A 72,089-nucleotide genomic window follows, 5' to 3' on the forward strand; every position below is an offset into this window, starting at 1 on the left:
AAAGATGTAAAAATTCCTTCAATAATCTGACAGAGCTGATGAGCAACAACTTTCTCTCTTTGGAAATTGGCCTATAATTATTTAAAACGGTGAGATCTAATCAGTTTTTTTCTGAAGAGGAAAGACGCTGGCTGTTTTACATTTCTCTGGACTGCAACCACATGAAAGGGATGTTGAGCTGATGTCTCAACTTTCCTTTTGAAACAAATGTTTGCTGTAGTGATTTCTACTTAAGCTGAAATGTAACTTTTACATTTTCTCTCCTTTTTCTGCCCAGCTTCTGGAGCCGCAGTAATTAGTGTATTATTCAATAAACCCAGTAACTGAAAATTAGTAATCAGTTAATTAGTTAAAAAATTTTTTTAATGGAAATGGAAACTTTCTTGTTTAAACTTTGATTTAACTTGTTTTCTTTTAGAAATGGTTTCATTTCTGCTTTTAAAAAATGTTCATATCATCACAAAATGCTCTCACAATGGACATTTACTTTTCCTTTATGAATTTATGCACTCGCATGATAGGTACTCTTTTGAAGTACTGGGTTGAATCCACTTTTGCCTTCAGAACTGCCTTAATTTTTCATGGCACAAGTTCAATGACATACTGGAAACAATCCTCACAGATTTTGGTCCATGTTAGTAACTCACTGCCCATGATCAATGAATAGTTCCTCTTTTTTAGGCCATTCTTTATAAACCTCGGAGAAGGCTTTATCCAAAAATCCCAGCAGATAAGCAGTTTCTCAAATATTCACATAAGACAGATGATGCGACTCATGAATCTGTACTTAAGTAATTTTAATCAATCTAGTCAAATTGGACAAATCCATGTGAAACAGGCACCATTAAGAGTAAATCCGGTCGTTAAGTGATGACGTGACGAATCCTACTTCCGGGCCTAAAGTAGTCTGTGTTTAATATGGCTTTTGTGTTGTTAACATGTTTAATGTTTTGTATTTTCTTCTATTTAATCTCAAAAAGCTCCTAAAACAGTCAGTGATCACTGTTGACCTCCCTCGGCTTTTATTACCGCTAATCATTTATTTAAGCTCAGTTTTTAAAACCTTAGGATGTAACTACAGCCCAGCCCATGCAGCAGTATATGAATGACTAACCTTGTATCGTGGATGGATTATCTCAGTTGTTCTCCTGGCTGAAGTTTGGTCCTTTTACAGCATCCTGCCATGCGATTACATTTGTTCCTGACCACCGAGAACACTCACGTTAACTTTTATCGAGTGGAAAAAAAGTTAGCTTGTTTATATTATGCTAACATAGCTGTGTCGCTAGCGGTCACGTAGCACATCATTATATACCAGCTAGCCAAACTTCAGTAACCCTACAACCCACCTGGTAGAGCAGAACGCTGATCATTTTATTAAAGATGAAAGACTTTAGACAGTTTTTCAACTCTCAGTAATGCCATAGTGATCGTTTGATATATGGACCTGCAGCGGAGTTTAGGTCCAGACACGGCTAGTGACGCCAGACTTAACAACCGGATAGTCATAACTTTAGCTATGTGTCAGTTTGCTCAAAATGGCAAAGCTGTGATGAAAAGATGATCATGACAATACATATTCTATTCAATAATACATTTCACTGAAAGTCAAAGATTTCGGCGTTTAATCAAAAAGTTGGATAACTGGCTAAAGTGAATTCATATTTAATGGTTGTTGAACTCTGTGGTGGAGAAAGTTTTAGTTAGTTGGAAGCAGAAAATACCAAATCAGTGCATTTATCAGGTTATTATGACTTTGCTCTTGACCTTTATCCTGATGTGATAAATAGGTTTTTATGTGATGCTTGTGATAATAATTAAAATACTGTCTCAATTGGGTTCTAATTACACTATTTATAAGCTATACACTAATAGTGTTTTAAATACAGATTATCTTAGTTAGCTGAGGATTTCAGAAATTACTTGAAACATTGAACAGCACCTCTGAGGATTTAAATGTTTTTTTCTTCGGAAAATGAAATGCAGTGGCACGGGTTTTATGAGCATTTTGCAAAGAATTTTACAGGCTTAATCGACCTGGCTTTTATGGTCGGCAATATTTATCAGCTCCACACAAGCCTTTGCTTTTATGGCCTCCTGTGAGCTTTGACCCCCTCAGCATGAAAGCGTCTCCCCCGCCTCTGCGTAAAGAAGTCTGCAGTGCAGGAAACAAAGCATGTTTAAGTGGTGCCACTGTGTACTGTTGTGTTCTGTTTCCAGGAGCCAGATTTAATGTGCTGTTGTTAAAAATCTGACATTGTAATTTGTTCTCACACTTGACGAGATCATCACTGAAAACAAGGAAATAAACTTTTTTTAGATGGTAATAGGGAGGCAGGTCTAAACTTGGTGTTTATAAACAGGGTAAATTATAATCCTGGTCACTTAGTAAGTAAGGTGTCATTCCAGGTAGAGTGTGTGAGTTTTTCCTGCCCTGCCCTCCCTCTGTCTCCCGGCAGTTGTTCATTAACAAAAGGAGACCAGCCTGTACTAAGGTGGACGATTACTGAACTCGGTCTTTACCAAGAGGAACATAACAGCTGTTATTTCTTTTCTTTTTTTGGTCTTCAATCTAGATATTTTGAATTTTCTGAAAGTTTTGGGATCTTACACAAAACCTCTCCTACCTGGATTCTTGGCATCGGATCAGGAGAGCGACTTCTTTTTGGTTACTGCAGAGATGTGCTGACTTCTGTTTTTGAACTTTTGTCATCAGTGGGGAAGATATGTCGTGCTCCCAGCATCCTGTTTACCTGAGCAGAGGTCTCTATTTTTGACATCTATACTAGAGCCAAAAATTCAGAGGCAAAAATGAAAGTCTCAGTGATCAGGATGTCCAGTTTACTTTACCTGGGAGTACTTACGCTCGCCATGGTCGCCAGTGACATGATTGATGACTGTTTGAATTCAAACCGTTCCTACTACATGAATATTGTACTGCTGGAGGACAACACTTATGAATGGAGCATGCCACTTGTGAAGGTGGCCGTGGAACAAGCTATTCTAGCTGACAAGCAGGAGAACGATAAGTATGGTATGGACAGATAGATACCCTACAGAAAAAACACACAAAACAAAACACATCAGGCTTGAAGAACAACAATCAATATATATAGTAGTATCTTTAAAGTCTCTCTGCGAATGCATTAACCTACACAAAACATACTTTACTGTCAGTTTTCACACTTAGCTTAAAAATTAAAAATTAAAAATCTGGACTGCTTGGTTTTTGTTTGCCTAGTCTAAAAGTATGACATTTATGTATGACTATTATCTTATTTTCACATGAAATTGTATTTATCATAGGTTAAAAAGATACAACATATAAATACATTTTTCTCAAGCTGCCTGCAGATAGATATAAAAGATACCTCTTTCTAGGTCCTTTTACTGTGTGTACAAGGCGAGGCTAAAATAGTCGTGTCCTGCTAGGAAACCATTAAAGTAGCTTTTAAAAGTGTTCTGTGTATTTAAATCATTCTTCCAGGAATCTGGCTCACTGGTGTTTGACCAGTGTTTTACTGCTCGTGTGTGTTTACCACGAAAAAGTTAAATACATCATTAACTTGTGGTTTATGTACCAAATCATATGTCACTTTCGCTGTTGTTAAATAGTTCAAGGTTGCTCGTTTTATTACTAAAAGGACTGATGCAAGATTTGCAGTCAATGCCAACAGAAGGACAAAAGATGACTCACAGTTTATCATCTTTGTAGAAGTACCAGTTCTCAGGAATGTTTAATAGCTACCCGTAACACCATTCGACTCTGATCCTGCACTCCGTCACACACAACCTTGTCTGTGCTGTTAACAGCGGAGCCAGAGCTGCTCTGGTGGACAAAAGCATTTGTTATGATGCTATTTTAAGTAATTTTTAGCATTTTATTCTGTAGGGGAAAACATATTGACAGATATGATACAAATGAAACTAATTTAGAGATTTCAAATTCAAATCAAATTCAAATTTTATTTGTCACATACACAGTCATACACAGTACGATATGCAGTGAAATGCTTACACAACTGCTCGTGACCTAAAGAAAAAAGAAAAGGTTATGAATAAGATAGGAAATAAATATGAAAATTAAAAAGGGTAAATTTAACTAAGAAGGAATAAAATAAAATATAAAAATTAAAGTTAAAAATGAAATAACTGTACAACACAAATTAGAATGAAGGGTAAATTTAACTGGGAAAGAATAAGATAAAATATATAAATTAAAGTTGAAAATAAAATAACTGTACAACAAAATACACAATACACAGTATAGAAATATCTAAGAATGTATGAGTAATATAAATATATATATACACAATAACAGCAGCATTTAAATATATTATGTTTAGATATGTTATTTAAACATATCTGCTGTATCTGTCATTAAGGGACCTTTTTTAAAAAAATGTTATTGTTCTTCCTGCTTCTGATGCAAATTGAACCATTAGACCTATTTTTGCCAGTGCATGAGGTCAGACTAATCTAATCTCATTGTTTTCCGACATTCATAACTCTTATCAATTTTTTTCCATGACTCAAGGTTTAGACTTCACTTTGACTGCTAACTTCAATGGGTTCAACACCAACTTGTACAAGCGGCAGGGCTGCGGGAGCAGCACGTGCGAGGGGTCGACAATACTCAAGAAACTAAACGTAAGTGTGGTTACTTGCTTAAACATAGTGGGCACAATCAGACATAACACTTTCTGATGTGATTTTCTTGTTCCTAAAGCCCCTGAGTTTTTTTTAAAGCCTTTGTTTTAGATCTTGTAAATAGGTCTGAGGGGTTTTTGCAGTTCTGCCACTACTGACGGTTTGAGGTTGTTATGCTTAAATTGGCTTGTAACTGGCACACAGCAGGACAGTTCTAGTTGTAAACATGAACTTAACATCATGAATGGACATTTTCATTTCTTGGGGATGCGTGAAAATATTATTTCTGAAACATCATCAGTAGAAAACAAAGAAATCAGTGATGACCTCAGCTCTCTGTAGACTTTTTCCATAAATGTCACCACTGTTATTTGTCATAATTCAAATAATAATAATAGTAATATTTATATTTGATTTATAAAAGAACCTTTCCTCATCCACTATATGAACAAAAGTAATGGGACATCTACATGTTACGCCTAGAGAAGGTGCCATGAATCAGAATCAGAATACTTTATTGATCCCTGGGGGAAATTATTTTTTTGTTACAGTGCTCCATTATAAACAAACATTAACAAGACAGACAATACGCTAACTAAGAATAGTACAATCAATCAATCAATCAATCAATCAATCAATCAATCAATATATATATATATATATATATATATATATATATATATATATATATATATATATATATATATATAAAGTCACTTATTAATAAATAGCTGAAAAAGAAACATGTGTAGCTGTAGCAGTAAACAGTGTATTAAGTGGATGAGTTGTACAGAGAGATGGCCACAGGCAGGAAAGATTTCCTGTGTCGTTCAGTGGTGCTTTTCAGTACTCTCAGTCTCTCACTGAACATGCTCCTGTAACTGACCAGCATGTCATGGAGTGGGTGGGAGGTGTTATCCAACATTGTCTTTATTTTGGACAACATCCGCCTCTCCGACACCACCTTGAGGGAGTCCAGCTCCATCCCCACAACATTACTGGCCTTACTGATCAGTTTATCGAGTCTGTTGGCATCTGCTACCCTCAGCCTGCTCCCCCAGCATGCAACAGCATAGAGGATCGCACTGGCCACAACAGACTCGTAGAAAATCCTGAGCATTTTCTGGCAGATGTTGAAGGACCTCAGTCACCTCAAAAAGTAGAGACGACTCTAGCCCTTTCTGTAAAGTGCTGTGGTGTTTTTCGCCCAGTCCAGTTTATTGTCAATGTGTACTCCAAGGTATTTATAGTCCTCCACAGGGCTCCCGGTGGACAGTTTTTATGCTGATGTTAATGCCAGAAGGGATTGGGAACTCTTTTGCTCCCTAAATGCTTCCACTTTGCAATAAAAACACTTACATCTGATCATAGAGGATCTAGGAGGGAAGAAATTCATGAACTGACTTCTTGCAATGATGGCATCCTATTACAGTGGCACGTCTGAATTCAGCGAGCTCTTTAGAACAACCCACTCTTTCATCAGTGATTGTAAAGGCAGACAGCATGACCCAATACTTTTGCCCATTTTGTGTACCACAAAGTCATACAGTATAGACCTCAGGTAAACAATAGTCAGTATATAAGGTCTGCAGCTTGGAGATATTATCTGACAAGTGTCCAGTGTCAGACGAGCAGAGATTTGAGAGGAAGGCTGCAGAAGTGAAAGAGATCAGAGAAATACTGAAATATTTTTTGGAGCCGGTGTTGGGGATGACTTGATGACTTGTGTTTGATGCCACAGACTCACTGATTATGTGAAGATGATACTGCCATCACTTGCAAGAGATTAAACTATGAGCTTTGTTTGGTTTAGATTGGAAGGTAACTGTGTTACTGAGCTAAAGAGGAAGTTTACCAGAGGGTTTGGTGATATAGAAGTTATGATACTTATAAATTAGTGGAATGTCAAGATACAAGTATCACCACAAACACCAGGCTAAATAGAAGCACAGTGCAATGTAGACAAAGCATGCTGCATAGTGAACTCAGTCAGTGCAGCTCTTACTTTTTTGCCTCATTAGGCCAAACAGCTGATACTGCTTCCTCCAGCACAGTCAAGAGCAACAGATTTGTCCAGTTTTACTGGGGACTAATGAAATGGATTTGGGGAAATATTGCAAAATGACAGAGCTAGTAGGAATTGAAGCAAAAAGAATAAATGCAAGTACTAGACTGTGAAGTAACTGCTCTGAAGTTCATTTTCCTTAATGCAGTTGTAACTTTCTTCAGGCTAATGGTGAAGTCGGATGTGTCATGCTGGGGCCTTCCTGCACATATGCCACCTATCAGTTAGTAGAGTAAGTATGAATCTTTTTCTTTTACTTTTATGAGATTTTTTAATTCATGAGTTTTTAATTTTTGCCCGTTTGTTTTTCTCCAGTGAAAACATTGGTCTGCGTTTAACCATTCCCATCATCTCTGCTGGAAGTTTTGGCCTCTCTTGTGACTACAAGCCTAAACTAACCCGAATTCTGCCTCCAGCACGAAAGATCTGTGACTTTTTCCTTAACTTTATGAATGAAACTCTGCCATTCAAGGAGGAGCCGTGGAGCCGATTCTACGTCTATAAGAAGACCAACAATGCATCTGAGGACTGCTTCTGGTGAGCCAAACTCAAGTGATTATGGATAAGATCTGTTGTTTCATTTGTACTCCAGCGTCAACCGGCTTTTTGATTTGTTTCATTGCTTTGCCACAGGTATATCAACGCACTGACGGCAGCTACTAACAAGTTTATGCTGGGCACAAACACAGAGACAATTCATGGAGAGGAGGGCCTGAAAAAAATGTTCCAGTCTCCGAAAAGACACAGCAACAGTGAATATAAATATTTTTGTCTGTTTTTGAGAATTTATAGTTTTTTAATAAAGCAGAAAAATGCCTTGGTCCTCTGGGGATTTCATTGTAAGTTGATTAGTTAAGCCGTAGCAGTCGTCAAGACTGAAAGAGCTGAATAACCAGTAGTCTGACTGAAGAAGTGCACTAACACAGCTGAAGAATTTTCCTTCTTGCTTACTGTAAAACTGATTTATTTCTTTCAGTTTTAATCTTGTGTGGGGACACTGATGAGATGGTTTCAGTAAAGGAGCTGGTGGGCCAGATTCCCAAAGACTTCCTGTTTATTCTCCTAGATGTGTACAAGTAAGCTGGACATGAATTTATTGTTTCACACATGCACTGCTACCACAACGTTTTTATTAAGTGGGAATCAAGAAATCTTAATACTAAGAAACTATTTTCCTTCATTCAGCCCTGATTATTATTTAAACACCACATCTTCTGCGGGTATGGAAAATGTCTTAGTGGTCACTCTGCCGCAGAGAAACTACACCTCTGGCTCTTCATTCAATGAAACGGTGAGTCGCACCTCAAGCTCAGAAAGAAGACCACATGAAGTAACTGCTCCGTCTTTTACCGTCCATTCTCTCGTGCAGGTAAACGATTATGTGGCAGGATATCATGATGGGACTCTGCTGTTTGGTAAAGCACTCAGAGAGAGGATGCTCAGCATACAAAAATACAACGGGACCGACAACGGCTCTCTGGGTGACAACCCATTTGGAAACATCTCATTTTATGGTGCGTATGACCAGAGATAACACAGCTGGAGGCAGAATGCCGGAGGACTGTGATAAGCAGCATCCGGGAGGACACCATGCCTATTCAAGTAGCTGAAATAAGAAGGATGAGTTAAACATTCTTTTATTTTATGCCCACAAGATTGATGTTGCTTAGATCAAAGTTTGACTGCAGCTGAGGAACAAAGATGGCTTTCACATTAAAACACAACCGCCGTCTCTTTTTTAAATTCTGCTGGTCTGTGTTGAGGTTTTGGATGCTATCATACAACAAAACCAATAATACCTGAAGACAAGGGCGTAGATTTGGTTTTGGCATTGGTGGGGACGAATGATTCAACCACCCTGTCCTGTTTCTTTTTTTTACTTTTTGTTTTTGCTTCTTAATAAAAAAAGGAGATATATACTTGTCTACTTATGCTATTCTACATGCTTTTAAACCATTTAAAAATCTCAATTCATAGCTTTATATGTGAATTATATAATGTTAAATTACTATTAAACAAATGACTGACTAACTATTTTAGACTTTAGTTTCCTTCAGCCATATTCCATATATATCAGGTATCATACAAAAATAAAAATAGCTTCAAATACAGTCATGACAATAAAAGAATATGACTTTAAGGACTTAACAACATTACTTCAGTTATACTACACCAACATCTCTTGTACATTAGCACTAAGGGAACACTGAATGACCTGGTGGTTTTTGTCCATAAAACTACTCATCTAAGATTAACACAAAGAAAAAGATCTCTCAGCAAAATTATGCAACATTTTTGGCACTATTGCCCCGATCAAATCAGTGAGCTGGGATATTTTATTCTAAACATGAACTACTGTTACAGCAACAGACATGGACTACTGGTGTCCCACACAACAACTCAATGTCCACTATGTGAAGGAGCCAAACACATGCCTTCTCTCGTTAACTGAGATAAACTGCTGGCATATTTGTTTTACATCTATACTGTCCAGTCTCTCCTGGTGGACATGGCAACACGTAATTCATGGTTACATACAATTTTAGACTGATGTGGGCCAAAGCCTAGCACATACTTGCCAACCTTGAGACCTCAGAATTAGGGAGACATTCAAACACGCACACACAAAACTTAAATTTTACAATGTTTATTTATCGGATAAAATAAGTTAAATGTCACCGTTATTATTGGCCGGGGCCAGAAACAGGCTGGGGGTGTCCAAATTCAGAGGCTGCGTCCACCTGAGAACCAGGTGTTGTGTTGTGATTGCCTGCCAAAAACTGATTGCTTGTATTTAAACTGCTATAAATAACTTGTTGGTCTATAATATGGGAAACATATGTCAAATGTATCCCTCGTGAATGTTATCAAGTCATCTTGAGCAACAAACAACATTCCTGTAACAAGATAGAACCTGCAGTCAGTTTTTGGCAGTGACTTTTATGTATCCTTTATTTATGCAGTTAAAAAAAATTCTTGTTTACTTTAAAAATGTCTCTCTTAAGAGTAATCTGGCCAAGAGGACAGCTGAAATTGCAACAAATGCAAAAATAGTTGTGTAAACATATTTTAAGTGGACAAAAGGAAGCTGATTGATTATAATGTAGGTACAATAACACAGTTACAAAGATACTTGAGGAACGGGTAATTTTTTAATTTTATATATAACCCCTTTGAGTAATAAGAGTAATATTAAAGCTATGTAGCTGCAGTAGTAGTAGCCATTGTTGGAAACTGGAATTGGCTGGGCCAATCTGGGATATGGTTTTTCAATTTTTTCTTTCTATCGGGTTTGTTTTTCTTTACTCGAAGAGATCAAATTACTGGTGGGGACAATTCAATAATTGCTGGATATTGGTGGGGACATGTCCCTTCCGTCCATGACAAATCTACGCCCTTGCCTGAAGATGACTTCAGATGACTTTGAAAGGATAAAGAGATTTTCATTGCTTGTTTTTTCTTCGAGTTAATATTTACTGCAGTTCAGCTCACTGCAATGTGGAGATTGTCCTCCAAGATACAGAGTATGAGATCAAAGTGAGTATTTACAGCCCTTGATCTTTTGTTTTATGGTAACTTTTATTGTTTTCTGGCTAACTCTTACCCTGTCCTCTTACTTGTACCCAAGTAAAAGGGTCAGTCGGTCTTCTGGATTTTTCTTTAGGGTTAAAGGGTACAGGTATGAAAACGATTCCATTATGATTTCTTTTTCTGTACTGACTACAGCAATAATGGGATGCCACAGACTGTATATAAAAGATGGATGAGTCACCATAAGGTCACCTGCTTCTGGGCTCAGTTTTATGAAGCCTGCATGGAAAATGTTTTGGAAAATGGCTTCTTTTTTTGTAGCCAGAAGTGATTGTCACCTCTTGATTTCTACATGGAGGTTTGATTTGTTCTACGCTTGTGTGAAAATACACATGCTTTCTGTCATTACTACAGTCACAAATAAACAACTTTTCAATTGTTTAATTCACATAACTGTTGTTTGTTATATATAACATTAGGAATCTATCAGGGCAGGTCAGTGGCACGGTGGTGAGCACTGTTCCCTCACAGCAAGAAGGTCCTGAGTTCAATTCAACCATCAGGGCGGGGTCTTTCTGTTTGCGTGGGTTTTCTACGGGCACTCTGGCTTCCTCCCACAGTCTGAAGACATGTAGTTATGTGAGGGGTTAGGTTAACTGGTAACTCTAAACTGCCCATAGGTGTGAATGGTTGTCTGTCTCTATGCGTTATGTGACCTGTCCAGGGTGTACCCTGCCTCTGCCAATCAATTTTATTTACAGCTGTCACATGTTTTATTGTGAAAGGTAGGGCCAGGAAGAATCCCTTTTTGAACATTCATAGAACAATTTAAGTTTCAGGTGTATTATTTTATGCATGTATACAATAAATCAAGTTTCCACGTATGAAAGTGTTACCGTCGTCAGCAGTCAAAGCAGCCACATCCTGAACTTTACGTTTTAACAAAATACAAATGGATGAGTAGTTTTGGGGCTTTCAAACATGGGAGTCTATAAGGATTGAGTCACTTTAGGAGACAACCTCCAGTGGCCACTCCAGGAGCAGCAGTTTCTGTCACTTAATCATTACTTTCATTTTTCAAGTAGTGCTTTTGTAATTTTGTGCGATTTATCTGTTAATCCGTTCAGCTGGCAAAAATTTTGATCTGAGTTTATAAAGAATCTCTATGTTTTGTAGTTATTGTGTAAAAAAGAAAAAACAAAGCTTTAAAAGATCAACTTTGACTTTCAGAAATGCAGATTTCTCATGTTGTATGGCTGCAATTAACTAACAGTTAATAAAGGATATAAACAGAATTTATTGATAATGAAATAATTATTTGCAGTTTTTCATGTCAAATTTTTAGGTAACATTGAGTCAAAGCATTTTTTTTTAATTAAACTTTTTGGAAAAGCATAATACAAAATGTTTTATTGTCTTGTTTATATGATTGTGTGTGCAAGCAGGTATGGGAGGACACTATGTGCTTGATGAATATGGGGACAGAGATGTTAACTTCTCAATCATTTACACATCAGTTAACACTGCCAAGGTGAAACCTTTGTTTATTAATCAGTTAACACTGCTGCATTAAAAGTGAATCGCTGTTTTTTTCTTACATTTTTCCTCTCTCTCTTCCTCTATAGTATAAAACTCTGCTATTGTTTGATACATCACTAAATAAAATAATCAATTACACCCAAAACCCCGCTCTGCCGTGGGCAGGAAACAAGCTGCCTCCTGACAAGCCAAAGACGCCGGATGGTAAAACACACATGAACTTTTTGCAGAATAATTTATAGAATGATTTAATGCTTTATTCAAGGCAAAGCTCTGAATCTTCGACTCTATTCATGCATGTCTGCTTTCAGAGTTTGACATGCAGGAAATCATTGTGATTGTTCTGAGTCTCAGCGTTGTGGTGGTGACGGGAGTCGCTCTTATCTTCTACAGGTAAACTGCAGATTCATTTCCCAGTTGTGGTAGAAGAGCTGCATTTTAGCACAAGTGCATCACTAGAGCTGAGCTGAAAAAATAAGGCAGTATTTGCCTTATTTAGGTAAAGGAGGACAGGGTAACAGCTCTGTGGCAAATACTGCCTTGTGTTTTTCAACCTGGAGCAACAACATATTATTATGCAGTAAACATATACGATCATTTACTGCATGCTTTTTAAAAATATTTTTTTACTGACAGGCAGAACAGGAAAGAACGCTCTCTACAGAAGAAATGGTCTCACATCGAACCTCACCTGATTGGCCCTCTGGATGAGAAGGAAGTGTCTCTGAAGGTAAATGCTCTTAGCAGCAAACTTTAACTCCAGATTTTATTCCCTGACTGCTGAAGAAATGCAGCTCTATGACACAAGACACAATAAGGCTATATTTTTTTTGATACGCATTAAATAAGATATGACTACATGAAGATGTCGGAGTATGTGTAAAATTGTTAAAGTTCAATAAAAAGTGAAACTGATGTCCAAGAGTCAGGCAATCCCAGCTGATAACAGATGATCTTAATGCCTCTACAAGCTGCTTTGCAGCCCATGTTGAACATGATACACCTAGAAGGAAGGTGAATGTTAAGTCATGGATGCCTGCTCTGTTTTGGACCTGTTTGCTCAGTGATTCTTGTGTCAGAACAGGACCATACATCTGCAGCTATCTTATTGAAAATGAAACCTGTTCTTTACACGTACCAGATTTCTGACTAAAATGTCCTAAAATGTATGTAAAGCTCAAGGTTTTTATCATTGACGATCAAAAAGCTTTCAGATCTATAGCAGTTCAAGATAAGAATGTGTGTGTGTGTGTTTATGAAACAGATTGATGAAGATAAGAGGAAGGACAGTACATACTTCCGGCAGCGAGGCCGCTACGACAAGAAGGTATCAGCAATCCAAAAAATTGATATCTGATTTTAAAAAGATTCAAAGGGAAATGATCATGTCGGTCCTTTTCTCTGTGTTCTCCAGCCTGTAATCATGAAAGAGCTGAAAACCACAGAGGGAGACTTCACCGAGGACCAGAGGATTGAGCTCAACACTGTGAGATATCTCTGCGTTTTATCTTAGAGGTTAATAAAAGTACATAAAAAAAAATAATTAACTCTCCCTGCCACTGTCTTCATGTTCCAGCTGCTGCGCATTGACTACTACAATCTGACCAAATTTTATGGCACAGTGAAGTTTGAATATGGTGTGTACGGTGTGTTTGAGCTGTGTCAGAGGGGCTCCCTCAGGGTAAGAGCAGACACTGTTTCTACCTTCATATCAGGTCCTGCTGCTGGCATTTCTGTTCGTAAATCAGTTTATCTTATCGTTTAGATTGTTTTCTAATCTGTATAACAATAAAAAAACAAACACCCATGAGCACAGAAATACACTCACCAGCCACTTCATTAGTTACACCTGCTGTTCCCAACGGTGCTCGACTGGATTGAGATTTGGTGATGTGGAGGCCGTTTGATTACAATGTTCAAAGGACCAATTTGAGATGATTTGAGCTTTGTGTTTGCTGTAGGTCATCTACATCCCGATTTAAAATGTTGTGCATTCAGAGATATCTTGATTGTAATGAGTTGTTTGAGTTACTGCTGCATTCCTGTTAGTGTGAAGCAGTCTGGTCATTCTCCTCGGGTATCAACAAGTTACAACCCAGAGAACGAGACTCTCACTGGATATTTTCTCATTTTCAAACCATTCTCTGTAAACCCTGGAGATAGTTGTGTAGGAATATCCTTTCAGATCCGACATTTCTGAAATACTCAGACCGGCCCAACTGCCACCAACGACCATGTCGTGTTCAAAGTCACTTAAATCACTTTTCTTTCCTATTCCGATTCTCAGTTTTAACTTCAGCAGGTCTTCTTCACCGAATCTGCACGCTGAGTAACTGCCATGTGATTAGCTGATTCAGTATTTGCATTAACAAGCAGTCAAACTGGTGTACCTGGTGAAGTGGCCAGTGAGTGTATGTTGTCATTGTGGTGCAGAAGATCACATTTCAATAACACTTTTATTAATATAATATTATGGTCAAACTTAGCAATAACTTAATAGATATTGTGTTATCATTCAAAAACTTCTTTTAGCACTTGCGCTGACTGCAATGAAAAGTTTCCAATGGCAACAGTTTAAAGACCACATTTGCACACTGCATGCAGAAAAACACAATTTTTGACCCTATGCTGATTTGACTTTTCAGTGCTCAGCGGCACGCATAGTTCACCGTGACTTTGATGTTCACTTGTTGATAAGTTATGGACACACAGTGTTTAAAGAACACTTACAGTGTTTATGAATGCATATGATTCAGACTCTCTCACACACAGACTTGTTTCAGTTTCCAAAAATGCTAAAACCTGAATTTGCTCATGTTTTTTTCCCCCAGTACATTCTCAGTGACAGGATCTCTTACCCAGATGAAACATTCATGGATATGGAGTTTAAAATATCAGTCATGTATGACATAGCAAAGGTATTGTTTCTTTAAGATGCCTTTCTGAATATGTGATTTATTAAATGCTTTCTTTTATTTTTAGTTTTATTTTGCCTGTTTTCTTTTGGGTAACTGGTTTGTTTTTAAATACCACATTTAAAGCACCTCCAGCACATATTTTGTTTCAGCAACATATAATTTCAGGATTTTCTTAAGAGAAAAAACAACCAGAACGCATGATAAAAAATTGTTGAAATAGCAAATAATAACCACTGCTCTGCTGTATATATTCAATAGGGCATGTCATATCTCCACTCGAGCAATATTGCAGTCCACGGCCGCCTCAAGTCCTCCAACTGTGTTGTCGACAACCGTATGGTGGTCAAGATCACTGACTTTGGCTGCAACACCATGCTAAAACCAGGAAAAGGTAAGCTTTAAAAAAATGTTATCAGTGTGGCTGAGTATTGATCTAAGCTCTGAGATCATCGTTTTCTTCTAAAAGCTCCCGCTGAGTTAGAATCTTGCTCTGAGTGTTTGTGTGAGAGTTTTGAGTGTTTGAAGCTTTTGGAGTGTATTTCTTGATTTTAATTTAATCATATAATTTCTTGATGTTGCTGGTTTTCTTGTTTTATATGCTTGGGTTGTATCATCCTTCTCTAATGAGGGTTGCCAGCATGGGTTAGACTGATGGCTCTCGATGGTCATTGTTGCCTTGCTCTTGCTTTACCTGTTGGTTGAGCTTGGGATGACATGTCTGTGGTCAGGTGAGCACAGTGATGTGGTGGTTAGCACCGTCACATCACAGCATCAGGGTCTGAACCTGTTGGCTGTGGGCATTCTGTGCAGGGTTTGTCTCTTCTCCCTCAGATTGCATGGGTTTGCTCCTGGTATTCTGACTTCCTTGAATAATAATCCTCTCCTCATAAACTGTCCAGGATTTATGTTAATCAGACATAAACATTAGCTTAACTTAAGCAACGATATGACTCGTTTGGCCTCTGACATTACCTTACGGTGATTGCAATGCATGACTAAATCATGCTTTTCTTGTTAGTTTTTCTCTGACTTCTGAAAGTCAGTGTGAGGAAAAAAGACTGGGAAGGAAAAACAAATTAGTTTTCTGGCAGCAACACACAAAACACACAACAGTTATTATAAAAGGTATAAACTGGGAAAAAAACCTGCTTTTAACTGAATTTTTAACTGAAGAACAATGTGACACTATTGTATTGCTGTGGAACCTCCCGAGACACAAAAGAAATGCAAAATTTCTTTGGGTAAGACTCCTTCCTGTTTTGGAGGGGGCAGGGTCTGATCGACCTTCGTAGCCACATAGCAGAATTTTGCTATTTGGCTGCGACACATAGCAGCAGCATCTCTATCATAAACAGCAAACACCTTGGTTTTAAATGGCGTCCATGTTACTTCACAGAGTAGCATAGATGCTATTTTAAAGTTCTCCTTGACCAGCCAGACATAGACTTTTTTTCACCAGTGGATTCTCCACACTTGGACAATTATTTTAAAAAACTAAAGAGATTGCTCTCATTTGTAACGGTTGTAACAGCAACACTGCCGAGGAGCTTCTACTCCACAACCCAGGATGCTCGGCTCTGTTAGTGTTCAAGGGTACCTTGTAACAGCAGTGGCGGGTCTGAGGTCTGCAGGGAAGCAGAAAATGCAGCCAGGCTGGCTCAGGAAACTGGGGTGAGGTCTCAGTAACTTCTGTAGAGGCTGCTGGATAAAGTCAGGATTGTTTGTCCTGTTAGATGTAATCAGGACTCATTCTGCAGGTAAACAGTTAATCTCTTTGCCTGACTTTCCATAATTGCTGAAGGATCACTATTATTATCTTTTCAAACACATCAACTATGAATAGTCAGAGGTGTTGAAGAAGGCTTTGTCTACTGTACCTGTAATAGGCTTCAGGGGAAGCTGGAGGTCCCTGTACAAAGCTCCCATAGAGACACACAGTAAGGATCTCCAATAGAGAGTCACTATCTGTTTCTGTCAGGCTGAGGACATATTGCACCGCCTGTGGCTTGGCTGTCAAAGACTAGCTAACCTTTTTCTTTGCTCCAGCAGCAGCTCACTGGGTTACGTTTAATTTCAGATAAGTCTTCTTATTTTTTGTTCAAAGTACTGCAAGACAGCGGAGGAAGATATGTCTGACGAACATTCTAATAAGCCAGGCTAAGATGAGCACCGGCTACAAGGGGAAGTCAGAGGAAGGGGGCTGACTTTGTAAATGCTGAACTTATGTTCAGGGTTAGGGTAGCTGCAGATTTAAAAATAGAATTAATATATTTGAAAAATGTGTCTGACATTGAAAGGTGTGATTCTGATTGGTGAAAGTAACTGATGATAAACTGATGTTGCTGGTTTTCTGTCCAATCAGATTTGTGGACCGCCCCGGAGCATCTTCGTAAATTTGGGGTGTCTCCAAAAGGCGATGTCTACAGCTACGCCATCATTGCCCATGAGATTGTTATGAGACAAGCCCCTTTCTACACAGAGTACTGCACTGATGTTAGAGGTAGGCCACCATTATACAGCCATAAACAGCAGAACTGAAAAAATGTGTCTGTCTTTGTCAGTCGGTTTTCGTTGATTTAAAGACCAGTTTACACATACAAGATACTAAATTCGGCACACTGTGAAACACAGAGGTCACAGAGTAACGTGTGTCCCATGCTTATCTTGTTTAACTGACCGCTGTGCAAACCCACAGAGAAGATCTACAGATTGCAGCATCCTATCGGGCACAATGTCTTCAGACCTGACCTGAACTTTGAGGGTGTGTCAGACAGAGAGATTGAGGTAAAAAAAAAAAGCCTTTCAAACGCAAAGGAGCTGTTACAGCAACACATCCTGATTCTTATAGAGTTTATAAAGTTATTTGGATCCATTCAAGTAAATTAAGTAGATAAAAAACACTTTCCTCTTCTTTTTTTCTTGTGTTTTTTATGCGTGTTTTGTGTGTATCTCTGTGTCTATACAGCTGTACACACTGATAAAGAATTGCTGGGAGGAAGACCCAGAACGGAGGCCAGATTTTAAAAGAATCGAGTTAACGCTTGGAAATATTTTCAGGTAGATTCCCATCGTGTGTTTCTTCAGTGTGGCTTCGATTACTTTTTAGAACTTGACACATTCCGAACTAACTGCCAAACACCTCACCTCAAAGACCCAAATGAGGAGGTTATCCTCAAAAATAGGTCTTTCTGTCATATTCTCTTAAATGAAGAGCAGTAAGTAGCAGTAACAGCTGATATGGTAATATAAAACATTTTTGATCTGATGCAGTAACCTCCATAACCAAGCCACAGAGACGTACATGGACAACCTGATCCGTCGTCTGCAGATGTACTCCAGGACTTTGGAGAAGCTCGTGGAGGAGAGAACGGCTTTGTACAAAGCTGAGAGGGACAGAGCGGATCGCCTCAACTTTATGCTTCTTCCTGGGTAGGTTTTTACACTCAGCTGACTCAGAGGCATCTGACACCAGGAACTTTCAAGTCTGCATTCTCCTCCTCCTTACAGTGTTTCTGTATATGTTGTGCTGATTATAGTGTTGCACACCACACATGTAAAAATAAGCAGCAGGCAGTGGTTTTGTTTAAAAAAACAAACCCCTCTAAATATCCACCTGTTTAGGGACATAGTTTATGCAGATTTAGACTATTTATGAATACTGATATTAATAATGTTATCAAATATAACACATGTATCATCACATATAAACATAATATAATTATAACAAATTTTCAATCATAATCAGTGATTGAAAATTGGAGTATTTTGTAATACAATACCTGGCAAAATCTATAGAATCACCACACTTCATTCTTTTGCTTTTGCAGAAGAAAAAAAATTAAGAAGTATTAAAAACACTTAATACTTTGTTGCACAGCATCCAGCTTTTATAATGGTCAGAATTATATCAGCCTGGGGTTTACTATTGAAAAATCATATTTTCCATCAAACTGCTTCCAACTTTTTGAGGTCAGAAATAAGTTGCTAGGTCAGCTTTGTAGGGAGGAGGCTTGTTGTTGTCCATTTTTTGTTTTTCATTAATTTTTATTGGGATAGAGATACAGACCTTTTCCTTTGATTGCCTTTCAGCAAGAAAAGATTTAGCATTCGTTGCTCTGTAACAAGATGGATTATCATCCTCAAAGTGACTTTGCCATCACAAATCTAATCATGAATTTGATTGTACACTTGTGCATTTACTGTTGAAGTAATGACCGCCGTCTCTTCTGGGCATTCTATCTGACTATGCAGCCTTATAACTGAATAGTCATGACCAATGTTGGTCAAGTTACTTGAAAAAAGTAATCAGTAACTAATTACTGATTACTTCCCCAAAAAAGTAATCCAGTTACTTTACTGATTACTGATTTTCAAAAGTAATTAATTACTTAGTTAGTTACTTTTAAAAAACACCATTTACAACCTGAATAGTGATAAAGCGATAGATCTTTCAGCCCAATTCTACTTTTTCTACATAATCCATCATACAAAATGTAATCAAATGGAAAAGTCCTTTTTTAAAACTTGTTTTATTAGTCTTAATCTTTTAACTTTATGCATCAAGCAAAAATAAATTATATGCACCATTCTTTGACTTGAAGAAATTAGTTTAACATTTAAACCTATTTTCTGCACATTCCAGCACATAAAATAAAATATATATTTTTTGTTTACACTCACTCTTTCAAATAGATGCAAGTAAAACACAGCAGAAAATAAATAAAATCAAAGACTAGTGGTCCTGTTGCTCTATTTTCACCTGTAAAGCAGGACCAGGGTAGGCGGAGGTTTGTCCTGGTGCAGGTGAGCCGCAGTGGTCAGTTGAAGAATCCGCGAGTTTCTCTGTGAATTTCCCATTATGGCGTTGCACACTCGGTGCTTGTTTAGGGGTTTTTTTCGCTGTAAAAAGAAGTTTTCTTCCCACGCACAACGGACGCTAATGTTTTTGTCACTTTTTATGGAATCAAACTCAAAGTAAGGTCAGTACTTCCAAGCTTTAAACGCTGCATGCTCATACTCTCTCCCGCACTCGATATATTATCTATTGTTGATCTGCACACAGCTGTTGTCACGAACGTCGCACTCGCTTACGTCACTGTCATGAGACATTCTCGCAAAAAATCACGGTTTTAGTAACGCAGCGTTCCTACGTGAAAGTAACGGTAATCTAATTACCGTTTTTGCAATAGTAATCCCTTACTTTACTCGTTACTTGCAAAAAGTAATCAGATTACCCATCTCTGGTCATGACTGAGCGCAGAATTTACACTCCAGCGTTTACACTGTGTAGAGGCTGAAAACCCCCATCATGCTGTATTTGGATGTTTACATGTTGTAGTCATGTAACATTAATATATCTGACAGTAATCACATTTTCCGCTCTCTCTGCGTCTCCATAGCCCAGTGGTGCGTTCCCTGAAGGAAACGGGGAGTGTGGAGCCAGAGCTGTTTGAGGAGGTCACCATCTATTTCAGTGATATTGTGGGATTCACCACCCTCTGCTACTACAGCACCCCCATGGAGGTGGTCGATATGCTCAACGAAATCTACAAGAACTTTGACAGCATTCTTGATCACCATGATGTCTACAAGGTAGCTTAGCAGGATAACAGAAACCCAGGCCTCTACTATTAAGGAGGTCACAATTTCTTTAAGCATTAATCTACAATTTCTAAGAAAGTGCTTAGGGTTAGACATAAATATTTTCTTTTTGAATAAAGACAAAGATTTTATAGATAAGTTACATTTCCATTGTCTCGTAGGTTGAAACAATAGGAGATGCTTACATGGTTGCATCCGGTTTGCCCAAACGTAACGGCAACAGGCATGCATTGGACATTGCCCACATGGCCCTGGACATCCTATCATTTGTGGGGACGTTTGAGCTGGAGCACCTGCCTGGGATTCCTCTATGGATCCGTATTGGTGTACATTCAGGTACCAGAGATTCACAATGATTTTACTATGTTATCATCTGAATTTTGCAAAAGTTGGGATGCTGTGTGAAATCTAAATAAAGTTCAATGATCTACAAACTTCATAAAGCCACAAATGATGTTCACAACAGAGAATAAAAAATACATCAAATGTTTAAATTGAATAAATGTAACATTTTATGAAATCTCCTGGCAACTGTTGGTTAACAGCAGCAACATAGGTGATGGGACAACAAAAAGCTGGAAAAAAGAGGAGAAAATATAAAATGTCTTACCAGTAAAGATTGGCAGAGGTTCACAGATCTGCAAAGATTTTGTGTCTCAATTTTATAATAATGGTCCTCAAAGAGAAATTGTGAAGACTTCGACAAACTAATCATCTCTACACTGGATAATATGATAACAGATTGACATATCTGCAGTAATCTCTCTGTGCAAGGGCCAAGACTGAAAATCAATACAAAGATACTTGTGATCTTCGGACTCTCAGGCAGCACTGCACTAAACACAGACATGATTGTGTCACTGCATGGGCTCAGCAACACTTCCAAAAATCATTGTCTGTGAGCACAGCCGACCGTGCCATCTACAAATACAAACTCTATCATGTAAAAAGGAAGCCAAACGTCAACATGATGCAGGAACACTTCTGTCTATGCTAAGCCAAAACTCATTTAACATGGACTGAGACAAAGTGAAAAAGTCTTTTGTAGTCAGATGAATCCAAAAATTCTTTCTTTTTAAAAATTTTTTTGTAAACATGGATGTACCACTGTCATGATCGGAGGCAATAAGACGCAGGGTTCTCAAGCACGAACCGCTTTTATTGAATTGTAGCAGCAGTGTACGTGGCTACATCCATTTTTTGGGAAAACATATACACACCAGTATTCTAGCGACCTCTAGTGGCTGCCCCCATGGTAGCCTTACTAGGACAACATAAACAGATTTCACAACAACCACATCCTCCAGATTAAATGGTAAATGGTAAATGGCCTGTATTTGTATAGCGCTTTTCTAGTCCCTAAGGACCCCAAAGCGCTTTACACAACCTGTCATCCACCCATTCACACACACATTCACACACTGATGATGGCAAGCTACATTGTAGCCACAGCCACCCTGGGGCGCACTGACAGAGGATTAAAGAGGGTAGGCATCATCCAGCTGTTCAGCAGCAAGCACTCAGTTCATAATTGTCTATCTCTGATGGTATGGGTGTGCATTAGTGGAAATATCAGTTTGCTCATCCCAGAAGTCCAGCATAATTTCATGTTTATGTTCTCCTAAAAATTCTATAAACCATTAAGTTTAGACCTCTCTGTGTGTAGCCCTCAAACTTGGTTTTCCTTTGTCTGTGATGGAGCTGCTGACATCTAGTGGCCAAATAATATATGTATAGGTTAATGTTAATTATAAGCTAATAAAAAACTAAATACATTCTTTAAAGGAAGCATAAATTGAATCCTGTTATGTAATTGTGTCCAGGACCATGTGCAGCAGGAGTGGTGGGGAACAAGATGCCTCGCTACTGTCTCTTTGGAGATACGGTTAACACGGCTTCACGGATGGAGTCCACAGGCCTGCGTAAGACAACCACACACATTTTACACACTCACAACACTGGCAGTTTAGGCGCTTAGCTTGAATTGGCACAAAGGGAGGGCAGATGCAAGCACAGAGTCCGATGGCTGCTTTTCACGTCATCTTTCCAGCTCTGAGAATTCATGTCAGCCAGTCTACCATCAACATCCTGCAGAGGACGGACTGCAAGTTTGAGTATGAAAAACGAGGAGAGACGTATCTGAAGGTGAGCTGGGTGGTGTTGGGCTTTTTAACTTACTTAAAAAGATCACATGTAGATATTTACTTTAAATGCCATACCACACAAACTGAGGTCACGAGTGTGTGTGAGTATTTGTGTTTGTCTGCGTCTACACCTCACCCACAGGGTAAAGGAAAAATGATGACATACTGGTTAACAGGCGTGACCGGGGGAAGTTACAACCTGCCGACGCCACCGAGCGCGTGAGTAAAGTCCTATCAATAAAGAATTTTTACACAAACTGTTGAAGAACTCTGGACTGTGGTATACCCTGAACACAACGTGGGTGGCTGTAGCTCAGGTGGCAGAGCAGGTCAGCCACTAACCAGAAGGTCGGTGGTTCGATCTCCAGTCTGCATGCCAAATATCCTTGGGCAAGATACTAACCCCGCGTTGCTCTCCGATGCATCCATCGGAGTGTGAATGTGTATGAATGGTAGATTACTTAGCACTTAGGTCAGAAAAAAGTGCTTGTGTGATTGGGTGAATGAAGTAGTTGTATAAAGCGCTTTGAGTGCTCAGACAGAGTAGAAAAGCGCTATATAAGAACAAGTCCATTACAATACATAAACAGTATTATGATTTAATAAATAATGTATGTTCGTTATATTATTAGATTACCACCTACTTTAAAGTGCTTCATTTGTTAATTAATAGACTAATTAACTGTAAATTTTTTTAAAAGTTACTACATGAGGATTATGCAGATGTTGGTGACATGCTGCCACTCAGATAACTGCTTTTCCAGCCTTGCTTGTTTTAGCGAGACTCCAGACTACCCTGTGGACATGTTACAGTAAAAGAGTCAAACTGGTCAGCCTGAAGTTCAGACCTGGCACTCACTGAAAGCATTTTTCATATTATGAAAGAAAAAATATCACAAAGAAGGCTCCAAATTGTTGAAAACATTTGTCATCATTCATCTGCTTCGTAGGTAGTGAAATAACTAGCTTGTCAGTCAGCTGTCCAATGACTTTTGAGCCTCTGTAATGCAATAGTTTTTGTTAAACCCCTTGTATTAAAGCTGCAAGTCTGCACTTCAGTCACATTTAAAATATTTGATCTGACAAAATTACATAATTGTGGCACAATCCAAAAAACCTATGGCTCTAAGGGATGGTTCAAAGCTTGTCTGATGTTATGCACACAGAGTTCATAAAGAGCAATATTTTAAGTTTCCCCCTTTTAATGTAGTTTTCTTTTAGACAGATTGAATATTAGATAAAATATATTGTAGGCTTTCTAGCATTTGTTTTTCAATTTATATTTTACCGTTCCACATTTCTTTCAGAATCAGTGTGATACCTAATTTTAGTTTTACATCATTACACAATCTAATGTTACTGTCTCAGGGAGAACTTCCAGTCGCTTCAGAAGGATCTGGCAGAGATGATCGTGTTAAGTCTGGAGAAGCGTGGAGGGGACAGCTTCAAAAAGAGGAAGACCCTGTCCACCAAAATCCGCCGGAGGGAGACCAACAGCAGCGCGCAGAGCGACAGCCTGCCAGAGTACTTCCACCTAGCTGTCACTGAGAACCCGAGCACCTACCTGTGATCATAGAAGAGCTTTCAGCACAAGATGTAGACTTTGTACAAGTTTGTCAAGTTAGATTCAGGACTGCTGGGTTTCTTTGGACAGCTTTGTTCGTTCATCGGTTGGAGAGACGACGCCGGAGCAGCAGCACTTCTCTTCATCCCCAACAGCCTAACGCCTTGAGATCAACTCGCCTTACTGATCCTTTAAAGATGTTAAGTAGTTACTGTTGTGGTACAAAGAGTGGCATATTTATATACAAATGTTTCTCCATAAGCGATCCAGATAACGTGGACGAGGATACCCAGTGCACTCTTCTTTACTTTGAGACATCCTTCTGTTTATGTTTCAATGTTGCCTGCAGGAAGCTCACTGATTGAGCAACACGTGATAAAGAAAATATATATTTATCGTGTAAATATCTTTTTCTGCTTCAAAGACAGTGGAACTCTATCCAAACAGTACATCAAGACTATTTTGCACTGTAATGATGCTACCTTTCCGTTTTCACAGCATCAGAAATATTTGTGTTGATTTTTAGTTTGTTTTATTAAAACATGTTTGAAATACGACACAAGAATTAAAGCAGTTCCTGTACTTTTCCTGTACAACGGCAAAAACAACAAACTATACAGTCACCTGCTACACTATTTCTTTCACACAAGCAGTGCAGAGGAATAAAAACAGCTGTAGAAAATCGTAATCTTATTTTTTAAAAACCCATAAAAACATGGTAGAAACACAGAAATCTCAGTATACTGAGTACAACGTGCAGTATAAATGCAGTGAATATACGTTTTTAAGAACACAGTTGTGTTTTCATCTCTTTAGAGAATATTACTTCGACCTTCGACCAGTACTCATGAAAGCTGTACCCCAACCTGAAGCCAAGTCTTCACTCTAAGGTTTAATGAACTTGCTTTGTGCCCACAAAAGGGAGAGGTGTGGCCACAATGTTAGTGAGCAAACAAATGTGTTTCCCCACAGCGTGCTTAAAGAGTAGGACCACACACCCGCAGCCTTACATGGTTTTAGTTGTAACTAAAGCAGTGCCACCCAGCTCTGTGGCAGGAAGTGGGATCCTGTGCTCCGCCATTGTGCTGCATGCAGGCGAGTCTCCGCCCACCTCTGCTCCACCACGCATCATGAGGTCCCTGCAAGCTGTGAAGCCATTCTCCCACTCTGAGCCTGTTTGGCTCCCAGAGTGCACGTGAGAGCAGGGTGATGGGGCCTCTGCCGCTCTCTGAAATATCTCAGCTTGACCGTTTCTTTCTGAGGGCAGAGGGAGCAGTTTGGCAGGTGGCTGCGCTTTCTGAAGAAGTTCCTGTCTTGGCATGCCATCCTCTGTGACACAAACAACAGAAAAACTGTCACTGAACGTTCACGCTGAAAGACTCCGCAGCCATTCGCAACATTATACCCCCCTTATTTCCTCAATTGATCAATAAGGTGCTTTTTTACATATTAAAGCTAATCATGTTTTTCTTTAAATTAAAGGTTCATAACATGCTTTCAAATAATTACACGAATGTCTATCAAAACAGTTAACGAGGTCATGAGATTGATGAGTATATAAATCCTCTGTATGAAAAAGAGGATTTCTTCTGACTGGTTGCCCCTCAAAAACAGAAGGTTTGCACAGAAAGTGGGCGGGACTTCTCACAGGCAGAACTGCGGGCCTGGGATGAATATATTGCCCCTTTAAAGGCTGTACCATTAAAAAAAATTGCCACAAAATTCTATTTTTTTTTAGTTGATTGTTCAGTGAACCGCCTGACAATTTAAGAAAATTAAATATTCATTTGCATATATGATTTTTAATTTACATCCTATTTGCTAAATTCCTAATTTTTCATCTCTTAGAGAAAACTTTACTGTGACTTTAAAAAAAAAAAAAAAGCTCAGTACGAGCTGTTATCAAAGTAAAGATTGGGAAAAATGTAGGCGTGCAACTATAATGTTTGAACTACTGCACTGCATTGTGTGCAGAACAAAAAGCAGCTAAGCTAGTAATGTTTTTACATTCCATGTTTCCTGTGGTAAGAGGTGTGAGTCGACAGATTATTCACTGACGCAAAGGATGCCCAAGTGACTTGAGCTTCTCCTCAGCCCTTTCTTTGTTTTTCCTTTTCTTTAAAAAAAAATTAAGTTAAGGCTGAATAAGAGCTGCATTCCAGGAGATTGAAAAAAAAAATGGCCACAGTCATGTTGGTGTATTTACGAAACACAAAAACTCGTGTGTCTGATTCAGGCCTTTAAAAGCAGCTGCTGTTGGCTGTCAGACTGTCAGTTTTAGTTTCACAGGTTTTGTGTTTTCACAAAGTAAATCTGTAGCATTCAAATGTTCAGCCTCGGGCTATGCAGTGCTGTGAGAAAGTAATTGCACCCCTTTCTGATTTCTTAGTTTTTTTGCATGTTTGTCACAGCTGCGTATTTCGGATTATCAAACACATTTTAGTATTTGACGAAGAAAACCTGAGTAAATACAAAATGCTGTTATTATAGTGGATTCATTTATCAAGGGAAAAAATCTATCCAAACATGCATGGCCCTGTATGAAAAAGTCATTTCCCCGAAACCTAATAACAGGCTGTGCCGCCTTTGGCAGCAACAACTGCAATGAAGCGTTTGTGATAACTGCCAATGAGTCTTTCCCATCACTGTGGAGGAATTTTGGCCCACTCTTCTTTGCAGACTTGTTTTAATTCAGACACACTGGAGGGTTTTCAGGCATGAATGCCAAAAGATCTCAATTGGATTTAAGCTCAGACTTTGAGCCACTCCAAAGGCCACTCCAAAACATTTATTTTAGGCTTTCTGGAGTCATTCTGAGGGGACTTGCTGGTGTGTTTCAGATGATTGTCCTGCTGTATGACCCAAGTGCACTTGAGCTTCAGGCCATGAGCTGATGGTCGGACATTGTCCTTCAGTATTTACTGCTATACAGCAGATTCCATGGTTCCATTGATTACAGCAAGTTATCCATGTCCTGAAGCAGCAAACAGCCCCAGACTGTCACACTACGAACACCATAATTGACTGTTGTTATGATGTTGTCTTTATGAACTCCTGAGTTAGTTAATGCCAGGCATAACGGGACTCAAATCTTTAAAAAAAAATCATTTTTTGTCTCATCAGTCCACAGAATATTTTCCCAGAAGTTTTGGGGATCATCAAGAAGTTTTTTGGCAAATATGAGACGAGTCCTTTTGTTCTTTTTGGTCAGCCGTGGTTTTCATCTTGGAATTATTCCATGGATGCCATTTTTTGCCCAGTATCTTTCTTATTGTTGAATCATGAACTTCCCCTAACTAAGGAAAGTGAGGCCTGCAGTTCTTTAGATGCTGTTCTGGGTTATTTTGTGACCTCTTGGATGAGTGATGGATGCGCTCTTGGAGTAATTTTGGTGGGCCAGCCAATCCTGGGAAGGTTCACCACTGCACTGGGAAGGTTCACCGTTTTCTCTATTTGTGGGTAATGGTTCTCACCGGGGTTCAGCAGAGTTCCAAAGTTTTCAAAATTGCTTTGTTGTGTTGATAGACCTCTCTGCATTGAATCATACTTGTTATTAATCTGTGGCTCTCTTCCACAGCATGTCTTTTATTCTGTCTTCCTTCTCTCTCCCCAATTGGTCATGGTAGATGGCCCCGCCCCTCCCTGAGTCTGGTTCTGCTGGAGGTTTCTTCCTGTTAAAAGGGAGTTTTTCCTTCCCACTGTCACCAAAGTGCTTGCTCATAGGGGGTCATATGATTGTTGGGGTTTTCTCTGCGTCTATTATTGTTGGGTCTACTTTACAATATAAAGCTCCTTGAGGCAACTTTTGTTGTGATTTGGCGCTGGATAAATAAAATTGAATAGAATCTGTAACCATTTTCGAGACAAATAGATATCGATGACTTTGTCTCTCAGAGTTTTTTTAGATGGTGGCATGCTGTGCTGGTTTGAGATCTTTCAGCCTACTTCACTTTGTCATACCGGTTCTATTTAATTTTTTGAGCAAACAATTACTTTTTTCACATTTTTCACATATGGTTTGGATAACTTTTTCCCCTTAAGAAGGGAAATAATCATTTCAAAACATAATTTTGTATTTAATAATGTTAAAATCTGTTAGTTGACCTGAAACATATAAATATAACCAAGCAAAAACACACAAAAAATAAGGAAGGGGCCAAATACTTTTCCACAGCCCTGTACAAACTCTGCATGGAAGAGTCTGTTTATGTGTTTTCAATGTTGTGTGTGGGGTGCCTACGTTTTCTTGCCCAACCAGCGGATGTGTGCTGAAACCAGAATAGATGGTAAGGGAGCGGGACTGACCCTTGGGACAAGTGAGAAGAAGAGAACAGAAACTGTGGAGTTTCTACTGTGCTGAACGTCACAGTTCATCACCTGCCCTTCTGCAGCCCTGTTTCCTCCACCCGACTGTCAGCTCTGCGTTTCAGATCTCCTCTTTTTAAGTAAACCGACTTCTCTCCACAGCTTCAAAAACCATGTTGTCTCGTAAAATATGTATCTTAGGAAAAGACCTCTTATAACTTCACTAGATCACTAGATGTATTAAAGCATCTGATGTATATTTTGCTATTTAGTCTAATGAGCGGAATTTAAACAACTATAAAAGCCGCTTTCAGCTTCCTCCTTTTTCACAAGCGGTGGTCACAGCGGGGAGGTCTGCGTGTTTGATTTTGGTAGATTTTTACAGCGAATGCCCTTCCTGACACTACCCCAAAGGGATTTGTGTCTCCTCCTGTGATCGAACCAGGGATCTTTCACTTGTTAGGCAAACTTATAAACCGTAACACTCTAAGTGACACAAACCATCAAAAGCTTGTTGTCCTTACCGGAGGTGCTGCTGCGTCTGGTCTGTCGCTTGTATATGATAAACCAAAGAGTCAAAGCCAAGATGGACCCCACCACGACCACAGAAATCCACAGAGTTGGACTCAGCACCGCCATCGAGGTGGGCTTGACAGTGGTGTTTATGGCTTTGAGCTGGTTCACGACAGTCAGGGGCGGCTCTGTGAGGGAGGAGGACAGCCACACGCTGACTACCTCAACAGTTAAACAGTTTGCATTCTGACATGTAAGAAAAGTTTCAGAAAGAAAAAGGATGAACTCAAGTCTGACTCGCTCATTCATTTTATAAGCGGCTGTACAAGAAAAAAGAAGACGATAACTGTGATGTATTAGATAGTCAGGTAAAATTCAAGTCTACATGATAAAGTTGTAAAGACATGCTGAATCCACAACTGAGACAAGCTCCAAGACAGAGGCAGGACGCTGAGAGAACAAACTTGTGTCCAAGAGGCAGAAAAAAATGATTAGAATTCAGTGAAACTCACCTTTTGGTGGATCGGGGTTAGATCTCATTAGTGACTTGCTGGGCACACACATGTGGACTAAGTTGTCAAACTTTTCTCCCTCAGGACAAGACTTCTTATCCATTCCTGGTGCTACGTGAGTAACGAGAAGTAAAGTGGACTGTTGCCTTTGTCTAATGCTGTGTTTGTTGCACACACACAAACACACAAAAACACAGAGCGGCGAGCCACAGAGGAGGGCTATGACGGGAGGATTTGTGAAATGAATGCAGAAGGCCCAACAGACGTTTCAGTTCCTCCGTTTAATAGGAAAGAGTGAATCACTACATGTGTCTCCTGGGGACAGCGTGACAGAGAGAGAGAGACCACGTTTCTATTTCAAAAACAAAGAGTTCCTGACTTTCAAGCTTGCAGGTTTATATTAAACAGACTCTTCACTGCAGACATCTCAACATGACGGCTTTATCAGTCTTTTTCCCCCCAACCACTGGAAATATTGTTTGCAATGAATGCATGGAGTCAGATTTCAGACCCCTTTGCACAGAGCTGCCAAGAATTATGCAGATATTTGACCTTATATGCTGCTGGTCCTCAAGCCTTGAGCAAAGACACATATCACTGAATAAGAACTCTGTTTTATACTGAGATGCAGTGACATGTAAGAAATAATGCACTATAAGAAAAAACAAACCGCTAAAATGCTCAAAGCGCATCACCGGGTAAATTTCAGCACCCAGTGATGCGGTTCAGCACACTGGACAGCCAGTTAAAGCAAAGAAACCACAGTGAGCTCAAGTAAAGATACTTTCTGTAACCCCACTGTGGTCAGGAAGAAACAAAAACACATAAAAACAGGCACCATCTAAAAGTGGATCCACAACTTTCAAATTCAAATTGCGCTCGCTACGATAGCAATGATACGACACCAACTCTCTGCCATCTATAATCCAGTTTTGAGATCCCTTCCCAGACGCCTTAAGGCCCACTCACACCCTGGGCCATCTGACCTCAGGAATTCGCATGATAAGGTGGGGCCAGGTTTCACAATGAACTCACCCGAAACTCTGGCTGATTGGGACCCACACCCAGTTCCACACCTTGGCTCAGGCGATTAGAGGATCATCAGGGGGTCCTTTTGTCCCTCTGTGGGGGGACACTCCCACCAGGGTTATATCTGGGACTCTCCACCATTTGACCTTAGAACTGAAGAAGCCTCTCGGATGAGAGGTGAAACGTCTTCAAGTAACTTAAAGAAGTCCAGACGCTTTTCTTTGCAAGCTCCTTTGACTACGATGACCTGGATGACTGAGAACCTTCACAGACATAAACAAACAAACATACAAAAAAAGGAGCCTTTCTCGGGTCATATGACTCTTCTTCCGCAGAAAAAAGGCGGCTCCTATGAGTGCAACTCACAAATGATGACGATTAAATGTATAAAGAATATAAAACTAAACACAACAGTTAAATGCAATATCTTTGCACACAAGACAAGAGATTAATGCTGCAGATTTTGTTGATGTTTGTTTCTAATTTGAAGAGTGCACATCAGAGCTCTGAAACTGTAATCTGGATACATTTAAACATTAAATGTTTCTGTCAGCCAATAAAGGACGTGGAAATCTCTTTATTTTGTTGGCAGATCAAAGTGAAATGCATTTTGATTGATAGTCGGTCTTGGTGACCAACGAATGTAACTGATCAGTTTTCCAATGTGTGTACTAGTAGCTGCAATTCCAACAATGTAAAATAAGACCATCCATCCATCCATCCGCGTCCGCTTATCCTTTTCAGGGTCGGAGGGCAGCTGGAGCCTGTCCCAGCTGTCATATGTATGATGTAAAATAAGACTTTACAGCCAATTACAAGTACGTATAAAATTATAAACATTTTTCTGCTTCATTAAATTGACATACGTTTATGGGCAAATACCAAAAAAATTTTTTTCAGACAACAGCTACAGAAGAAGACATGTTAAATTGTCTTACTTTGTTACTTTTCCATTAAATATTTATGAAAGCGTTAAACTCACATGAACAATCCACTTGATCACTAGGGCTATGTCCACACGTACCCGGGTATTTTTGAAAACGCAGATTTTTCTATGCGTTTGCACCTTTCGTCCACACATAAACGGGTTTTTGGTCACTGAAAACGGAGATTTTTAAAAACTCCGTTTTTGCATTTATGTGTGGACAGAAAAACGCAGCATCAAAGGTGTGCGCATTTTTTGACTCACACTGTGCGCCACGTTATTGTTTCGGTGAAATGAATTTCTACAATACTATTATTGTTAATTGTACTCTCTGCAGTGTTTAAATACTTACATATACACACACAGTTACTGTCCCTTCGCACATACTACTTGGTTCTGCTTCTACACCCCAGCTTTGTTTACTTTTTCCCACCGAGGCTTCTAGACTTCTGATTGGCCAACATTTCTGCACGGTTAGGAATATAGCGCCAACTGTTGCTTTGGCATGTTCCTAGCAGCGTTTTCCTTCATTTCTGCCTTTACATGTGGACGGGATTATTTTTTAAAACGAAAACGAAAAATCTCCGTTTTCAAAATACCCGTGTACGTGTGGACGTAGCCTAGATTTGACTTTGGTGACAAAAGATCAAAGGCTTAAGAACTCTAATGCTAAATCTGGTGATAAGTGACTGATGGAGGTTTAGAGCCACATCCATTTAGAGAAGTTCACCGCAGAGCTCGACGAGATTCCAATCCTAATGTCCTGGTTTGATTTCTTTTTGTGGGGATCTGATTTAAAGCCTAAACTTGAGCTCACTTAATTTGATGTAGATTTAATAGAACTGAGTTTAGATTGTGAGGAAAACTAACTGAAATCTGAGTAAAGTTTAAACTTAATCACTCAAACATATGTTTTAAAATCTCACACGTCAAATGACCCCGCACCAGAAAAAAATCTAAACCCGAGTAGCTGAAAGTCCAGACTGTGAGAATTTAAGTGTAAAACAAAAATGGAATAAAAGGCATATCGTAGACATGCAAAGAAAGAAACACAAAAATACAAAAAGAGGTTTTTAATTTTGCACAGCACAATAAAAAAGCAGCAAACAAAAATCAGATCATAAGAGATGATCAGCTCCTGAGTACGGCATTGCACTGATTGTTTCCTCTACTCCTGCAGCAATAGTGTTTGCATATATGAAGACATTCAAGCATCAAAAATAAAGATTTTACATTAAGGTGACACATCTGCTGATTTTGTGATTTGGCATTTTATCATATCATAAAGCTACTGTGAGCGTCGAAGGCACCAATGGCTGCACACAGGACACCCTGAGAGAAAAAATGTGTTTAGAAATAGATCGGAAATCTGTGTTTACCAGTGCTGAATGAAATTCTATATATAAAATAAGTGACAGCTGAGAAGAAAGCAGATCTGCTCATGGATGCAATAGCAAACATGCAGAAAAAAAATCATCTGCTGGATGGACATTGAAAGGACAGATAAAACCCGCCTCCCAGAAACTCACTGGGTTGTACTGATGGACCTTCATTACCCTGAAAGAATCTCTGTCGCGCGCACACAGTCACACACTGATGCTTATGGATCGAAAAGAATGGGCTGCATCTTGATAAAGGTGAAGTTGTAATACTGTGGCAGGCCCTGGTGGCTAATGCTGCTGAATTTGTCCCAAAAGAACGGCGGGAGTCCGTCCTGTGTTGTCGGCCCGTTCACCGCCTCCGCACGGAAATCCCCAGCCAAGAGGAAATCTGTCACCTGCACAAGGAAAAAGACGCCAACAAGAAGAAAGCTGGGTAGAGCTTAAAAGCATCTGAATTCATGAAACCTGCATGACTGCTACTGATGAAAAGGCTATTGTGGCGCTCTGGGAATACCTTAGTGTCATAGCAGCCTCCTGGTGAAGGCCTCTCTCTTTGCAGGTCTTTACGGCAACAGATCAGGGTTTCACCCTTTGGTGAATCAAAGAAAATTGTCCATTAATAATAAATTGTGGATAATAAAGTTATTCTAAATAAAAATAAATGTGGGGTGGCTCAAGATTTCTGCACAGTACTGTAGGCTTCTGTTGGAATCTTGCATTTCTTCCTGTATTGTGCTACCAGTGTATCTGTTTATGTCTGTGTATAGGAAAATTATGCCTAAATCTCAAAATTAGGTCTTTCCTTGTGCAAGAGCTCCTTCGTGAAAAGGTAGGACTACAACTGGATTTATTTATTTATTTTTAAGTGGGCTGTAAGAATACAGGAACATTAACTTGGCTCTTTTAATAAGCCAGGAGTCAAACAGACAAATACATTCGATCAAATCTACAAATACACTTATTTTAACCCCGTTTTCAAACATCAAAATGAATAAAGCAAGTAAAATGTGGCACCACTATTATATAAAACATTAACTTACTTACCTCATTTTAATGGACAAATTGTTGTCCATAAAGAAATATGGACAAAGGTACACCTCCCCCTGGTGGGCCTTATCTGGTATTGCAAGTTTTGCATTTGTAATTCAGTTTAAAATTGCATTTAAAAAAGAAAAGTAAGTAAGAAAGCTGTGACATTTAAAAATGATTAATTTTATGAGCTACTTGTGATCCTGAATTCTGATCCTGAATTCTCAGCAGTTTTTTTCTGTAATTTCTGTGTCACTGTTGGAGTAAATATTTTTTTATACATAAATGATCTCCGTACCTGAGGGACCTCTGATAATATGAAAAAGATTGTGTGTGTAAGATTGTGTCATATGTTACATGAGCTATATTTCCACTATAGTGTGCCCACTATATGACACCCTAATAGTGACTTCATTATTGGATCACAGTTATTGTTTTTGATGTGTATGCGGGTGTATATATATATAATCATAATATGTTTGCTATAGATTATTAATCTGAAGTCGAGACACAGCCTGGCATTTTGAATTATTAAAAGTTCACTGATAAACTTAGGTCTTGATTTAATTTGCATTTAATCTTTACTTCCATAACCTTTAAAGCTACATGATTGTGGAGCTTTGCGTCATTGTAGCGATGAAACACATACAAAATATTACATCAATATTTTATACTTAGAACATGCAAATGCAAAGTACCCATCCTCAATTATCCAAATCTCATTTTTATGATTACACACGAATCTTTGAGACCTTAGGCCTTTCGGGGATTTATTTTAACACGACAAACAGAATCAGAACTTGTCCTCAGCAAGCTATTGACTTAAAATATACTCTTCTTCAGATGAAGACTGTTAAAGTCTAGATTCTATTTGATTGAAAAACAAAACAAAACACACAACTCCACCCCCCCCAACAACAACAACAACAAAAAAGCAAAACAAGACAGCAAGACAATCTGAAACACTTTATTTAAAACTGCACTATAACAGTGATGAATCCTAAGCAAATTTAAACACCGCGCTTTAAATGAAACAAGCACATTAGAAATGACCTCCACAGTGGCTGTTTTGCTGGAATGACCTGACCCAGAAACAACCGGTCTTAAGTTGGTTCTTTTGGAGCTGCAAGCTTTAGCGAGATATTTAAAAAAGACAAAAACAAAAAAAACAACGCAACAGAAAATTAATATACTCAACACGGCCCCTCTTGGTGTATTATCATTTTTCCACTGTTTTTCTCCCCTATAATGGCAACTCAAGGTGATGGATGGGAAAATGACAGATTATTTTACATGAAGGCGACTCCAAAAAGATAATGTTGCTTCAAGGTTCTGACAGAAAAATCATAAGTCCAAAAATACAAGTAAGGGTTAGCCAGAACATCCTCTACATCCACAGTGGGTGCATTCAATGATCCTTCCCTGCAGGGAAAAAAGACACAGCAGAGGTCAGACGGGTATTTATAACTCCAAATTCTTGCTTATTAAAATACATAAATATCATCAAGTCTCCTGACATATCTTTTTTTATTTTAAAGATTTACATAAAGACTACACCTCACAAAAAACATGGAGTCAAGTAGGATATTTATCTGGGCTTTTATATTGGTTCAAACATCTTGCACAATATATTCCCATAACTTGTTTTTTGTGTAATTTTCTGTAAAACTAAGCAAAAATGTTTTTTAATAGAAGCAGATCATAAGCTACTTCTGTCACAAATGAAAGAAAAACGAGAGGATCATCCTTTCAGCATCTTTTCATACTGGCTATTTTATATACAGTGGCTTGCAAAAGTATTCGGTCCCCTTGAACTTTTCCATATTTTGTCACATTACAGCCACAAGCATGAGTCACTTTTATTGGAATTCTACTAAAAGACCAACACAAAGTGGTGTACACGTGAGAAGTGGAACGAAAATCATACATGATTCCAAACATTTTTTACAAATAAATAACTGCAAAGTGGGGTGTGCGTAATTATTCAGCCCACTGAGTCAATACTTTGTAGAACCACCTTTTGCTGCAATTACAGATGCCAGTCTTTTAGGGTATGTCTCTACCAGCTTTGCACATCTAGAGACTGAAATCTTTGCCCATTCTTCTTTGCAGCTCGAGCTCAGTCAGATTAGATGGACAGCGTTTGTGAACAGCAGTTTTCAGATCTTGTAAATGTAACTCGTTACTACCCACCTCTGGTTTCACGCAACATCAGCCACGCCGCTTTGCTAGCTAAAACACCGGTGTCGGCACATAAGGACGCTGTCATAGCCTGTCAACGACGTTAAATAGTTGTGCATCACTGGCTGGAGCAGCCAGTCACCGGTCACTACTGACTCACACTGCAAAACAGAATAAATTATTAACGTATTTATTTTAATTTCAATTCAGGTTAGATTTGTTTTGTGCACAACGCAGATTTTCTGTGTGCGGAGACCGTCGTTGTTCGAATGTGTTGTTTTTAAAAAAAAAACAACGCAAGAAAGCGATTACGTCACAGAACGTGGTGACGTTTAATTGACATTACATCACAGAACGTGGAGGTGTCATAGTGACAGTCCTTTCATCCGTTGATGTTCAAAAGTCCTTAAATAGACCACGAACGTGTCAAACTGAATTGATTAAGCTATCGTTTTGTTGGAGTGATACAGCACATAAAAAGCAGAAATGAGCTCAAAACCTAAGAAAGACAGAGATGTTAATTTCTCTAAAACAATGGTTAACAAAAGTGAAAAAGAAAAAGAAACATATGCCAGATTGTTCGACCAAAGACTGCATCCAATGATTGATCAAGTTGAAAAGCTTAAAACAGAGCTTGAATACTTCAAAAAACAGCATACAGTCCATAAGAAACAGATCGAGGATCTAACAAAAGAAAAAAATGAACTTTGGCAGAATAATGAGATGCTGGGTTTGGTCTTGGAAGAAAGGACAAATATCTCAGAGAGGTTAAACTCGATAAAAGGTGACCATGAAGCTCACATAAAGTTCCGCGCAGAGATGGAGAATACTCTGGCTGAACTTAAACAAAAGAATGAGGAAGAAGTCAAAGCCCTGCAAGAACTGCTCAAAGCAGAAAAAGAAATGGTGGCACGTCAGGAATTTCACAACAAACAAATTGTTGAATTTTTACTAAAACGCCACCAAGAGGAAAAAAATAAGATGCAGCAACTTTACGATGAAAAGACTAAAAAACTCGAAGACAAAGCTAATGCTGCAGAAACAAAGTTAGTAAAGGTCATTGAAATGTGTGATAACCAAATAGAACAGTTTGAGGACAGAGTAAAAATTTGTACAGGTGTGACCGTCAATGCAGTTAAAGAACGCGAGCAGGAACGTAAATCCTCGCAGTTTTGGATTAAGGGTCTTCGGAAACAAAATAGAAAGTTACGGGACGACAATGAATTAATGGATAAAAATGTGAAAGCGTTAACAGACGAGAACGATCGAATGGGCAAAGTAATAGACGACCAAAAGGCCCAGAATATGGAGATGAACTGCAAATGTCAGAGAAATATTAGGGCTCTGGCCTTGGAAAAGAAAATGAAGGCTATGGTCGAAGATGAAGTTGATTCTTTGAAAAACAAAAATGAAGACCTAAAAAGGGACCTAAGCACAGAGAAGGAAAAACACACAAAGACAGCAGTGGACGGAGATAAACTAATAACGGAACACAAGCAGGCACTGGCTGAAAAGGTGGCGCTCGAAGTAAAACTGCGCTCCACAGTAAAGCAACGGGACAAATTTATAACCAAAGTGAATTGTCTGGAGAAGAAAGAGCGCCACTTCCAAGAGGAATTGTACAAGTGCGTTTTGTCCTTTGAAAAGGCATTTCCACGTGCAGTTCACTTCAGAGAAAAAGAAAAGGTGGAATTTAGGGATATGTTCCTCAACTTGAAAAAGAAATACGTAGACGGTGTGGAAGGCATCCCCTTTATTGGAACAACGAAGGAGGTTCTTGAAAAACAGCTGAACTGTCTACGTACCAGATGCAAGGCTCGAGATGCAGCTTTACTAGATAAAACACGGGAGCTGAAATCATTTGAAAGGAAGTACAAGGATATGGTAAAGTCTTCCGAATACGCTTTTATTCAAACAAAGACAGGAGCTCATTGGACCAGTGAACCAGATTATCCAAAAGGCTGGCAATGAAGAAAAAGAGATAGGTCATCTAAAATCTAGAGTGAAAGACCTTGAAGTCGAGCTTAAATTAGAAAAACAGAAAGGACAAAAGCTCGCATCATTGATCCATAGAAGCACGATGGGGAGATGTTATGAGGAGACTCCGACTCCGTCTCAGATTGATCCTCGTCCACTTCCAGGGAAATCTACATTTATTCAGGTACGTCCAAAACACTCTGGCAGAAGTGCAGGTATGGCTTCCCCAGTGTATCTCCCTGTAGAGTCTCCATCAACACCACCTTTCCTCAATTCTGATGGTGGATTAGCACCAGTTGATTGAATTTTTAGCAGTTAATTTTTAACAAACGGGTATTGACGCATTTAATAATTTCATCAAAAATAATCTAACAGGCCAGGGGTGGCCAACTCCAGGCCTCGAGAGCCAGTGTCCTGCAGGCTTTAGATAACATCCTGGATCAACACACCTGAATCAAATGATCAGTTCATTACCAGAGGCCTGGTAATGAACTGATCATTTAGTCATGTAAATCAGCTGTGTTGGATCAAGGACGCATCTAAAACCTGCAGGACAGCGGCTCTCAAGGCCTGGAGTTGGCCACCCCTGTAATAGGCCATTAGAAGTATACTTCATCTTGTCTCCCTATATCATGGGTGGGCAATCTCAGTCCACGAGGGCCGGTGTCCCTGCAGATTTTAGATCTCACCTTGGGTCAACACACCTGAATCACATGATTAGTTCGTTACCAGGCCTCTGGAGAACTTCAGGACATGTTGAGGAGCTAATTTAGCCATTTAAATCAGCTGTGTTGGTTCGAGGACACATCTAAAACCTGCAGGGACACCGGCCCTCTTGGACTGAGATTGCCCACCCCCCCCCCAACCGGTCGCAGCAGATGGCCGCCCCTTCTTGAGCCTGGTTCTGCTGGAGGTTTCTTCCTAAAGGGAGTTTTTCCTCCCCACTGTCGCCCAGTGCTTGCTCAAAGGGGATCATTGGATTGTTGGGGTTTTCTGGCTTTTACTGTAGTGTTTTCACCTTACAGTATAAAGCAGCTTGAGGAGACTGTTGTTTTGCCATGATGCAATATAGTATTAAATATTACTGAATTTTAAATACATCTATTATAGCATCAAAGTAAAACAACAACAAAAAAAGTATACTTCAATGAAATTAATCAAAATGTCTAATCTAGCAAAAAAAGAAAAGAAAAAAGGTTTCACCTTTAAATAAAAATCCAAATCACAAACACATTCTGATTTTTGTTGTGTGTTTTTTTTTTTTTTTTTTTCCTTTTGTGTTGTCAAGTATAAAATTTTTGCACTCTGTCATGGTCTCGGTGTCTGCCCGGCCGGCTCCGCAAGGCTACATATGTTTATCGTGTTGCTGCTTTCTTCCACTCGTCATTCTGCCTGGGCGGAGCTCAGGCCCACGCACCTGTCTGCAATTACGCTGCAACGTGTCCTGTCTGTATGGAGACTGAGAGCTGCCAGATTAATAATGTAGAACATGTATGTTCCGTGTGAGACAAAGGTATCTTTACGAAAACAGCAATGTACAAGCTGCTTATGTTCGACACTTTTAATAATTTTAGCTAGTTTTGATTAGTGTTTAGATGAAGTAGTTTATCTGTGCATTAATAAATTAGAAATGTGCAGTTTACACGAAATAAACACACGTAGGATGACCTTATTTTGATTTCCAAAAAAAGAGGACACTCGACCCAGTCATGATAAACTTTAATAATACTGTTTTCCCCCACCCCCTGCCCAATAGGGGGTGGGGGGTGGCGCAGAGCCATTGCAGGGGGGGCGGACAACAACGCTTGGACACTGGTAGCACGGGGCGCCTACACAAATGCAAAGCAGGAGATGAAGCATCGCTGAATATGTTTCCAAACCAACTTCATTCTAAGCCAAAGACTAGAAAATATGGTGAAGCATATCTTCCCTTTGGTTTCACCTGCACAAGTGCCGAGGTAGGTCTCCCCTGCAGAATTGGCTTTCCCTTCGTCAGGAGCAGCGCTGGGCTGTTCAAATCACGGACAAACAGTATCCCACATTCTTGATTTTTAGTTCACAAACACATCTCATAATGACTAACTACTCCTGACATTTTGGAGATGTTAGTTCTTTAAACCCATTTTACACAGAGGGGCATTTTTTGAAAAATGTATGGATAGCAATAATGATTATTATTATACAGGAAAAAAAACAACTACACGTAAGATAATTACACCGTGACGCCTGTGCCTTTCTAAATGGTGGGACAGTAACTGCGTGTGTATATATTCAAAAATACCCGTGTAGGTGTGGACGCAGCGTAAAAGAGTTAGTAGTTTATTTTCTCACTACCTGAAATTTATTGCAGATTACTTGTATTTGCTTAATTGTTTACTAAATGTTTGAGGTGTGAAATAAACCGCAATGGAGCAAAATATGGGTGTGTGTGGTTGGAGGATGTGTTTGTGCGTGTGCGTGTGTGAGCGCGCGCCGGGGAGGGGGGGGGGGGGACGCGAACATTTTTCTTGTAGAACAAAGGGGGCCCAGCAAAACAAAGTTTGGGAACCACTGCCCTAATATATGTTTATATCAATAAAGCTGGATTGAATGCAGTACGTGCAGAGAGCTGTGCTACAGAGCAGAGGTTTAGTGAGATATCCTGAGGGTTAACCTGGATTTACAGATTTGCAGAGGGGGTTCACATAAACACGGTTATGTGCCTCACATCTAGGCTGTATCCTTGGCTGTATCCCAATTCAGGGTCTGCAGCCTTAAAGGCTGCATATTAAGGCCGATTATGTCACAGCGGCGCGCCGAAGGCTGTCCCAATTTAAAGGTTGCTGGAAATGCAGCCCTCAAATGCGTCCTTCATTTCCCTGAATTTTAAGGGTGTGGTGGTGTAGACTTCGTGGCCCAACATATCCCACAATTCATAGCGCGGCAGTCCGCGTGGATAATTTTGCCACAGACGGTAGAGGCGGAGCGGCCGGAGAGTAAACTGTTAAAAGTAAATACTGAATATTATGTCACTTATTTATGTGCGAATGTTTAATAATGAAGAACATTAAAACATTACTGTTGGCCACTTGTTGGCAAAGTTATGTGACATTAGCAATGTTTGTACTTTCAGCGTTTACTTGGTTTTAAAGCCTTTAAAATATACGCCGTTCAATAGTCGACCTTAATCTTACAGAGAATGTGATGATTTTGTGGATAATGAAAGTCAGTCATATATCCACAAACACAACAGGCTGAAAGTCAGTGATGCTGCTCGGTTTGCAGTCCTGAATATCACGGCACAAGCAGGATCCACTACACTGTTAATGTTAGCTATGTTATATTGCTGCCTCTGTTCGGTGGTGTCGAGCCAAACGGACTTTAACGTGTGTTTGAACGAGCTGACAGTTCACTCCTTAAGCTGAAAGAAAGATGCTTTAATCACAGGAGTCACACATGTGTCCACTGTACCATCTGGGAACTCTTCTTGTTTCGTAATAACACAAACACTAAATCCTCCTTCTCTTGTGCTGTTTTGTAGCAGTGTGTACACCTGAGACTGTCACCTGTGTGTCTGTCCTGCACTCTCTCTCTGTTTCTTTCTCTCTGATTGTGGAATAAAAGTATGAACATGTATTTACAAGTTACACTTGTGTTTGAACCCTGCAGCTCATCACACATTTGATTTCCATGTGTGACAACTGCAAGTGCCCAGAGTGAGGACAGACTGAGGGACCCACTGCTGCACATCATCTGTGAGGAATGTGTGTGAGGAAGAGGAGGAGGAAGAGCCAGCAGCAGCTGACAGATGGAGAGAATAGACAGACTGTTCCCTGTTTGTGAAGGACTGCTAGGGAAGTTTAGAATAACTAATTGTCTGTCCTGAATCAGTCTTATTAGGTGATGTTCAAATAATTTTATCATTCCAGTGTTTTCAGTGTGGGAGAAAGTACTCAGGGCCTTCAAGTTACACACTATGAAAGGCAGCAACAAGTTTAATATTCAGAAACCTAAAGTATGTATCAGCAGCAGAATGGAGCTAAAAATAAATGTTTGTTTCAGTTCTATGAAGCTTTGAGTATTTTGGATTAGTAGCACTGCTGTGTTTGTTGCATCATATTGCTGTAATTGTTTATATGCTTTATATATTCTGAGGTAAGTTGATCTATAGTTTTACATCATATTCTATAAGGATGTTATGTGTTTGGATACTTTCTGCCCAGTTTGACCCATTTAGCAGAAGTCAGCCTGTTTAAGGCTCTGATATCTATTCTGTATGACTTAAAGCAGTTATGACATGGTCTGATTTTCTCACCCAATAAAGGAATATTTAATATATCAGTCTACTCTTCATTCTATCAGAAACAGTTTTCACAGCTCGTACATTTTTTTTACACATATATATGTAAGCACTGAGCCAAATTTAGTAATGCCAACATATTAAGCCAGACGTTCCCAAAGTGTGGGGCCCGCCCCCTAGGGGGGGGGGCGCAGAGCCATTGCAGGGGGGGCGCGGCATGAAAAGGGGAAAAAAAACAAAACAACAACGCTTGGACACTGCTAGCACGGGCGCCCACACGAACGCAAAGCAGGAGATGAAGCATAGCTGAATATGTTTCCAAACCAACTTCATTCTATGGTGAAGCATATCTTCCCTTTGGTTTCACCTGCACAAGTGCCGAGGTAGGTCTCCCCTGCAGAATTGGTTTTCCCTTTGTTGGGAGCAGCGCTGGGCTGTTTAAATCACGGACAAACAGTATCCCACATTCTTGATTTGTAGTTCACAAACACTTCTTGTAATGACTAACTAATCCTGACATTTTGGAGATGTTAGCTCTTTATACAGTAAAGTTACAGCGGGATACAAATAATATCAGGCTGATCCTGCCACGATTTGTTCCCCGGTTCAAATCACGGACAAACAGCATCCAACAGTTGTTTATGTTTTTGAACCCATTTTGCAGAGGGATTTTTTGAAAAATGTATTGATAGCAATGTTGAATATTATTACACAGAAAAAAAAAAACAACTACATGTAAAATAATTACACCATGAGGCCTCTGCCTTTCTAAATGGAGGGACAGTAACTGCGTGTATATGTAAGCGTGTAAAACCTGCAGATAGTCAGATTAACAGTATTTCGTCTCTATCTGCCATTCTGCAATTCATCACATGTAAACAATAACGTGCACACAGCGTGACGTGAAAAAAGGCACATACCTTTGACATTGCGTGACGAACTCTGTATTCTTCGTCCACACGTAAACGCAAAAAAGGAGTTTTAAAAAATCTCTGTTCTCTGTGATTCGAAACGCCGTTTACGTGTGGACGAAACAGCTGCGTTTTCAAAAATACCCGTGTAGGTGTGGACGTAGCATAAAAGACTTAGTAGTTTATTTTCTTACTACCTGTAATTTATTGCAGATTACTTGTATTTGCTTAATTGTTTACTAAATGTTTGAGGTGTGAAATAAACCGCAATGGAGCAAAATATGGGCGTGTGTGGTTGGAGGATGTGTTCGTGCGTGCGCGCGCGCGAGGGGGGGCGTGAACATTTTTCTTGTAAAACAAGGGGGGCCCAGCAAAAAAAGTTTGGGAACCACTGTATTAAGCGAACAACATTTGTCTCTTATATATGATACACCTGTATATAAACTGTCAGAGATACTTGTCTTTGAATGAAGATTTAAGGTGATAGCAAATATAAATAACTGCAACTTGAATCTTTACTGAAGCTCAGTATTTGACACAGAGTTCAAGTTCACTGCTGTAATAACTAATAATGATTAATATAATAACTATAATATTGGCCATATTATATTTACATTACCAAAGTGAGATGACTTTAGTCTCATGAGCAACATAATCAACATAGTCTCTTTAATCTGTGTCACTAGTTGAAATTCCAATGATGACCAGGAGATGGAGACATTACAAAAGGAATACTGTTTGCTAAGTGTCAGCTCATATGTCACCTTTTATTGCAGAATGAGAAGAACAAATTGTTACCCCTGTACTCGTTAGTGTGAGCTCCCCCGTTGATGTAGTGCAAGTCAGTCTGTTCATCAGTGGAGAAGTACAAAAACTGGCAGCCCCTGGCAGCTTCCAGTAACAGCGATAAAGCCGTGGACCCTCTGGTTAACCTCAAGAGTAAGTAAAACTCTGACTTGAGCTTCCTCCGTTCTGGCTTTCGTCTTTCCCTCTTTAAATCTTCACAGGATCAGAGTTAAAACCACAATGTGTTTTTTTTCCAGGTTTCTCCAGATTTCAAAGCAGGAGTTACAGCTTTGTCAAACATCCTCAAGATACCGCGTTATGACGACTACCTGGTTATGCTTAAGGTGAGAGTGCTCTAAAGGGCGCTTTAATACTGTAGCAAAGCTCAGAGAAAGAAAAAGTTGGTCAATAATCGGTATAGTTGGTGAAGTTTGTGTTTGCTTCACAATAAAAGCCCTTAAAATGCCTTTCATGTGAGCTGGCAACACGAGTAAAGCCCTAATTTGTTCTTTGAATGCAGATTAATGGTCAGATTGATAACAGAGACAAAAGTTGGTATTCTGATCCAAGAGAGACTTTCTCCAGAAGCCACCGCTAAAGCAACAATAGAGAGGTAAACTGAAAACATCCATCCATCCATCCATCTATCTTCTTCCGCTTATCCGGGACCAGTTTACAAGGGCAGCAGCCTAAGCAGAGAAGTCCAGACCTCCCTCTCCCCAGCCACCTCCACAAAGGTGTTTCCAGGCCAGCTGAGAGATATAATCTCTGCAGCGTGTCCTGGGTCTTGTATAGGAATTTCTTTCACCTAGATATTAATGACATTATTTATTGTATTAACATGTCTGACACTCATACTGTAAGACAAATGGTAGGGGGTGTAGCAAGGATGTTGGGGGGAAACAGGAACTCCAGACGACCAGTCTTTTGTCTCTTGAGGACTCTGGGAAGTAGCAAGGGAGTGTGAACCTTAAGGTGTGAAACAGCTGTGTACTGCCTTTGTTCCTGGAGAAGGTATTTAACTGAGAGCCATGCTAGGCTCAGTGAGAACTCTGCTGACCGTCTGTCTCGCGGCCATGGGGGCTCCACAAGCTTGTTTGTATGTTGTGTGCATGGATTAAAGAATGTTAGCTACCGCTCACCGCTCGTCTGCAGGCTTTATTTAAGTGGAAAACTTCCACAACAAAATGGCGCTGTGAGCAGGGTGGTCCGTGTGGTCGCTGAACAACGGTTCCGTGGACGGGCTGATCACCCCTGAGGGAAAAGGTACCTTTGTCCTACCAGCTGTTGAAGCAAAGGAAATGGAGGAGTCACGGAGCCGTGTGTTTCAGTCACCACCGAGATCATCGATTTTGAGGGGACTTCTGCAGATGGGTGAGTTGTAGCTAACTTTGTATACAGTTATGAGGAGTTTTTTGTCTGGCCGAGGGGGGAAACGCTGGCCGACCCCGGAGTTCGAGTCTCCGGGAGGAAAACCTGGTGGTTTGAGCCCCCAGGCTTGTGTTGGGTACGGCTCATCACAAGGACAGTGGCTCGCGCACGTTGTTGGGGAGAAGCCGGCCCAGACCTGTGTTCGGTCCAAGTACGCCACAGGAACGGCGGTTCGGGTACACTGTCGGAATACATTTCTGTGTACTATGGTGCACGGAGTGGCGGTGTTCGTTCCTTGGTCCGTAGAAGGCAAGGACCTCGCGGGGGACGCCTCGTGTAGTAAAATGGGATCTAGATCCAGTAGATCGGCAGACGTTCCACCAGGCGGCCAGAGACAAAACTCAATACGTGACTGTATGGTAAGAATTGAGTAAATGTGTAGCGTGTAAGATTGCAGAGACTGGTTGTGTGGGAAAAGTTGATGTGTGTGTAAAAACAGTGAGAAATGGGGTTTCAAAATGTTGAAAATGGGGAACAAAAACAAGAAAAAAAAAAGAGAGGAGTGTAGAAATGTGTGTAAAAGTTGTTTCCAACTAGTGGGAGAGGGTGGTACTGCAGGCCACCAGCTCCCCTAGGGTGGACACACACGAAATTTTTTTTTTTTTAGCAGAATTGTTGATAAAAAATAAGCAAAATAGGAAGAGGGTTTGGTGTTTCTCAATGTAGAACAACAACAATCTCTCTGGGTTTTTAAGAAAGGGGAATTCAGAACCAGAGAGGGGAGACGTGTTGTTTTAAGCAATGAGAAGAATGATCAAAATGTCTCAGTGTGTCACTTGCAGGTGAAGAGCAGACCTGGATCAATTTTCCACGTGCAGCAGTCGGAAGAAAATTATAGGTTAACATCATTAGAAACACTCAAGCCAAGTTTTGGCTGAATTGTTTTACAGCTTAACTTCCATGTGTTTGTCACCCTGAGAAAACAAGCTCCAAGAATCTCTCCCTGAAGACAAGAAATGCAGTTTCAGAACAACGAGATGGATCTCGAGAGCTCACAGCAGCATCCTGAGCAGTGAAGAAAAGGTCCAGCAGCAACAGCTGTGCAAGACAGCGACAGCAAGGAGAAAAATGGCATCATCATGACTGGATGGATGGATGTGCATTTCCAAGGAGCTGCAACTTCACTGTGTGAATGGACTTTTGAAAAGACTGCTTGAGTTGGACATTTGCCACTTTCGGCGCAAAAATGGCAAAATGAGACAGTGGAAGACACAGGACAAAGCTGAAAGACAACTGACTCTCACTGGACTGCTGCAAGGGGGAGAGATGAGATGAGACCACAGTCAAAGGAGAAGGGGACAACATGGAGGAAGGCTGTAGTGTGGGAATGAAATTTGGGTTTAGGAAACTGGGAAGAAAAACGACTGCCTTGCGTGGAGAATTGAAAAGTGTCTGGAGCACCGCAAAAGGAGAGGTACACAAAAATTACACAAACAGAAAATGCATTAATCCTACTAACACAAACACACATGCAATGAAGCTCATGAAGACCAAATAGCATTTTAAGCATTTCTGTTACCATCATCTTGTCCAGTTAGCTTAGTAGGTTAAGAAGTGATACATAGACTAGTGAACTAGTATTATTTTTGGGGAAGGATGATTGAATCATTGCAGGGGTGAACAGTGTATTAACTTTGACTGTATACCGAGCTTTTTATTAAATGCACGCACACACCGATCTCTGCTCCGATTCCACTTTATTTCCTATTCTCGATTTTTTCTTGGAGCTTCTTGCTCGCCAGTGAATTACACACATTGCGGAACACAGTGCCCTCTAGTGGCTGATACAAACATAGGTCAACATGTTACATCTCCCTTCTTAAAAAAAAAACTCAACTCAGGCTTGTAAAATTTCTAAGGCAACTGAAATTACGGGAATAACATCCTGAGCAACATCCATTAACAACATAACATTCAACTCAATACTGGCTACATCACCATAATAAACAGATGCATTCAGTGACATCATTGGAACAACAAACATGTGAACAGCCCCTTTTTTTTTTCTAGGGCAGCGATCCGCCTGCACCCTTTACAATATTACAGGTCCAAGACCTGTCTTGGTTTAGTAACACGCCCATATCGAGTCGTGTATCCGGGTGTTGTGATGTCTTTATCAGGAGGCTCCACAGGCGGGGGCTGAGAAACCACGGAGCTATCATTGCTGTTGACTGTTGGTTGACTGAACTCCTCACCTCCTACGCTGTTTCTGCCTTCGCGGAGGTGTCGGCGGTTACGCCGATAAACTTGTCCTGTATCTGTGGTTATGTTGTAGCTTCTGGACGTGTCGGCACAACTTGTGATCACAGCTGGTTTCCAGGAACCATCTTGTTGCTGGAACCGGACCGGTGTGCCAGGATATAGTTGAGGCAGAGGTCGGGCTGCTCTGTTGAAATAAGTCTGCTGGCGCTGCTGGCAGACTTCTCTCCTCTCACGCACAGTTTGCTGGCAAACTACTTGTGGTTCCAGCTGTTTTGGTGTTGCAGGGAGGATGGAGCGGAGGCTCCGGCTCATGAGTAGTTGTGCAGGCGACTTTAAGTTGTCCACAGGGGTGTTCCGGTATTCTAATAGGCTCAAGTAGGGATCCTTATGTTCAGCTTTGGCCTTGTCCAGTAGTTTTTTTGCTGTCTGGACCGTTTTTTCGGCTAGGCCGTTGCTCTGTGGGTAATGGGGGCTAGTAGTGGTGTGGGTGAAACTCCATGACTTTGCGAACTGTTGGAACTTACTTGAAGCATAGCACGGGCCGTTATCACTAATCACTGACTCTGGAATACCATGCCTAGCCATGGCTGACTTTAGTTTGTGGATCACTGCTTCTGCAGTGCAGCTGTGCAGTCTTTCCAACTCAAAGAATCTACTGTAGTAATCTACGATGATGATGTAGTCTTCCGAGTTCCAAGTGAACAGATCGGTGGCTATGACCTGCCACGGTCGTTCTGGTATTGCATGTGACAACAGGGGTTCCTTGGGGTTAGCAGCTTGTCTCTCCTGGCATGTGCTGCAGGCTCCGACTGCCTCCTCAATCTGCTTTCCCATACCTGGCCAAAACAGAAGGTCTCTGGCTCTGTTTTTACTCTTTTCTATGCCCATATGGCTGGAATGAATCCGATCTATCATGTCCTTTCTGAGCCTTTTTGGGATGATCATTTTCTCTCCTTTAAACATGATCCCGTCTATCAGTGAGATCTCATCCCTGTGGTTCCAAAACTCCTGGATGTCAGGCGGACATTGAGACCTTTTATCCGGCCATCCACTCAATGTGGTCCTTCTCAGAGTGTTGAGCTGAGGATCCTGGACTGTTTCCTTTCTTATCTCTGAGAGTCTCTGATCACTGACAGGCATGTTGCTGAGGACTGAGTGGATCTGCGCATCCATCCCGTCACATAGTGATTTATCGTGGAACTCTATGGATTTCCGGGAGAGCGTGTCAGCTACCGGGATGTCTTTCCCTGGCTTGTGGATGATGCCGATGTTGTATTTTTGCAGCTGTAGTATCATCCTCTGTAGCCGTGGTGGTGCTGATGCTAGTGGTTTTTTGAGTATGGACTCGAGTGGCTTGTGGTCCGATTCAATGGTCACGTGTCGACCGTACATGTACTCGTGGAACCGCTTGCAGCCAAAGAGAACAGCATATAGCTCTTTTTCTATTTGGGCATAGTTCTGCTCAGTGCTGTTAAGTGACTTGGATGCGTAGGCGACTAGCTTGCCGTCCTGCAGCATCACAGCACCGAGGCCACTCTTGGATGCGTCGACCTGGAGTTGTAGCGCTTTCTTGGGGTTGAAGAAGGAGAGAACTGGGCCTGGTTCTCTAGTGATCAGCTCCTTCATTTGTTGAAAGGATCTGTCATGGTTCTTGTCCCATACAAACTCACTGTCCTGCTTCAACAGCTGGCGGAGCGGTGCGTTTATCTCTGACAGGTGTGGGGCAAATCTTGCTAAATAATTAACCATCCCCAGCACTGTTTCCAGTTCTGCCCTGTTCTGTGGGGGCACCATGTCTTGGATTGCTTTTACTTTTTGTGGATCTGGTTTCAGTCCTTCGTGTGACAATGTGTGACCGAAGTAACTGACCTCTTTGACGCAGATGATGCACTTGTCAGGGTTCAGTTTTACACCTCTCTCCCTGCTGCGCTGCAGCATGGCCCTCAGGTTGTCGTCGTGCTCTTGTTTGGTTCCTCCGAAGACCAACACGTCGTCCACAATAGCTGCCACGCCCCTCAGGCCCTCGTAGGTCTCATCCACGCGACGCTGGAACTCATCCTGAGCTGAGATTATGCCGAATGGCAGCCTGAGGAAGCGGTACCTGCCAAACACAGTATTAAATGTGGTTAACAGAGATGATTCGTGTCTTAGCTTAATGGCCCAGTAGCCTGATCTGGCGTCCAAAACACTGAAATACTTGGCCCCAGCAAGTTTTGTGGTGACATCCTCCAAGGTGGGTAGAGGGTAATGGGGTCTTTGTATAGCCTTGTTGAGGGGTCTGGGGTCCAGACATACTCTGAGTCTGCCTGTCTTGGGTTTTTCCACGACAACAAGTGCATTCACCCAGTCCGTGGGATCTGTGACCTTGCATATGATTTGATTCCTTTCCATGCTGTCAAGCTCGTCTTTGAGTCGGGCTCGCAGAGCGATGGGAATCCGACGAGGTGGGGTGACTGTGGGTGCGACGTCTGGGTTTACATGGAAACTGCATTCACCAGGAAATTCTCCTATCCCTTTAAATACATCAGCATACTCGTCTAGTATTGCCTGTGAACTGTTGGTTGTCTTGTCTCCTTCCTCCATCACTGCCATCACGATCGTGACCAGGTTAAGGTCACGGCAAGCTTTCATTGCTAGCACAGGTGGGGCGCTTGTGTTAACAACGTGGAATTCCAACGTGCAGGTTTTGTCTTTGTGTTTACATTTTAGCTGGCATTTCCCTTCCACGCTGAGTGAGTGTCCCCCGTAATCTGTGAGCTTGTGTGTGACAGGCTTCAGTGTCACATGTGGGAAGAGTGTCTGGAACATGTTGGCTGGAATTGTGTTTGCTTGTGCCCCAGTGTCAACTTTAAACCTCACTGCCTGTGGGGGGGAACCAAGTTGCATGTCTGCATATGTTTGCTCATCATTTCTTCCTTCATTTTCTATGGTGATGCTATCAATGTAGAAACAGTCTTGCTCCTCATCTGTGTCCTTAGTTGTCATTTCTATGTTCTCTCTCACAGTGTGTACTGATTTGAGGTGGGCTTTTGTCTGCGAAGGGAGTCTTGACCTGCATGCTCTTGCAAAATGGTTCATTTTCTTGCATTTTGCACATTGCTTCCCTTTTGCTGGGCAGGTGTCTTTATTACTGTGTTGTCCGGCACAATAGCTGCACGTTTTTAGTGTTACATTAGCGTGTTCTTTTGGTTTCACGCTTCTTGTTTGATTTTCTTGTCTGTGCGGTTTCTTGCCGATGGCGTGCACAGTTTCTTGGCCCCTGGAGTGACCCATAGATTTTAGCTGTTGCTTTGCTAGCTCGTGTGATTGTGCTATATCAATAGCTTTCTCTAGCGTGAGCTCTGCGCCTTGGCTGAGTAGCTTTTCTCGGACATGTGGCGAGTTAGTGGCAAATACGATGCGATCCCTGACCATTTCATCTGTATTTGGGTACCCACAGTCTTTAGCAAGCAGTTTCAGTTCCGTAATAAACTGTTCAAACGCCTCATTTTCACCCTGCATCTTTTCATGGAACTTATATCTGGCGTAGATTGGGTTAGCTTTGGGTGTGATGTAATCAGTGTACTTATCGTAGTACGTCTGAAGCTTTCGGGAGTCGTCTGCGGTGAGCGTCCACGTGTTGTAGACGTCTTGTCCTTTCTCACCGACCCATAGCAGAAGGTAGCTGCATTTGTCTGCCTCCTCCTTCCCCCGAAGAGGACCAGAGAACATTAGCTCGGCGTGCTGCTTGAAACGCCGCCATGCCTCGGGCAGGTTGCTAGAGTCCCAATCCATGCGCGGTGTGGGAACGCCGTAAGCCTCCATGTCTGCGCTGTCGACGGCGACGAAAACCGCTACTCTGACACCATGTATTAACTTTGACTGTATACCGAGCTTTTTATTAAATGCACGCACACACCGATCTCTGCTCCGATTCCACTTTATTTCCTATTCTCGATTTTTTCTTGGAGCTTCTTGCTCGCCAGTGAATTACACACATTGCAGAACACAGTGCCCTCTAGTGGCTGATACAAACATAGGTCAACATGTTACAAACAGAATGCTGCGGGAGGGTCAAATGAGTGGAGACTAATAGATTATTGAGTTTCTGGTTTCTGATGTGTGAGGGAGGTCTTATCATGACACACATCTGGGTACATGGGGAAAACAAAAACTAATTTTCTAATAGAATATTGCTGTTGTGTGAGGTGTGTGACTGGTGGATGAAAGTTTTGGGGATTTACTTGGCTGATGCATTTTCTTTTGGTACCACTTTGAACCTGCCAATTAGTTGTGTTGATCTATCATTCTAAGGGAGTATGCTTAGACAACTTCTAAAAGAGGCCTTCATATTTTTTGATTTTTAACAGTGCACTGAGATTTTTGTTTGGCAATTTTCTCTTTTTCAAGCAGGCCTGCAAGATCGGAATCGAAAGCACTATACACAGTGGCGGTCCTAGCCTGTTTGGCGCCCTGGGCGAACACTCCCTCTGGCGCCCCCCAACTCCCCCACACACACACAGACAAAACATATTAAGGATTGTACATTAACATAAAACTGTTGTACACACACACACATATGAAGAGAGAGAGCGTATGCATAGTATGCAAACGGCTACCAAACAGCCATCATAATTCATCACACAATGAGAACAGGACAAATCAACAACTGACAATTAATATTAAAATCTGTAACATAATGTATTGTTTGGAGTTTAGTCTGTTACTGTTGCTATTTTTACCATTTCTTCTTGGAGCAACTGTAACCCACATCATTTCCTTAGGGATTAATAAAGTATTCTGATTCTGATTGTTTCAGGATGACCTGCCATTATCCAATCACACATCTGCTTACCTGCATCTTTTGCTCGTTTCTCCTCCTCTTCTTTTCTCTTTTTTCTAAACTGAGCACCTGATGGCTTTGAGCTTTTCTTGTCCATCTTGGTTTTAATGTTGCACTCCAGTATGAACACAAATCCCCCAACCCGAGGATCATCTCAACATGACCTAACACACCTACACCTTAGTTCACAGATTCACTTTGTCTAGGGTGCATTTCTGGGATTTCACACAACCCAGGATTCAAATCATGAATAGATAATGGGCTTGGATTTACAACATTATAAATGAAATGCGCTCTATTTGGAAGCAGCAGGCCCCTCCCCTTTCGACGGGTTGTGTGTGAAACTTTAAATTATAAATTTTAAATTGTTATTGATCCCTTTACCCCGAGTCCTAAAGTGTATATTTATTTTCTTACTCTTCTTATATTTATTGTTTGTTTACTTGCACTGCTGTAACTGCTCGTCTCGTCGTCTCATCTCTCTATATGCTGGACTGTACGTAGCGGAGATGACAATAAAGTTTACTTTGACTTCAGCAGCGAGCAGGCGCACCGAGGGCTCTCGCGCTCACTTTTCGTGTACAGAATTTCGAAAAAAGACATCGGTGCAAATGATAAGTCTGTATCATGATGTCTGGTGTTTTCGTGTTTGTTGATTTGTTTTTATTTTGTTTTATTTTGCGAGTTGGTTATTAGATGCTGCTCCAGCCGGTCAGAGAATCCCCCGCCGCCCCGCCCTCTCCTCTCTGTGCAGCAAGCAGCAGGCGCACCTCGCAAACGGAGGGCGCCCTTACACCCTGCAAATGGGCGATAGAAAACCGATCGGTGCCTATGACATTCCCAATATGCGCTGGCATGACGTCGGGGCAGCATGAGTACGAGCATTTTTTATTTTATTTTTTTTTGCCGATGCTCGTGATGCCGCCCCCACCACGATGCCGCCCCGGGCAACCGCCCGTGTCGCCCGTATCTAAAACCGCTACTGACTATACAACATGTTGAACAATCGCAAGTGAGCTTCTCCAAAATTAAAATGGGCTCGGGAGAAAGCCACTTATTTGGGACAATCAGAAAACAAGTCCCTGGCAAAAAGGATTCAGCGAGGTAATCCAGTCTAAATTCTTTTTTATTTTTTGAACTGACGTCATTGCTGGCAGTAGAAACTTATTGCGTCACGAGAGGTTCTACTGTCGGCAAATAAAAATGGGAACTGACTATGCAAGATTGCACCTCCACCTTGACCTGACAAAAGGGTGGATGTATGTATGTATTTTCTTTGTTACAGGAGCAGAAAGGTGACAGCAACATCCTGGGTTGCATGGGCTTTTGAGCCATGCTGACTTAACCTTTTAATTGCCACTTTCTGTGTCTTTGTGAATTTACCAGCGGTGTGTTATTCATGACCTTGTATTGTTTACAGTGCAGAGGTCACTGTGAGAAAGTGTGCATACAGACGCGCTGCGCTAACATCTATATCACTTTTTCCACAGCAGAGGGCTAATCATATGATCTAATCACATGATTTACAGCAGGACACACCACTGGCTAATGTTTTTTCTTACAACAAGGCCTGGAGTGAAGCTACTCTAGGGGAGAAGCCCTGAGAATTTTTAAGAGACAATGCACAACTTTATTGTGCATGTCTAATTGTGCTAAGCTAACATAGGGCAAAAGAGGGTTTTCCGGGGAAGTTTTCATTTTTAAATTGCAGGAACCGTGACATGAGGGATATGGAAGGATTGACTGAGGCGCAAACGCAAACTATGACTAGGAGAGAACGCTTCAAGAGGACCACTGAGAAGCAGGGACCATCTGCAGGACAACAGACAAACGACACTGGGCTTCCAAAGGATTGTCATGAGGAGATTTTGAACAGCAAAATCTTAAAAATAAAATGAAAGAGTTTCGTCGTTGACGCTGAGGAAGACAACTAAGGTGTACGACGTGCTCTGCCTTAAATCTACAGCCGCGTTGGAACAGAAATCGAGGGATGGAGAGAGCGTGCCAAGCTCCAAAAGTGACAGCGCAAGGAAGATCAGCGTTGGAATTATGACTCTGTAAATGGCACAGACACCAGGAGCCATGACTGTGACTGAGACTGACCAACTAATGCTATTTCACTTTGCCATGCAAAGTACTTTGACACTCTGGAGAAGACCTTTCCTCTGTATCATTGTTGTTTCCAATTGCATGTCAGAGCTTAGATTGTGGGGAAGATTAAAGATGAACAAAGGGTGGTGGGAGAACTGTGAAGTGAGGATACACAGTGTGAAACTCCTTTAAGTGTACAATAATGTTGATGTGATATACAGAATGTCAGGAAAGAAATTCTGGTTTTAATGTGATTCTTGATTTTAGAATCAAAGGGTGGGATTGTATAGGAATTTCTTTCACCTAGATATTAATGACATTATTTATTGTATTAACATGTCTGACACTCATACTGTAAGACAAATGGTAGGGGGTGTAGCAAGGATGTTGGGGGGGAAACAGGAACTCCAGAGGACCAGTCTTTTGTCTCTTGAGGACTCTGGGAAGTAGCAAGGGAGTGTGAACCTTAAGGTGTGAAACAGCTGTGTACTGCCTTTGTTCCTGGAGAAGGTATTTAACTGAGAGCTATGCTAGGCTCAGTGAGACTCTGCTGACCGTCTGTCTCGCGGCCATGGGGGCTCCACAAGCTTGTTTGTATGTTGTGTGCATGGATTAAAGAATGTTAGCTACCACTCACCGCTCGTCTGCAGGCTTTATTTAAGTGGAAAACTTCCACAACAGTCTGCCCCGGGGCCTCCTCCCAGTGGGACATGCCCGGAACACCTCACCCAGGAGGCATCCTTGTCAGATGCCGAACCACCTCAACTGGCTCCTTTCGATGTGAAGGAGCAGCGGCTCTACTCTGAGCCCCTGTTGTGGTGAAACACAGGAAATACAGGATCAGTCTCCTGCCCTTCTTCAGCCACTTTGGCCAAGCTATCTCAAAGTACATTAAAGTAGAAAGTACAGATATTTGTTTTAAAATGTCAGGAGTAAAAGTAGAAGTTGTCAAGAACTACTCAAGTAAAGTACAAATACCTGAAAATTCTACTTAAGTACATTTCCCACCTCTGTAAGTTCCTCAAAATCTCTTGGTTGACCTCGTCACAGTGTTGCACACTGTCTTTCGCCTCCCTTGTGGCTAGATGTGCGACCCTACTAAGATGGAGGGGTGCTCTTTTGCCCACCCATGCTCAATGGTTGAGGGACCTTATGTACAGGGGTGCACATAAGTGGTCCGCAGGTGCGCGTGCACTGTCAAAATAAAACATATCTTAATGTACATAAGATTTCCTGGAGGAGACATTTGTTTAGAACTGGGGGGTCCAAACAGCTGCGTTCCTTCATCCCCAAACCTTGAAGTCAGAAGAGGTGGAGGTTCAATCTCACACGGTTGTTGGGCGATTGTCCCAGTCCCAGTTTTTCTGTTTGCCCTCGGCATCACCCGGACCTGCCGGTTAGTGTGTGATTTCCTAGCGTAGCTGTAATGGGAGATTACTGAGTGTCTTTGAGCAAAATGTTTCTCGAGGTTTAAGTTTAAGGTTGTTTCACCTTGCAGTGTTTCTCCTCTGCAGACCCTCTTGCAAACATGAGACTCTAAGACTGATCCGCAACTTGTAACACCACTCACTGTGTTGCGACTTTCATCCGTAAATAAAGCCGCGGCCGGCTGAGTTGGTTGTGTCCCTGTGACGCGCCTCCAATAATCCATAATGAGTCGTACTTGTACTTTGCGCATTTATTTTAAGAACGAAACAAAAACAAATGTTTGCGCTTTCAATCAATTAACAAATAGCGCATGGATTAACTGATGTGCCAAAAAATGACGGTCAACAGAAAAGTTTGCCCACAAACCACTCACCCAACAACACCTGCTGCGAACACCGAGATCAGGTAAATAGACTGTGACCACACCCACATGCCATCACCGGAGACACAGGTAAGGCTATACACCTGTGCCACCATAACAAAAAGGCAAAACATAAACATTGACTTTGGCTCTTACACACTGATACTCACTTTTAGATGCATATGAATAAAAGAAGGAGTAATATAAAAGTGACATGCTGAATGCTGCCAGTCTAAATGAGAGCCGTTAACTTGCTCCTTGGTTTTTACAGTAAAAAGGGGCTCGTTTGTCTATTTTCTTAACATTTAGTCTTGTTCAAATGATCTAAAGCTCATCACAAATAAAAGCACCCTCTTTCATTGCTCTAGCTTTTCTCTGAAGTGTGAGTCCACACAAGGATGTGAAGCATTAAGCACAACAAGGAAAGTGAGTGAATCAACTGTGTGATGCATGCTTGGATGAGTTACTATGCATTAGAGTCAGGCCAGCTCCTTATGTCCTCGAAGCCACAGTTGCCCCTTGACGACAGCTAGGCAGCTAGACTTCTTCACCTCCGCCCAATAGTTATGTGACCTACAAATACAAGCCGAGGAGGGTCACCGCACTGTTCATACATTTGTGTTTTATTCTGATAGTTAAAAACTACCAAATGAAAACACCTGAAAATTAAGATCTATCAATATTATATAGTATGATCAATATTATCTGTGATTTGGCTTTTTAAAACTACATTTCTTCACTTTCACTGATGACTTGACTTTTCATAGATGTCTGTAACCAGAGTTTTAGCAGCAAGCAGCAAATCAGATGATATTGCTTATGAAGGCATTGTGTGGCAGCATGTTTGTTTTGTGCTCAGGTGTGCTCTGTGTGGTCACACTTGTGCTTCTGAAATCACTTTCTTTTGTTCATGAAATTGAACATGAACTGATGTTATTTCATAATGCCGATTCTCCTCTCATTAAACTTGAGTTTGTTAAAGAAAACAGTGGAAATCATCTGCAGTTTTTTAATCACCAAGTTTAAAACTTCTTGATCTTTACAATGTAAAGAGCAAAATAATAAAGATGGCATTGAGTCACTGCTTTGTGTTTCCTTTGTTAAAGTCTGCACGTAATGTCCATCTTTTAATTCAACAGGACAAACCCAAGTTACAAAATGTTATAGTGTCAGTCACTCCTTATTTCTTTGGAATTTTCTAGAAAAATTGGAAATGGATGCAGCGATTTATTGAAACAGCCAAACATACATGGACATTTGTGCTCAGAGCAATTAGTATACTGAATAATTAGATGCTCTGATATGTTTTTATCATTGTATTGAAGTTTTGTAATGACATTTTTTGTACATGTATATGTGGGTTGATATGAAGTCACTTGATTGATATATAACTTGGTGAATCAAAGAGAATTGTCCTTTAATAATAAATTGTGGATAATAAAGTTATTCTAAATAAAAATAAATGTGGGGTGGCTCAAGATTTTTGCACAGTACTGTAGGTTTCTGTTGGAATCTTGCATTTCTTCCTGTATTGTGCTACCAGTGTATCTGTTTATGTCTGTGTATAGGAAAATTATGCCTAAATCTCAAAATTAGGTCTTTCCTTGTGCAAGAGCTCCTTCGTGAAAAGGTAGGACTACAACTGGATTTATTTATTTATTTTTAAGTGGGCTGTAAGAATACAGGAACATTAACTTGGCTCTTTTAATAAGCCAGGAGTCAAACAGACAAATACATTCGATCAAATCTACAAATACACTTATTTTAACCCCGTTTTCAAACATCAAAATGAATAAAGCAAGTAAAATGTGGCACCACTATTATATAAAACATTAACTTACTTACCTCATTTTAATGGACAAATTGTTGTCCATAAAGAAATATGGACAAAGGTACACCTCCCCCTGGTGGGCCTTATCTGGTATTGCAAGTTTTGCATTTGTAATTCAGTTTAAAATTGCATTTAAAAAAGAAAAGTAAGTAAGAAAGCTGTGACATTTAAAAATGATTAATTTTATGAGCTACTTGTGATCCTGAATTCTGATCCTGAATTCTCAGCAGTTTTTTTCTGTAATTTCTGTGTCACTGTTGGAGTAAATATTTTTTTATACATAAATGATCTCCGTACCTGAGGGACCTCTGATAATATGAAAAAGATTGTGTGTGTAAGATTGTGTCATATGTTACATGAGCTATATTTCCACTATAGTGTGCCCACTATATGACACCCTAATAGTGACTTCATTATTGGATCACAGTTATTGTTGTTTTTGATGTGTATGCGGGTGTATATATATATAATCATAATATGTTTGCTATAGATTATTAATCTGAAGTCGAGACACAGCCTGGCATTTTGAATTATTAAAAGTTCACTGATAAACTTAGGTCTTGATTTAATTTGCATTTAATCTTTACTTCCATAACCTTTAAAGCTACATGATTGTGGAGCTTTGCGTCATTGTAGCGATGAAACACATACAAAATATTACATCAATATTTTATACTTAGAACATGCAAATGCAAAGTACCCATCCTCAATTATCCAAATCTCATTTTTATGATTACACACGAATCTTTGAGACCTTAGGCCTTTCGGGGATTTATTTTAACACGACAAACAGAATCAGAACTTGTCCTCAGCAAGCTATTGACTTAAAATATACTCTTCTTCAGATGAAGACTGTTAAAGTCTAGATTCTATTTGATTGAAAAACAATCAAATAGAATGAACTTGAACTTTTCCATATTTTGTCACATTACAGCCACAAGCATGAATCACTTTTATTGGAATTCTACGTGAAAGACCAACACAAAGTGGTGTACACGTGAGAAGTGGAACGAAAATCATACATGATTCCAAACATTTTTTGCAAATAAATAACTGCAAAGTGGGGTGTGCGTAATTATTCAGCCCCCTGAGTCAATACTTTGTAGAACCACCTTTTGCTGCAATTACAGATGCCAGTCTTTTAGGGTATGTCTCTACCAGCTTTGCACATCTAGAGACTGAAATCTTTGCCCATTCTTCTTTGCAGCTCGAGCTCAGTCAGATTAGATGGACAGCGTTTGTGAACAGCAGTTTTCAGATCTTGTAAATGTAACTCGTTACTACCCACCTCTGGTTTCACGCCACATCAGCCACGCCGCTTTGCTAGCTAAAACACCGGTGTCGGCACATAAGGACGCTGTCATAGCCTGTCAACGACGTTAAATAGTTGTGCATCACTGGCTGGAGCAGCCAGTCACCGGTCACTACTGACTCACACTGCAAAACAGAATAAATTATTAAGGTATTTATTTTAATTTCAATTCAGGTTAGATTTGTTTTGTGCACAACGCAGATTTTCTGTGTGCGGAGACCGTCGTTGTTCGAATGTGTTGTTTAAAAAAAAAAAAAAAAACAAACAACGCAAGAACGCGATTACGTCACAGAACGTGGTGACGTTTAATTGACATTACATCACAGAACGTGGAGGTGTCATAGTGACAGTCCTTTCATCCTTTGATGTTCAAAAGTCCTTAAATAGACCACGAACGTGTCAAACTGAATTGATTAAGCTATCGTTTTGTTGGAGTGATACAGCACATAAAAAGCAGAAATGAGCTCAAAACCTAAGAAAGACAGAGATGTTAATTTCTCTAAAACAATGGTTAACAAAAGTGAAAAAGAAAAAGAAACATATGCCAGATTGTTCGACCAAAGACTGCATCCAATGACTGACCAAGTTGAAAAGCTTAAAACAGAGCTTGAATACTTCAAAAAACAGCATACAGTCCATAAGAAACAGATCGAGGATCTAACAAAAGAAAAAAATGAACTTTGGCAGAATAATGAGATGCTGGGTTTGGTCTTGGAAGAAAGGACAAATATCTCAGAGAGGTTAAACTCGATAAAAGGTGACCACGAAGCTCACATAAAGTTCCGCGCAGAGATGGAGAAAACTCTGGCTGAACTTAAACAAAAGAACGAGGAAGAAGTCAAAGTCCTTCAAGAACTGCTAGTAAAGGTCATTGAAATGTGTGATAACCAAATAGAACAGCTTGAGGACAGAGTAAAAATTAGTGCAGGTGTGACCGTCAATGCAGTTAAAGAACGCGAGGAGGAACGTCAATCCGCGCAGTTTTGGATTGAGGGTCTTTGGAGACAAAATACAAAGTTACGGGACGACAATGAATTAATGGATAAAAATGTGAAAGCGTTAACAGACAAGAAAGATCAAATGGACAAAGTAATAGACGACCAAAAGGCCCAGAATATGGAGATGAACCGCAAATGTCAGAGAAATATTAGGGCTCTGGCCTTGGAAAAGAAAATGAAGGCTATGGTCGAAGATGAAGTTGATTCTTTGAAAAACAAAAATGAAGACCTAAAAAGGGACCCAAGCACAGAGAAGGAAAAACACACAAAGACAGCAGTGGACGGAGATAAACTAATAACGGAACACAAGCAGGCACTGGCTGAAAAGGTGGCGCTCGAAGTGAAACTGCGCTCCACAGTAAAGCAACGGGACAAATTTATAACCAGAGTGAATTGTCTGGAGAAGAAAGAGCGCCACTTCCAAGAGGAATTGTACAAGTGCGTTTTGTCCTTTGAAAAGGCATTTCCACATGCAGTTCACTTCAGAGAAAAAGAAAAGGTGGAATTTAGGGAAATGTTCCTCAACTTGAAAAAGAAATACGTAGACGGTGTGGAAGGCATCCCCTTTATTGGAACAACGAAGGAGGTTAAGTGAACCAGATTATCCAAAAGGCTGGCAAAGAAGAAAAAGAGAGAGGTCATCTAAAATCTAGAGTGAAAGACCTTGAAGTCGAGCTTAAATTAGAAAAACAGAAAGGACAAAAGCTCGCATCATTGATCCATAGAAGCACGATGGGGAGATGTTATGAGGAGACTCCGACTCCGTCTCAGATTGATCCTCGTCCACTTCCAGGGAAATCTACATTTATTCAGGTACGTCCAAAACACTCTGGCAGAAGTGCAGGTATGGCTTCCCCAGTGTATCTCCCTGTAGAGTCTCCATCAACACCACCTTTCCTCAATTCTGATAGTGGATTAGCACCAGTTGATTGAATTTTTAGCAGTTAATTTTTAACAAACGGGTATTGACGCATTTAATAATTTCATCAAAAATAATCTAACATGCCAGGGGAGATGGGTCGTTCGCGAACGAAATGGCTCTTAGAGCCGGCTCTTCGACGTGAACGACGCGAGCCGGCTCCTTATCGCGAGCCGTCACGTGGTTTTTTTTTTTCTTTCTTTCTCTCAGCTTCTTAGTGATGGGATTTCCGTCTCTTTTTAGAGATCCGGCTCTTTCGGTTCGGCTCACTAAAAAGAGCCAGCTCTTTCGGCTCCGAACCGGCTCTTCAGGTTGTTTTGTTGCTTTAATTAATTTATTATTAACAATAATATTAAATTATGCACAAAAGGAATTACTAACGTAAAAAAAGTGGTTTTATTTATATATGTTTATATATAAATATATGCGGTGGCCCCTACACGTACAAACTCCAAAACACATTTCTAGCATGAACTGAACTTCCAAAGCAGAGCTACTAGATCACTTAAATTACACAACTGAAAGCATGTTTGTGTATTTATACACAGGCACTCATATATATTCAAATAATTTAAAAACAATGTTCATTTACCTGTTACTACCACACACCAAATCCGGTCGTTGGTACTTGATGGCTTGTGTAGCCACTAGGTAACAAAAGCTCAACACTGCGCCTGCATTCTGGAGCACTTCTGTTGTCTTTTGTACATGTTTTGAGTTTTTACGTGCTTCTGAGTTTGTACGTGCTTTGGAGTTTTTACGTGCTTCGGAGTTTGTATGTGCACGTGAGCCTTGTGCTTTACGCTGGGCAGAGGGGGGAGGGGCGGTAGTTACACTCAGTAGCACAGGAACAGAGCTGGAGGGAGAGACAGAGAAAGAGAGCCAGGGACAACAACGTCACATTAGAAAGGTATAGTAATCATCCACAAATATTTTCGGTTGCAGATGATAAAGGATTCAGAAAGTTTATTCATGCGGGCCCATATGACAGAGAATATGCATCTTCTTTTTGTTTTCATATTTTAATTTATATTTAATTGTGTTGTGGTTTGCAGTGTTTTGTGTTGTTTCACTTTAAATTTGTAAAAGGAAAAAGCTAAAAATTTAAATAGTTAAAATTTGAAATGTGAATAGTTGATTTTTGTATTATATGATTTATTTATTACATTTTATGTGGAGTGAATAAATAAAAGTATATTTACGGTGGCCCCTAGAGACAAAGCACAGACAAACTTCAAATCACGTATAAACTCTAAAACACGTAAAAACATGTACAAACTTTGAAGCACGTAAAAACACGTACAAACTCCGAAGCACGTAAAAACTCCAAAGCACGTACAAACTCAGAAGCACGTAAAAACTCAAAACATGTACAAAAGACAACAGAAGTGCTCCAGGATGCTGGGCGCAGTGTTGAACTTTTGTTACCTAGTGGCTACACAAGCCAGCAAGTACCAACGACCGGATTTGGTGTGTGGTAGTAACAGGTAAATGAACTTTTTTTTTTAAAATTATTTGAATATATATGAGTGCCTGTGTATAAATACACAAACAATACACACATGCTTTCAATTGTGTAATTTAAGTGATCTAGTAGCTCTGCTTTGGAAGTTTAGTTCATGCTAGAAATGTGTTTTGGAGTTTGTACGTGTTTTGTCTCTAGGGGCCACCGCATATATTTATATATAAACATATATAAATAAAACCACTTTTTTTACGTTAGTAATTCCTTTTGTGCATAATTTAATATTATTGTTAATAATAAATTAATTAAAGCAACAAAACAACCTGGAGAGCCGGTTCGGAGCCGAAAGAGCCGGCTCTTTTTAGTGAGCCGAACCGAAAGAGCCGGATCTCTAAAAAGAGCCGGAAATCCCATCACTAGTGTCCAAGTGTTTTGTGTTCCCCCCCCCCCCCCTTTTCATTCCGCGCCCCCCCCCCCCCCCCCCCCAATGGCTCTGCGCCCCCCCCAGGGGACGGGCCCCACACTTTGGGAAGGTCTGCTCTACAGTAAGGTACCTCTCATCAGAGGTCAATGATGAGGGCAGAAGAGGAGAGAGCTGTCATGAAATCTGATCATAACTAATAACAATAATAATAAGATTATCGATGGGAAGCGAGCTCACCTCTCTCGGTGGCGTCAGAGTGCCGTCCACATCAAACAGGCAGAGGATGTTTCTGTCCGGAGAGAAGCCCCGTGCTTTCTCCATGTCTTCTGCTCCCTCACTGTTCTTATCTAGAAATTTTCAGCAGAAATGCTACTGCAAGGTCCACTCTCGTGTAAAGAGGCGCATAAAAATATCAAATTTACATAATGGAGAAAAAAATGCATCCGCTATCAGCTGCAGTGCAAAAACCAACAAAATAAAATATAAAATGAGCTTCCAGCTTTATAAATAAGGATGATTATCTCTCTCAGTGCGAGGCTCTTCTCTCCCGTATCTTTCTTCTGAGCCGCAGTCCTGCTGGTTTGTTTTGGGTCCGCTCGGCTCAGTGAAGCAGCTCTGCTCGCACTTCAGCACACGCTGCGTGTCGTACGTGTTGGATTTTTCTGTTTCTGTTCTGCAGCGCTCATTAAATCACCAGCCAATCACAGCCAGGGGGCATACGTGACGTCAGGAGGCGGGAAAGGTTAATTTACTCGCCAGTCAACGGCCGATGGCCTTTCACCTACAAGCGATGAGCAGGAGCTAGGAGTGGTTGGAATAAGGAGGGTGTTGTATGTTTGACACTGAGTAAAGCTTTGTTTATGAATGAGAAGAGTCTGAATAACAGGGCTGACTGCAATTGCGGAAGCCCAGCGTGTCTGCTAATGGCAAGACTCAGCAGGATATCATATGATGCAGGTTTTTCTAGAAAAGTAAGCCACAGTATTTCTAAAATAGATCCAGATGAATTAATTCTCAAATTCCTCCAGAGTTTTGTGTTTTTGCAGTGAGTCAGAATTATGATCCAGGGACTTTTTCACAATGGAGCTATAGCCCTTCCTGTTTCGTCTCAATGTATGGACTATGTGCACGTTAGCATATGCTACTTCCGGTGCGGAAACTCCTGTGGGGACGTTTGTTTCCCCACAGGAGTTAACTTGTTTTGGCCCTGTTTACGGTCCAAAACAAGTTAAGCAAATAAATAAATAAAGCGGCGATTCACATTTCTATGTCTCGGGCATTTACCCAATATATCTGTAAATGATGTTCATCGACTTGTCGATATTTTCCCCCCACGCCTCAGGGGAAAAGAGAAAATGGATTCAAACGTTATATTTCTCAGCTGTCCGTCGTTTATCGCGGGTGTTATGTTCTAAAAATAACCAGCAATATGTGAAATCAAGTAGCCAATTTTATTTTTTGACGGTGCAAAACGTTTCGTGTACATCGTGGACATACAGCACTGCACTTCAGAGTCACACTGCTAGCGATAGATGCAGCGATTCTGTACTGTACAGGAGAGACGGAGGAGATCGTCTGCAGCGATCAGGACGCAGGACGTAAATAAGCATGCAAACTTGCACTAAAAATCTGCGAAACAGCGAGGTGAAAGGTGAACCGCGTTATAGCGAGGGACCGCTGTAATTTTGAAGGTAAGTCACAACATACCCTTCGTAAATACTAATGTATAGAAACCGTTACCAGCAATCATTAATTTTTTGTGTGGCTTTTTTTCACGGTTTGTTAACATGCTGTGTAGGTGTGTACTTGACTAGCTGATATCGACATAACGGGGAAAACACCTGGTTTGACTATTCTTCACCTGTAGTTTGAATGCTGAACATTTGCCTGTTTAAATCATAAGACCAGTCACTATACAGAGATGTGCTTCTGAATGTGGACGATGTGTCTTCTGCTGCAGTTCTGCTTGTGTTTAGTGATGTAAACAACCGATCGATCTAAACTCTTTAAACGTCAAAATTGATCATTAGATTTTTATGACACAACAGTGGTGAGTGTTCCCACCTTCTGCTCTTTGTAACTTAACGCGATCGTTCCGTTTTCGAGTTTTGGACATCAATTTTGGAGTATATCTTCGCAGTAGCGATTGACCGCAAAGTAAAGCTACCGGAAATGTACAACCCCACATCCGGTCTCAAACCAGGAAGTTAGCATTTTCTCGTGCACAGGGTCCATTAACATGGATTTAAAATTTATCTTTGGAATAGAAATTTAAGGCTTTCCATATTAGATCTTTGCATTCTATTTTCTAATTATTATTATTTATTTATTTATTTTTACCAGGGATAATGTACATTAATAAACATTTCTGTAAATTAGCCACAGGTTAGTTTAAACTAATTTTCATCTGTAGTTCATGGCTACATATTTAAAGCACCTAATCAGTGAAGAATGTATGTAACAAGATTTTCAAAGTTAAGTAAGCTGTACTTTTGTAAAATTTTCTAAAACATTTTCAGTGTTCTATATAGAGACTGAAGCCAGACTGTGACCATGTAGTAATACAATAATTAATATTGTATTAAAAATGTGTTAATTCTGTTCTTATAACCCTATAATAGCAAATAGCATTTTCTTTATATTCATGTCCTCAGGCTTAAACCCTTAAACCCTGGTTTTGATTTGGTCATGGTCTCCTGACCATGGGCAGTTTTGCTACATTTGTTGCAGTTATGTCTTTAAATATTTTCACAATAGCCTCATTTTGCAGTTTTTCCTCTGTAAAAGACAAATTGGTCACTGTGAGTTCAGTATTTTCATCCTACTATAAATCCAGTTCTTATATTTAAAATGATGTATTGGGGGATGTGTCTAAAAATGTTAAATTAATTCATGCTCTGGACAGCTGGTTGTTTGTGGTCTTCCAAATACCCTTTTCCAAATGGGAAGTTGCAGAGTGCCCTCTGGTGGACAAACTATGCAACATCCGTCATAGCATAGTTGTAGGACAGGGACATTAGCCTCATTTTGCATTGTGGTCCACTTTGATCTTAAGCAAGCCAGACCAAATCAGTTCAGTTCAGATCATTTATATCGTGCCAAACACACACAAAGCACCACTAGTAAAATTTCTGTTAATGTACACATTTAATCCCTGAGATATCTTCATAATAGAAAAAGAAGCCTAATTTGAACTGCACATCTCCGTCTTTCTATATGATGAAGAAATGCTGCTCCAGCAAAGAAAGAAATCAGTCAGCATGACTCTGGGGGATTAAGCTGTTCTCAACATGTGTAAAAATGCAGAATAAGATTCTGGGAGCTCATTGCCCAGACTGGGCTGTAAGTATAAATAAGAAGATTTTTATTAATTTACAGAAAAGAAAAATAATAACTTTTCTGTCATTTGATTGTTTTCTATTACTTAATTACTTTGATGTAAGATAAATGTAGCAAAAGCTGTAAAACCTTTGAAAATACAGTTAGAAGTCCAAAATTTTTCCAGCGCTATGCAGCAGGCAGGATTGAAGTCTTTGCCAGACTGAAATCTGGCCCTGGGGCCTTATGTTTGACACCCGTGTTGTAGGGCATTTCTCTGACCTTCTCTTTACTTTATAAATATTCATTTTTCGGCTGTTGTAAGTGGGAGTACTGATATATTGGCAAATTGGCTCCACTATTTATATATCTGTTGGATAGTTGAATTTAAGTTATTCTTAGTTAAACCGGTGTTTTTGTAATAGTGAAGATGGAGAGGTAAGAGGCTGCGTGCCTGATGGAAAGCTTTATTACATTGTATTTGCGTTTGTGTAATCCAAACAAGGAAAATCTGAATTAAAGACTTACAAACACACCCCCTCAGTGGGAGACGGTCTTATAGGAACAGAGAAAAGTAAAATGCGTCTTCACACACCAGCCAGTGTGGGTAAAATGACAATCTCTCTGACTCAACGGTGTGACCCCCAAACTGTGGGTCCTCCCCGATCCACCAATAAAGCAATTTAAAATAGAGGTGGTCCTAGCTTTTTGGGAAAAACCCTCGCTCAAAACCTACGACCCCGAGTGACCAGAAATGATCTCCTGCCTGACTTACTGGAAAAAGCCCCCTGACTATAACCCCTGGCTCCAATTAGTTACTTTATTACTTAGTTACTTTTAAAAACATACGTAATAAAGCAATAGACCTTTCAGTCCAATTTTCTGCATAATCCAGTATTGTGTGGATGCTATAAAGAGTTAATGTTTCTCTTTAATCTTTATCCTTTATTATTCTTCAAGTTGCTGCTTTCGTCTCAGAGTGACGCTGAAAAACTAGTTCATGCATTTATTACTTCCAGGCTGGACTACTGCAATTCATTATTATCAGGATGTCCAAAAAACTCACTGAAAAGCCTTCAGTTAATCCAAAATGCTGCAGCAAGAGTACTGACAGGGACTAGAAAGAGAGAGCATATTTCTCCTGTTTTGGCTTCCCTTCATTGGCTTCCTGTTAAATCCAGAATTGAATTCAAAATCCTGCTCCTCACATACAAGGTCTTAAATAATCAGGCCCCATCTTATCTTAATGACCTTGTAGTACCACATCACCCTATTAGAGCACTTCGCTCTCGCTCTGCAGGCCTACTTGTTGTTCCTAGAGTATTTAAAAGTAGAATGGGAGGGAGAGCCTTCAGTTTTCAGGCCCCTCTTCTGTGGAACCAGCTTCCAGTTTGGATTCGGGAGACAGACACTATCTCTACTTTTAAGATTAGGCTTAAAACTTTCCTTTTTGCTAAAGCATATAGTTAGGGCTGGACCAGGTGACCCTGAATCCTCCCTTAGTTATGCTGCAATAGATGTAGGCTGCCGGGGGATTCCCATGATGCATTGAGTTTTTCCTTTCCAGTCACCTTTCTCACTCACTATGTGTTAACAGACCTCTCTGTATTGAATCATATCTGTTATTAATCTCTGTCTCTATTCCACAGCATGTCTTTTATCCTGTCTTCCTTCTCTCACCCCAACCGGTCGCAGCAGATGGCCGCCCCTCCCTGAGCCTGGTTCTGCCGGAGGTTTCTTCCTGTTAAAAGGGAGTTTTTCCTTCCCACTGTCGCCAAAGTGCTTGCTCATAGGGGGTCATATGATTGTTGGGCTTTTCTCTGTATCTATGAAGCGCCTTGAGGCGACATTTGTTGTGATTTGGCGCTATATAAATAAAATTTAATTGAATTGAATTGAATTTGCCGTTTAACTACTCTCTCAGTTTTCAGCCAATTTTCACCGTTCAAATTTTAAACTGTTCTGCTCTTTCTGCTAATGCCTGCTTGCTGGGCTGAGCCATGTTTTAGCTCAGTGAGATGAGCAGCCGTACTCAGGGCAGGAGGGTGGGGTTCGAGTCCCACTCATGGAAACATTTTTTTCAGTTAACAGTTCAATCTTTTCAACTCTTTTCAACACAAATTCCAGATTCTTCAGCTAATTTCAGCACAAATTTAAGCTTCTTTACCTCTTTTCAGTTTCTTCAGCTCTTTTCAGCATAATTTTAACTTTTTCACTACTTTTCAGCACAAATTCAAGCTTCTTCAGATGTTTTCAGCACAAACTTCAGCTTCTTTACCTCTTTTTTTAGCAGAACGTCTGCTAATTCACCTGTTTTCAGCGCAAAGATCTGCTTCTTAACCTCTTTTCAGCAAAAACATTCTGCTGATTCACCTCTTTTCAGTACAATTTTCAGCGTTTTCACCTCTTTTTAGCACAATTTTCAGCCTCTTCTGCTCTTTTCAGGACAATTTTCAGCTTTTTCACGTCATTTCACCAGAATTATCAGTCTCTCCACCTCTTTTTTTGTGTGAATGAGTTTGGTTCAGTGAGATGAGTAGTGCAAATTTTTCTAGTATAAAATTGAATCAAGAGAAAAAGTCTCTTTTTAAAATTTGTTTAATTACTTTTAATCTTTTACCTTTCTGCACATTACATCAAGCAAAATTAAATTATATGCAACGTTCTCTGACTGGAAGAAATTTGTTTAACAGTTAAACCTATTTTCTGCATATTCCAGCATATAAAATAATTTTTTGTGTGCGTTTACACTTTCACGCTTTCACATAGATGCAAATAAAACAAAGATTCAGCAGCACTAAGTTCTGTCGCTCTTAAATCTTAAATTTTCACCTGTTTAGCAGGAGTGGGACCGGTGGAGGTTTGCCTGGTGCAGCAGTGGTCATGTCAGTTGGGGGATCCGGGGGTTCCTCTGTGAATTTCACATTCCCATTGCAGCGTGCTAGGTACTTGCTCAGATTTCAAGTTTAATTTTTTGCTGTAGAAAGAAGTTTTCTTCCCACGCAGTGTACAGCAGACGCTCATGTTTTTGTCACAATCAAACTGAAAGTAATGTCAGTACTTCCAAGCTTTAAACGCTGCATGGTCGGACACTCTCCCACACGCCATATTATCCATTGTTGATTTGCACACGTCTGTTGCTACCACGGACGTCGCACACTCGTACGTCATTGTCATGAGAAACTCTCACAAACAAAATCACGGTTTAGTAACGCAGTGTGCTTATGGGAAAGTAACAGTAATCTAATTACTTTTTTGCAGTAGTAATCCCTTACTTTACTCGTTACTTGAAAAAAATTGAATCAGATTATAGTAACTTGTTACTTGTAGCGCGTTACTGCCCATTTCTGCTTACAGTGTACTTGTTTCATTGTTTCCTGCAAAAACCTGACTTGTTGCCTGCAAATTGCATGTAAATACAGGGTATTTGCAACCTTATTCGTGGGTCGTGTTTTAAAGTGTATTTTGACATGCAAACTCCAGAATATTTACATCTTCTCCACAACTCATCATCGTCATTGAAGCACAGCAGCCACAAGAGGGCAGAAAGAGAGAGCGATAGTAGCAGTCAGAACAGAATATCACAGATTACCTGTGTTAAAATGCAGTATATTTACAAAGCTTTAATGCAGTCATATTCTAACCTAAACACAAGCACAAATGCAAATGCATTCACCAAATGCACAGAGTGTCCAGCATGACTGTCACATCCAGCATCCGTCATGCTGCTCTTTTCAAACAAGATGAACTATTTGTGAGCACCTGTTTGTACACCTGTGTGAACACCTGTGTGTGAGTGTGCTTGTGTTCATAAGGCACCCATAAGGCACGAGCCTGCAGGCTCTGTTGGGCCCGGTGGGCCAGGCCCTGCCAAGCAGCCCCGGGGAGTGAGTCACTACACACCTGAGCTCCCAGTACCGGACACAGAGAACGCACCAATTCACTCACAGGTGGGGGCATCCGCCGCCTGCAGGGAGTGTGGTGGGGGAAAATAGGCCCCCGCACCTATTGGAGCCTGAGATGTTCCTTGAGTGTTGGAGTCTAAGACCTGAGCTGACACATAAACATAGAAAAACAGGCACACACAGACACAAGCATGCATTTCCACCCTCATGTACACATATAGAAATACACGCACACTTGCCCAACATGGAGTCAAAACGGGTGCACAGACCGTTCTGTGTGCCCACCCAGAGGCCCTATATGTATGTGTCATAAGAGTGTAAATAATGTGAGTGTCTAAGTTGTGCTCAGTTTTATTTTCATTAGGTTTGAAGAAACTTTGTGAGACACAAGTTTTAAACATTGAAAACAGAAATGGACCCAAACTAAAACCTTGAGGCACACCACTGATAAGGAAGGCAGTGAGAATAGTAGTTGGCAGTGGTATTGGAAAAAGAGATAATAGTCAGATAAGTCTTGAACCAGTTCAGGGCAGTTCCACAAATACAGTAGATCTATATACAAAATTTACATGGTTACCCAAATGTAGAACAAAATTACCCTCATTTAACCCCACTCACCACTATCTCCCGTATCGGTGTATTGGTTTATTTCTTTTAATATATAACACAGACCAAAATGAAGCTGTGTGAGATTTGTTGTCATCAATTATCAATATTGTAATGCTTTTGCAGTGCCTAAACTGAACTGAACTATCCTAGTTTTTCTTAATAGCATGTGATGAAATGTCCAGTTTTGCAACAAGTCCCAGGTTTAATAGTGGAACAATAAACTACTCGCCTGTTTTATCTTTCACAATAACCATAACCATAACTGCACATGAACCTGAATTTCAATATGAGCGATAAAATTCTGTGGAAAAAAACACTGTGCCACCAAATTGAACTCGCTAGTTATAGGCTCCAGATTTATTAGTATGCTGCCAGTCGATATGGTTAATATGGTGTATGAGAAGGGGGGCATTGGGCAATTATTGACTAATCATAAACAAACTAATAATTAGCTACTGAAATTTTAAGAAACCTGTTTATCTTACTCTGACACAAATTTCTGTAATCTCCAGCCCAAGCTGACAGGCGTTTTATAGCCTTTACCTTTGTTTAAGGACGAGGTTGGTACTTTTATAAACTAAGATTAATTGTTGCCATCAGATACCATGAGAAGAGGAAACCCAATCCTAAATCCAAAGTTGTCTTGTTGCACTAAGCCCATACTGAAGATTTAAATCTTTCTCTGACTAACAATAATATACACTTTTAATGCTTTCTGACCACCATTAAACAGCCAAGGTGAGATAATAAAACAAAGAGACGTGTTCCTTCTAACATGTTATAATTTCCTGTGGCTGATAAAACTCTGAGTAAAAACATATAGAAAGCCTCTTCAAATGGAACCGCAATGGGACTAATGACTGTGTGGCCCTGTGCCGACTGTGCAATTACGCCGTCATATGTGTGTGTTTGCTTAAGATGTTTACAACCCTGCAAGGTGGCAGCCGGACAGGAGGCTGCGTGATGTACAGGAAGAAATTATATGTTTGTTGGTTTTGTGTAAACAGGGTTAGGCATTATTAATGCCTAATGTTAATGGTATGTAAACACAGCACACAGCTGTGTGAAAGACTTTATTTTTACAGGATGCCATTTATATTCACGTGCACAGAAACAAGTAAATCTGTCTTGA

At 40.4% G+C, this 72,089-nt stretch overlaps 2 protein-coding genes and 1 long non-coding RNA gene across 4 annotated transcripts; 2 read left to right on the plus strand and 1 right to left on the minus strand.

Annotated features, from left to right (window-relative positions):
* Positions 1 to 2,383: 2,383 nt before the first annotated feature.
* On the plus strand, positions 2,384 to 24,718 carry gucy2ca (guanylate cyclase 2Ca). Its single transcript, XM_085156952.1, has 27 exons — positions 2,384 to 3,034; positions 4,538 to 4,650; positions 6,880 to 6,947; positions 7,031 to 7,252; positions 7,349 to 7,467; positions 7,692 to 7,791; positions 7,901 to 8,006; positions 8,085 to 8,229; positions 11,692 to 11,777; positions 11,872 to 11,989; positions 12,097 to 12,178; positions 12,422 to 12,515; positions 13,050 to 13,112; positions 13,200 to 13,271; positions 13,362 to 13,466; positions 14,617 to 14,703; positions 14,962 to 15,094; positions 17,066 to 17,203; positions 17,399 to 17,487; positions 17,669 to 17,760; positions 17,974 to 18,132; positions 20,103 to 20,295; positions 20,466 to 20,640; positions 22,128 to 22,226; positions 22,355 to 22,449; positions 22,591 to 22,667; positions 23,817 to 24,718. The coding sequence occupies exons 1-27, from the start codon at positions 2,812 to 2,814 to the stop codon at positions 24,016 to 24,018; spliced, it is 3,255 nt and encodes a 1,084-aa protein (XP_085013078.1). The 5' UTR covers positions 2,384 to 2,811; the 3' UTR covers positions 24,019 to 24,718.
* LOC146520489 (uncharacterized) lies at positions 24,320 to 36,197 on the minus strand. Of its 2 annotated transcripts, XM_085156955.1 has the most exons (5): positions 33,193 to 36,197; positions 31,354 to 33,073; positions 29,343 to 29,453; positions 28,842 to 29,018; positions 24,320 to 25,341 (listed from the first exon to the last, which is right to left on the minus strand). In XM_085156955.1, exons 3-5 carry the CDS (start codon positions 29,443 to 29,445, stop codon positions 25,019 to 25,021), a joined length of 603 nt encoding a protein of 200 aa, XP_085013081.1. In that variant the 5' UTR covers positions 29,446 to 29,453; positions 31,354 to 33,073; positions 33,193 to 36,197; the 3' UTR covers positions 24,320 to 25,018. The 2 variants fall into 2 exon arrangements, with proteins under 2 accessions (XP_085013081.1, XP_085013079.1); XM_085156953.1 differs by lacking the exons at positions 31,354 to 33,073; positions 33,193 to 36,197 and having other exon boundaries at positions 29,343 to 31,347.
* Positions 36,198 to 40,820: 4,623 nt separating this feature from the next.
* On the plus strand, positions 40,821 to 46,697 carry LOC146520490 (uncharacterized). The gene is made up of 3 exons (XR_014873707.1): positions 40,821 to 43,994; positions 44,099 to 44,185; positions 44,362 to 46,697. It is a non-coding gene; the product is annotated as an uncharacterized LOC146520490 (long non-coding RNA).
* The last annotated feature ends 25,392 nt before the right edge of the window (positions 46,698 to 72,089 follow it).

This window comes from Neolamprologus multifasciatus, chromosome 4, assembly GCF_963576455.1.
Source record: "Neolamprologus multifasciatus chromosome 4, fNeoMul1.2, whole genome shotgun sequence".
Taxonomy (NCBI): domain Eukaryota; kingdom Metazoa; phylum Chordata; class Actinopteri; order Cichliformes; family Cichlidae; genus Neolamprologus; species Neolamprologus multifasciatus.

Excerpts from the sequence above, each read along its gene's own strand:
- gucy2ca (XM_085156952.1), top strand. The coding sequence starts at position 2,812 with ATGAAAGTCTCAGTGATCAGGATGTCCAGTTTACTTTACCTGGGAGTA. Across the intron at positions 11,778-11,871 it reads CATCAGTTAACACTGCCAAG|TATAAAACTCTGCTATTGTT; the intron begins GTGAAACCTTTG and ends CTTCCTCTATAG. Across the intron at positions 13,467-14,616 it reads GTCAGAGGGGCTCCCTCAGG|TACATTCTCAGTGACAGGAT; the intron begins GTAAGAGCAGAC and ends TTTTTCCCCCAG.
- LOC146520489 (XM_085156955.1), bottom strand. The coding sequence starts at position 29,445 with ATGGATAAGAAGTCTTGTCCTGAGGGAGAAAAGTTTGACAACTTAGTC. Across the intron at positions 29,019-29,342 it reads TAACCCCGATCCACCAAAAG|AGCCGCCCCTGACTGTCGTG; the intron begins GTGAGTTTCACT and ends CCTCCCTCACAG. Across the intron at positions 25,342-28,841 it reads CAGACGCAGCAGCACCTCCG|AGGATGGCATGCCAAGACAG; the intron begins GTAAGGACAACA and ends TTTGTGTCACAG.